This window comes from Papaver somniferum, chromosome 9 (assembly GCF_003573695.1).
Source record: "Papaver somniferum cultivar HN1 chromosome 9, ASM357369v1, whole genome shotgun sequence".
Classification (NCBI taxonomy): domain Eukaryota; kingdom Viridiplantae; phylum Streptophyta; class Magnoliopsida; order Ranunculales; family Papaveraceae; genus Papaver; species Papaver somniferum.
In genome coordinates, this window is record NC_039366.1 from 199,063,816 (window position 1) to 199,135,904 (window position 72,089).

The following is a 72,089-nucleotide window of genomic DNA, read 5'->3' on the forward strand; positions in this document are numbered from 1 at the left end:
TGATGCAAATGAAGATACTATTGCTTAAAATGAAGGAACCAATGATCCATATGAAGAACACGGAGCTCAAAACAATCGGGTAAACTTCCTATACTCTTCAAATTGCATGAATGGTGCTCCAAGTGGTCGAGTCATAAACCCCAAGCAACTACTCAGAGTGAGGGTCGTTAGGTCGATAGTGTGATAAACCAACGACCCTAAAGGGTCGGCAATGATTTGAAGAAATCTTTGAGGACTCTAAACTGCAACTTTTGCAGGTTATGAAAAATCGTCAACCAGTGTGAAATACTTGACGACTCCAACATAGAGTCGTTGGTTGAATATGTTTAGATCCGAACGACTCTAAAACGTTGTACTCACTGAAGAACTTACTCTTAGGGTCGTTAATCTATCATTCCTATATAATGACAACCCTAGCGAGCCCCTTCATAGATTAATGGGAGTCGTCAACTTAATATGATTAGATATGAACGAAAATATAAAACCTTTTACTCACTAAAAAAGTTAGTCTTAGGGTCGTTAATATGTAATTTTTATATACTGTCGACCCTAGCGAGCCACTTCATAGATTAGTGAGGGTCGTCAACTTAATATGTTTTGAACCAAACGACTCTTTCACATTTTTTTTATAATTGTTGATTTCATATAATCATTTCATTGAATAATAAAAGGCATACATCTTTCATAAGGTTACATTGAAGGAAATGAAACACAATACATAACAACGGTGCACTTATACACTTAATCATAAAACATGTAATTATACATGTTGCCTTCCAAGATGAAGTAGCAATCGTCGAACTCAAAAAATTTCCCACGAAGCACCTTATAATGGGCAGACGCCTTCCTCAACTTAAAAAGAAACATATTAAGTTAGTATCGATCAAAGTTTTGGATAAGTTTTACCTCTTATCTACTTACTATTATAGCACCCAACATATTGGGTAAGGCTTCCCTTACGGCCTTCAATTCTCTTTTGAAAACTTCACATTCAAAGGATATCCCCTTCAACCGGTCCTTGACAAGTTTCAAAGACCTTGAGTTTCCATTTCCGTCTAACGCCACAAAAACGATGAATACACGATTCCACTAAGCATCGGTAGTTTCATCGATCTATTTTCCTTGATCTTGAAAGTGGTTTGTGACTGTCAACCAAGCTCTCGCAATGGCACAATTCTCTTCGGGAGTGTAAGGAGTAGTCATTGTGTATTCTTTTGTTTTTCCTCTTGGTTGAGAATTGTGGTTTGTGTGAGTAAGAGGTGACATATGGGTCTCTGTTTATAGTAAGAGGTGACATATGGGTCTCTGTTTATGGGTCTGTGTTTATAGAATTGACCCAACTGCCAATTTTTTGAATTTTTCCGTTGGAAGACTCAACCACATTTGGTTGATTTCAAATTCTGAAATAAATACAAATACCATCTTGAGTCTTTAGTGAATTACTTTAACACCTGAACGACTCTAAAACTTTGTATAAATAGTCGTCATATTTGATATAATACCGAACGACTATAGATGAAAACAATTCAGAAAGTTGTACATATGTTTGTGAAGAGTCGTTAGACAACCATGTAGAGTCGTCAACCATTCGTAAAGAGTCGCTCTTTTTAAATTTTACAACTTGATGACCCTAACTTCTAGTTTGTAGTTAGGAAAATCAGGCTAAGTAGTCGTCAATTGTCATTTTTGCAGATTGACGACTCTTAAATAAGAAAAATCCCCATAAATTCACTCAAACAAGTCGTCAACCTGCAAAATTTTGATTAACGACTCGTTGATGATGTCGTCAATGTGCAAAATTATGGTTGGCGAATCTAGATGGAAAAGTTAAATTAACACTAGTGTCGTTAGGTTGACATTTTATATGTTAACGACTTTTTAATGATGATTTTTTTTTGTAGCTGGTGGTGCAAGAAAGCTCTCAACCAGAACCCGTTTCTACGATGGTTCGGATACCTCCCAACACTATATGACTGATTTGGTACATTTTCCTTAACCGAATTGATATGTTTATATTCAAATTATTTTACTATTGATCTCATGGTTGTCTAATTTGTTTGCTAAATGTAGACATGGGATACCAAGGATGACATCAAGGAATGGCTAATCTCCTAGGCAAAAGAGATTATGTGTGTGGTTGTTCAAAGTAGACATGTCGATCCTAAGAAGATGAAAATGGTATGTGAGAGAGCGGGTAAGAAGAGAAAAGGTCACAAAGGTAAGAATCACAAATATGAGAAAAAGACGAAAAGGGTCTACAAAACATCGTCGAAGAAGTGTGAATGCCCGTTCAGGATTGTTTTCAAAAGACATCGATAAATGAAGATTGTATAGTATCCTGGACGGTCGTCACAACCATCATCCACCCACAAGTTTATATTGATACCCTGCATATGCCCGGTTCAAAACACATCAGATGGAGAAGGTTCGGCAGATGAAGGGGTTTAAACCTCTTAAGATCCTTAATGCAATAAGGGAGGAAGATAAGGATAACTTGTCTACCATTTACACAATCAACGCTGCAAAGGAAACGATCAAGAGAAACTAATGGAATGGTAGATTGATTATGCAATAATCAGAGTGGTTAGCAGAAAAACTTAACTATGCCATGCAAACTAGGGTGGGTCCGGACGAAAAAGTGACTCACATTTTTCTTGCGCACCCAAGGATGGTGGACTTGGCTCAGTGTTTTTACCAGGTTCTATTAATAGATTGCACCTAAAAGACAAACATGTATAACATGCCGATGTTGAACGTGGTTAGTCATACTTTGGATAAACAATCATTCACTGTCCCATGGTGCTTTATAGAAAAAGAACAAATAGAAGATTATGTTTGGGCGCTGGAACAAGTGAGGTTGATTTACCGTGGCGAAGAGACACTGTGTGTTATATTCACGATAGGGATTTTGCAATTATGAGTGTCGTTCGTCAAGTTTTTCCACTAGCTCAAATTTTCTTTGCACGTGTAACATCTAAACCAATATTTTTTCTAATTACAAAAACCAAATCCAAAAGATCCATCATATAAGGGTAATCAACGTTCTAAAGAGGAAGACGAGCGTCTAAGTCAACTTTCCAAAAAAAGAGCGAGCCGAAGAGAAAAAGAAGGAAAAAGCAACATATGATGAAGAAGGGGATCTATGGAAATATTTTTGCAAAGATTGGGAACATTTGGCTCATTCGAAGACATAAGTTAAGTATTATGCTAACTTGCAGAAGTTTATTGATGATTGGAGCATGGATCATTGGAAGGAGAAGTTTGTTTATGCATGGACCAACAGATACAAGCACTTCAAAAATGAGTCTACAAGTCTTGCAGAGCAGTCTCACGGACGTTTGAAAAAATTCTTGGAAGAGAATATCCGTGGTGTTGTTACGGTACAGGAAGCTATTCACGAGCATGCAAAGAATGATCTAAGAAAAATAGTGGCCCACATGGAGATAAATAAAGACCGTTTTCTGATGCAATACATAGAAGACAAATATTTTCTACGGGGGGTAGCACACCAAGTATTACGATGGGCAATTAAGCATATGATGACCCGACTTATCGAATTTAGAGCCAAAGCGGCCGCTGGAAAGGTCACGAAGTGTAATTGTACAACCGACATTTGGCTCGGCCTCCCATGCAAACATAAACTTGGTGGGTACAAACATATAATTCCTATTGAAGATATAGATCTATTCTGGAAGCAACTTTCATTTATCCCAAAGCTCACGGGTTTAGCTGAGGAAGATTTTGGAGATTGTCAAGTACATCAGTGAAAAATACCGAAAAATGAATTGTGCAGGAAGACAAATATTGGTTTCAAACTTGTGGCCCGTAAGAGCTTGGGGGAAGAAGAAGATCCAATCAAACATAAGCCACCGGGAAGACCAACAACTAAAATATCATTTAGAGAAACTGTGAATGATGACTAGAGTTGCGCAAGAGACCGATCACGTCATGAGTATGTCGCTGAGGAATATAAGGAGTACAAGAAGTCTTTCCTTCCTAAGATAAAGGGTCGTCCAAAAAACCAAGTAAACACCCAAGGTGGTATAGAAGTGATACAAAAAGAAGCTATGGATGTTGTTGAGCATGCGTTCGATAACCAGCAAAGCCAAATGAGTGGAATGGTGATGATAAGAGGAAAAAATGGTAATCCACGCACCCCTAGGGATTCCCAAGGAAGACCAGTTCATGTTTCTTACACTTTGTATGAAGAGTATACCGAACAACTTACTTACGCCATCTTAGATCACCTTATATCCACCGACGATGTTGACGGGGAGGAAAATTGTGGTTATCATGTTGTCATGGAACAGTTAGGGCACTTCGACGAGGCCGACGAACTTAAACTAACCCAAATTGAATAAGCAAGAACAAAAATGGCCTCTAAACTAATTGAGGACAAGCAACTATATTTTACAATGATCATGCAAGTAGATCCAAAAGAGAAAGAAATGAAGTTTAAAGAATTGGTTTCTAATGTGAAATGGCGTAAGGGGTCGAAGAGAACCGGTTATAAGTTTTGGATACAAATGCCTTTTGGTGGCCAACTTCTAGCAGACACATTCACTTTTGTTGTTATTGTATTCAGTAAAGGCTTCCCCGGAGGTTCTTATATGTACGTACCCTCAAGAACTAGGTGTTATGCGGCGCTAAAGAAAAGAAGAATTGTTATGTCACATGTCATCAACAATAACTACACTGGCTTGAGGATAGCTGAGGAATATCCTTTACCACGAGTGGTCTATAGTCATTGAGGAGAGTTCACAAAGGAATGGAAAAACTAGTACGAGTACGGCATAAACATGTGGAATGCCTTGGACCCAACACCAAGTTACGTTGACATGGGCGATGAATCGTGAGAATTGTTGTATCTTGAACCCGAATATTTGTATTGATTTTAAGCATACTTTTTGAAAAAATTTGTATCTTAAACTCGAATATTTGTATTTTGAATAATGCTTAATGAATACAATGCGTTTTATCACCTAAGGCATCAATGTTTTTCTATTGTGTTGATTTTATTTGATTTTTTAGAAACAGAGTCGTTCGTATTTAATTAGATTTACCTAATGACTTTATAATGCTCATCAGGGTTGTTTGTATTTAATCAGGTTTTGCTAACGACTCTATAATGCTCATCAGGGTCGTTATTTCCTTACCCGTACTACTGTACGACTCAAAGGGTTCATACCTTTTTTTTATCTCCCGTAGGTTTTTGTTATTTTGGGTCGTTATTGGTCCATTCATATAACTTAATGACATTTTTTCCAAGAATCGTTATTTGTGTACCTACATGCTTGACGACTCACAACGTCCATATTGGACGATCTCCTGTATGTTTTTAACATATAGGGTCGTTAGTGGTTAACCTATATAGTAACGACCCAAAACTTGTCATAGGATCATTAGTCGTTAAACTTTAACCAATAAGGATAACAACTTTATACTGCCATATTGGGTCGTTAGACTTTAACATATACGTATAACGACTCTATACTAACCGTTAACGACGCAGAACATATATATGTTCAACGGCTCTTTCTAAAGATATTATTACCCCAAAAAATAGTTCTTGGGATATTTTGTATATAAAGTTTCCATCATTAACCAGCAAATACAACTTAAAACAATCAAAGTAAATCATTCTTTCAATGGAAAATCCACCGTCAAATAGAAATTCAATTGAAAATATAATTAGAAAATGCAAGAGACCAACCAAATCAATATTGGCAATGGAAGAAGAGATACGAAGACGAAGTATGCCGTCTACTAACAAAATTTCCTCTCCATCGCCATATCCTACGAAGGAGGAAGAAGAGATACGCAAGGCCAAACAACAAGGTCAAGAACAAATGCAACTCAAGGAAATATTGAAGCAAGTCGAGAGACCGAATGGGTTAAAAATTATTACATCGTCAGGGATCTTCCCAAAGAACGTGGTCATGAGAGCATATTTGTTTAGACGTTGGTTAGGGTCCTTTCGTTAAACGGACAAGCAAGAAACCACTCTTTAATTAGGAACCGTCTTACATTTGCTCGAGGACGAATCACGTTTTGAAATTATGCACCAAGTATAATGAGTTCCTAGCTAGACACAGAGGGGACAGGTTTGCGGCACAAACGACATACACCAAATGGAGAAAAAAGTCGTTTTATCATTTCGAAGCCGCAATGATATTTGAATATCGTTCCGGGGAAAAGAATTTCGTGTTAGATGTTCAGTAAGATTTAAGTTAGTCCAACTGTAAACGAATCTTGTATCAAGTTAACGACCCTCTTTATTAACTAACTTTATATTTAAAAGGGTCGTTAGTTTCTTAATCGTGTCGTCAAAATGAGGAGTCGTTCATATTTTAGATATTTTGTTAACGACCCTATCATTATTTGGGACAAAGGTGATTTTGTATAAGATAGAGTCGTTAGTTTTCAAGGTCAAATAGTGCATGACCCTATTAAGTTGACTTGAGTCGTTAGGATGCAAAATATTTGGTTGACGACTCTAATAAGTTGATTAGAGTCGTTTAGATGCAAAATTTTGGACAGATAGTTTTATACTTAAAAGAGTCGTTAGTTTTTTAATTGTGTCGTCAAACTGTGGAGTCGTTCATATTTTAGATATTTTGTTAACGACTCTTTCATTATTTGGGACAGAGAGGTGGTTTTGCATAAGATAGAGTCGTTAGTTTTCAAGGTCAAACAGTGCACGACCATATTAAGTTGACTTGAGTCGTTAGGCTGCAAAATATTTAGTTGACGACTCTAATTAGTTGATTAGAGTCGTTAGGATGCAAAATATTTGGTTGACGACTCTAAGCCTGTGACAAAATTTCCAAAGATTTTGTGTCAGTATGTACATCATTTTAACGATAATTTAAACACAAACTATCTCCTAAACATCCTGATAAATTCATAGTAAAGCTGAATAGTTTTAACACACACCATCCTAACCAAACCAAACCCATAAGTTGTATCTAATAAAAGGAAATAACATAAGTTGTATCTAATAAATGGAAACCAACTACATCAATTCATGCTTTAAAACACCTCATCCACGACGACCGCCTCGACCTATGCCTCGACCTATGCCTTCACCTATGCCTTCACTATGTTGACTTCCCTGTCTTGATGATGTTCAACTTCTCTTAGGAGAACCCTGGTCTGGACTGCCCCTTGGAGAACCACCTTCTTCTCCATCAGATTCTTCATCATATTCTTTGATTCCTTCAGCACATTCTTGTCTTAGTTGGCTAGTCGTTTTCTTGGTCCTCTTACTTTCCTTGGCCAGATCAGCAAACATTTTTTTCGCTTGTGGATTTTCAATGTGTTTACAGTACTCAGCGTACATATAACTTTCATCAGGTTCTATCACTTTTCCTTTGTCGTCCTTGCAACAAAATGACTTGATAAAAATCTTCATACGTTCCCTATGTTTGCATTCAAATATCAATTAAGATTAACATAATTAAAATTGCATGTAAATGAATAACACAATTATAACAAATTTTACTTACCACAAGCTTAAGAATTGTAGAATCATCTTCTAGAGTCAGATATAGAAGCAGAGGAAGATGCTTTGTTGCTCCTCCTACCCGTAGCTTGATCTATCCTTATCACCCGACCCTGGGAGAAGCATCCGTACCATGGCATGTAATCAACTCTTGCCTCATGACCTGCAGTTCTAAACTCCCAAAAAGAGATGTCTACCTTGCTATAAGGCTTGTGCATATCATTCCAATGCTTAGTATTAGGTTCAGGTTCATAAACAACACTCAAAGACTTTCCATCCGCCTTGCATTTGTTTAGTTTATGTTTGAATGATGGTACATAATCTTCATCGGGTGAATCTTGAATATACCCAAGCTGACACATTATTCTATTTGGATCATACATTGAATATCCATACGGGTAAAACAGAGGTCCATTGTAATATATGTGATCTTGGATTCCTCCTACTCTATCTTCCTTGTAAGGATCAAAGTTTACCTCTTCGACTGACATGTTGTCCAACCTTTGGCACATGGCTATCAACTTATCCTGAGACCCATTGAACTTGTATCGGCTTCCTCTTGGTTTAGTTTTGTTCCATATGGGATCTAGTTGGACGTCTTCATCGTCTTTGATCAATGAAGGGAAATGCTCATAAATCCACACCTAAAACAACATAAAAACAATAGAAAACACGATAAATCTAAAAATATAGAACAAAAGAAATCACAAATACACAACATATTTGATCACTCATATTACCTGAAGTAAAGCAAAATTCCCGTTCATTTTAGAAGTTCGTTCTCGGAATGCCTTTGCAAGTTGTGCATTCAAATATGCAACTATGGCAGTCCCCCACGAATACCTACTCACCTCGTCCAAGGGATCCAAAAGTTGAAGAAGGTTGATGCTGAATCTGTTTCCTTTGCTATCGGGAAATATAACCGAAGCAAGGACATACAACAAATATGCGGCTGTCGTCGCACGAACTTCCGAATCAGATAATAGTTCATTATCTCTGTCTTTCTCAAGTGACCCAGCATACATCTTTCTAATGGTTTTAAGTTTAAACTCTTTCTTTGGGTACTTCTTTCCCATGACGAAATTATTTAGCGTTGTCTCTTCATCCCATCCGAACAATTTCTCCGTCAGTGCATAAATTTCTTTCCAAGTTAGGTTCTTCGTGAAGTTGTCACCAGTAGATTTTCCTTCAACCTTCTGATAAACGCATTCGTGTGTCTATTTTCATCTCTATTGTGTATATTATTAGTACCCATTTTTATTCTTATTATGGTGTTTTTGTGTTTCTTTAGGTGTTTTTGGATAAATACACTTGTGGCGAAATGGGCTCGAAAAGTAATGTTTTACACCCTGGAGAAAATTACTAAAGGCACCCCAGAAATGCACCGGAGGCACCCAGAAATGCGCTACAAACACCCTGAGGAATTGTTAAAAACACCTAGAAAAGTACTATTTCCACCCCAATTGCTAAAGGGACACTCGTACAGGATTAGGGGGAGGACACTTTCTTCTCAAATTCAAATAAAAAAAATTTGGCGGGAAAATATTTATATTCCCTGGCAGATTTTTCGATCGATTTTTGAAGGGGTTTTTGTGCGATTCAATCGCTGAAACTTAATGGGTATATATGATATGGATATAAGAAGATATTGTGGTGGTTGGGATCGATCCAATTGGGCTAGATAATGATCCTCGATTAAAATAGGGAAAGAAGAGATGTCGGGTTTTTCTTAATCTTGGAAAGAAAAAATACGTGAAGATGCTGCAGTGAAGAGAGGATATCTCTTAAGAGGAATTTATTTATTGTATCAACAGATTTTGGATAGTTTTCAAACCAACAACGCGTGCAGGAGAAGAAAATGGGAAGAAAATATTCCCGAGTAATGAAAATTATTCTCGAGTTAATGGCGAGATTATATAGCTTCTGTGGGTATAAATAGGATCCCTTGGAGTCCTAGAAGGTTGTCGAGAGTTGGGGGAGTCGAGGGGAGAGCTGCAAAGGAAGAAAAAATCACTTCCATCATTTTCCTCTGCTGGTGTTGCTGCCATTGAAGAACATGAAGAACGGACCCGCAAGAGCAGTCGTTCTTCAATAGTGTAAACGACAGAAGCGTGCGGGTCGTATGCAACAGTTAAACAACGCTTAACATTTATCGTTCTTCGTAACGGTATTCTGTAACGCCTATAAACGTTGCAGTTTCTCGATTTTCACCATTTTCTCCATTTTCACCATTGTAAACAATTTTTGAGAAAATAAAAATTCTTTTGAGAGTGTCTATAATATGAGGAGCTAAACCCAAACACTGGGACGACGAACAAAGTTTTGTTTCATCCATGTGGTAATTTAAATAATTCTTTATTTACTTTTTGCGCCGATTTTAATTGAATTAAGATTTTAATTAATTACTTGTGACTTTGTTTGGTGGAGCATGCTTAGTCCTAGGGATTCTTGATGCGCCATGCTCATGATATACGAGTAATATTTTATGGAATCTACTTTGGCAAAGAATAGAGTTAATATTTGTTTTGTTTGAACTATAATATCTTAGGATTAATTTCTAAACCACTTGAATATGAAAAACAGCCGAATCCTTAGTCCCAGTATCTCGCACCATTGTTAATATTTTTGTATAAAATTATTTATTTATTATTTTAAAAAAACTTTAATCTATACAAGTCCGAGTGAACGACAACCTATTTACTACAACTACAAGAACCTTAATCACCTGCAACCCTAAAATCTTTTCCGCATCTTCGGGAATCGATGCCATATCGCCAAAAGGAAATTGGAATGTATCTACTTCACCGTAATACCTTTCACAGAAACATGATACTGCAGCCTTGTCATACGCAATCACTGAGTTATCAACCGCGGCATACAAACCTGAGTTCTCAACAATCTCTCTCACTCTTGCACATTGACCTTCTAGCGGCCATTTTTGCATTTTTGCATAAGAAGATTTGTGTCTAAAAAGACGTATGGCATTTTTGTGATCCTACAAAAGACAAATAAATAGATAATCAAACAAAAGAAACTAAATATCAACACAACATATGAATATCAAAGTTGAGATTGTTACGATTGTCTCGTAGATGATGCGAGCCCATGTGTTATCATATACAAATAGAACATTGTCGCCATCCTTAGGTTCACCTCTAGCTTTCCCACTGCTAAGACGGGTAAGTTGCAGACGAATGAGCGGAATATGTCTCGCTCCGGGTACAATTGGTGTTGTACGCTTCGCCTGCACAGTCGGTTTATCCCGAGGCTCTTCTTCCTCCTGAATCTCACCATCCTCATCATTACCGCTATTTCCATCATTAGCATCATCCTCATCATTACCACTATTTCCATCATTAGCATCATCCTCATCCTCATCCTCGTCACCACTGTCACTACCATTTCCCTCATTACCTTTATTAGCATCATCTTCATCCTCATCCTCATATTACTCTACACTACCATCATTACCACCATCATCATCATCATCATTATCAGCAGCAACAACATATTCACCTCCTAAAGTAATTTCTTCATGTTCGACAACTTCATATTCATCGCTTTCAGTAGCAGACACAACAGGAGAGGATAAAGCCGACGAATTGGACGACGAATCACCTTTGTACCTTGGTTCGTGGATAGACAAGGCTAGCTCGCTCGTTTTTTTTCCGCGGAATGGACCGACAGTTGAGTATTCGTCATAGCGGGGAGGTTTGGAAGGGGGAGTTATCATAGGAAACTTATCTTTATTCTTGTTACAATAGGTCAAAGACCAAAAAAAAATTCCAATTAGACATCAATTTCAATGTGCCAGATAAAGGGTCGGCAGGAAAAATTTATAAAACAAAACGACACTTCAAATTATCCAACGATTTAAAAAAATTTACCGGATGACCCTTCAAATTAGTTAACGACTTAAAGAATTTGACTGGACGGCCCTTCCTATATTTCGAACAGAGAATAAGTTTTTTATTATATAAAGTCGTTAATTTTGTACAGGGGTCGTCCAACTTTGCGGTCGTTCGTTTTTTTGGAACTTTTCTTAACGACCCTAACATTATTTGAGACAAAGAGGTGGTTTTTCATAATATAGGGTCGTTCATATTTAAAAAGGGTCGTTCAGAAGAATCGTTAACCATTCATAGATTACTGGATGATACTATGTTAGGGCAAAAAATCAGTTTTAGGGTCGTTATCTACTACACCCTAATGGTTAACGATTTTTCGTAAATTCAACATGCATATGAAAATCACTAAGCAACAACAATTCCATGGTTAACAACCCTAAATGTGTAACTGTAATTATTCAATTGTAAACCTATTTTTTTAAATATACTAAATATAAACCTATATCCTTTATTTTCATAATCATATCATTCATCTTCTTCTTCTTCTCTTTTCTACCCATTGAAAAAATTTTCTTCGTTTTTAATCGTCGATCAAACAAATTTTATGACTGATTGTTTAAAATTAAAACCCAAAATTCATTAACCTTATAGTTGAAACTTAAAACATCAAAAAAAAAAAAAAAATGAGTCAAACAAACAAAACGGATAGATGATAGTAGTTGTGATCCAAAATTAGGATTTGATTACTTGAAATCAAAAACTTGATCCAAAATTTTTCTGTGATTTACAGTAGCAGAAACATATTCGGTAGATTAACAACCTATTTACCTACCTATTATGGTTGATGTTCTTAAATTTACAGTAGCAAAAATATAATCGGTAGATAACAATCTATTTACCTACCGATTATGGTTGATGTTCTTCATTTCTTAAGAACATCAACCACAATCGGTAGGTAAATAGATTGTTATCTACCGATTATTCGTTAAAAAAATCAAGTTTATGTACTAAAAATTAAGCATATTTGGTAGATAATAAACACCATTAACTACCGATTGTGAAAGTAGAAAATTTCGGAAATTGAGTATATTCGGAGGTTAAAGTAACACACTTTACTACCAATTATGGTAGTACCAAGGTTCGAAAATTTTAGGATTTTGGAAAAATCACATTTTGAACCCAATATACATTCGGAAGTTAAATTTACTACCGATTATGGTAGTACTAAAATTCGAAAATTTTAGGATTTTGGCAAAATCATATTTTCGGGCCAATATACATTCAGAAGTTAAATTTGCTACCGATTATGGTAGTACTAAAATTCGAAAATTGAGTATATTCGGAGGTTAAAGTAACACACTTTACTACCGATTATGGTAGTACCAAGGTTCGAAAATTTTAGGATTTTGGCAAAATCACATTTTGGGGCCAATACAGATTCGGAAGTTAAATTTACTACCGATTATGGTAGTACCAAAGTTCAAAAATTTTAGGATTTTGGCAAAATCACATTTTGGGGCCAATATACATTCAGAAGTTAAACTTACTACCGATTATGGTAGTACTAAAATTCGAAAATTTTTAGGATTTTGGCAACATTCACATTTTGGGGCCAATATACACTCGGAAGTTAAATTTACTACCGATTATGGTAGTACCAAAATTCGAAAATTGAGTATATTCGGAGGTTAAAGTAACACACTTTACTAGCGATTATGGTAATACCAAAATTTGAAAATTCAGTATATTCGGAGGTTAAAGTAACACAATTTACTACCGATTGTAGTTAAGCTTCCGATTGTGGTACTAACTAACGATTATGGAAGGCAAAATTTGCCATTACGAAATACGCGAGATAAGAGCTAGCTTCAATTTAGGTTTGGATGACCCTATTTTATCTTATTGTTGGCCCCTGATTCCTTTTGAGTGGACCCTAAAAACGCTAGGTTTAATATCTATTTGTAGCTGGTGTTGTTTTCAGATTTAGAGATCCATCCAATTGGATAATTGTTAATCAAGATCAAGCCAAGAGTCAGACCATAAACGCAGTTGGTTTGGGTTGCCTTTTAAGGAGCCTATTTCTCCTCTCTCTACTTTTTTTTCTAGATAATTACGGGTTTCATTTTTGATATCTTGATGATAATATTTGAAGTTCACTAGCATGGGTCTACAATGAACAATAGGATCACAATAACTTTCCTGTTATGAGTTGTTTAAAAAACTAATTAGTTTAGTTGTTTAATCTGTGCAGTACTCAGACCTTTGATCTAAGTCTCTTGTCTTGTCATAGTGATCTTTAATTAGGTTAGTTTTACGTTCATGTTGATGTTAGTTTCATTTACTAGTTATTCTCTGTTTTTAAGTTTTTCATTTAATATGTTTTTGGCTTATGTAAGGTTATTGTGTATTTTACAATATTTTTGTGTTCCTTATTGGCATAGGAAAATGAAAGCTCATGTGAAACAACATGATGCTGGAATCAATACTAGTTGTGTTTTATTTGGTTGTATTTTCTCAAAGATACAAGTCTCACCAAAAAAATCTTCGATTGTGGAAAAGACTAAATCTTCATCCTCAATCATTAAGAAGAGATCTCTTTCCTGTACAGGCCGCCGTGACACTTTTCTCAGACTTGCTCGCGATAAAAGGGCTCAGGAATCCATCTTGATAGTTTTATCACACCTTCACAACTCGTTTATGGATCCTTACATACTGCCAGTATTAGAAGACTACTCATTGGGTAACGATGGAGACCGAATGCTTCCTATGTTATTGAAGAATTATAAATGGTTTGATTATCTTTGTATATTTTGTTTTAGGATTTTATCAAGGACTCATCGCGTTGTGCTCTTTTTCATTGTCAAGGTTTTATCCCTTTAGCTTTGGCTTTTCCTTGAAAAGATTTTTTAACGAGACAATATATGCGTGTCCGACACCTTTCGATGGTTTTAACATTTACCTTCTATTTTTCGTCTTTTATTTTTCATGTATTTCCTTTAATTTGTTAGCCGCAATAAATGGCTATAATACGAATGTAACCACGGCTGTTAACGCCATAAGTTAGTCTTTTTTATTGTGATACCTTAATTATTCACACACAAAAAAAAATGTTGTGCGTAAAATCTAGACAAGTATGTTACCTCAATAATTATTATTTTAGTTAATTACTCTTATACAATTTAAGAATCGATAATGTTATTTCACACCCTTCTTTGCGCACAAGCCGATATGGCATGGTGATATAAAAAGTCAAAAATATACTCCATCCGTCCCTAATATATATGCGGAGTTTTCAATTTTTGTAGTACCATTGATAGGCGAAATATAAATTTCAAAATGGATTTTTTTATATATATATCCTTAGTTATTGTACATTGGTAATTGTGTTGGGAGTGAGACAAAGGTTAAAACAAGAAAATAAATGGATATTTAGGAAATCAAGATAATTTCTTAATCTAAGTGATTTCAAAGGCTTTGCTTTCTAAAAAAAAAGGAGTTTGTCGATGAGGAAAGCCTTAGGATTGGATATGGTGTTATGAGCAACTAGATAGGCAACTGAGACAAACTTTCCAACTTAAATTTCGGTGTAATGCAGTTTTTCTAGTTCTGTGAATATTGTTCAAAAAAAATGGTTTTAATTATTTTTTTCTAAAAAAAAATGCTGATGATGAAAACCTTTGGATGATACTGTGCCATGCACATACCAAATAGGTGAGGCAAAAAAATTTCAAGTTATCATTTTTAGTGATACGTTTTTGTCTAAATAATCTCTTCAGATTTGTTTGATGATGCCTGTGTAAAATAAATTATCTAAGATCAGAGCTCTTCACCGGAGGCAATGATTTAAGAAGACAGTGCAAATCAAATTAAGGACAAGAGCACCACCAAGACAAAATATTTCATTCACAAAGGATGAAATTACAAGATCTTCATCCACAACAATGTAAATCAAGAACAATTATTCATCTGAAGGATTACAAGATCGTCATCTAAAATAATTATTCTTATGAAAGTCACAAGATCAGATCTAAAAAAAATGATCTGATGATAAACCAAAGAGGAAGAAGTGAAGATCTAATACAGAAAGGAGATGATTTTATCTGAGTGTGGATTGAGACCCAGTTTCTTCACCATTTCCCATTAATCGAAACCAATACACACAGATGGTAAGAGTACCACCTCATCACACTTGACTCAGACGTCTTCATCAAAGGCGGATCATCTGTACCTGCCAAAATACATCTAAATCCAAATCTGACTTCAACTTAGAAATCTGGATTTATCATTGTATGTACTCTGGAGATGCATATGAAATGCTCTTGTATCTTTCCTTGAATCATCAGATCTTCATCTTCGAGCCGAACATTAATCTGGATCAGGATGTGTTCACATCGAATACGAAAAAAAAGAAGACTTGTGCAGATGTATACTGAGATTCCACTAAAAACATCTTTCATCAGTTAACCCAACTTCAGAGAACATGTTCTTCATATGCTCAAGTTCTATCATGAACATTCCACCAGTAAATGATCACAACAACAATAAACCAAACAAGCAAGAAATAAAAGAACATGATCTACTTCCAAAACATAAGAGTAGTGATTCAAAGGAAAGATCGAAGCTCAGATCTTGTACAACAAAAAAATAATCATAGAAAACTGAAAGAAAAAGAGGTGAAAATGCAGAGAGAAAAATGAGAAGTTGCTGGTCGAGGAGAAGAGACGAAGTATATATAGTAGGGAATTAGGGCTCCATCAAACCACCCATTCAGGCATTACCCGAAATGAAATCCGATTCATTGTGGTTATTCGCCCCACCCGCTAGCTCATTTTCCCTATTTCAAAAAAAAAAAAATCCAGTCTACCTCGTAATGAAGCCGAAGCGTGGAAAATTCTTTAGAAAGGGTGTCAATTCGATCTTGCCTCCCCAGGGATTCCCTATTGACTTCATCGTGCCTCAACATGATCCCGTACATCTCATTTACCACCGACTTCAATTGGCGCTAGCGGCTATCCACCAAGCGAAGAAGGTACTCTTAAATAGGTTTGGAAGCCTAAAACAAGGAATGAGTTAATAGAAGTATTAAGAGGAAAAAAAAAGAGAAGAGTAGTTGTAGTACCTCAGGAATATCATTTGGAACAGGTAAACCAACAATGTTCTCAAGGTCAAAAGGTCCACCTTCGATTGAAACCACATTTGAAGTTCCCAAGATAGGTATTTGAAAATCCCGTGTCGGAAGAAAATGACCGAATCGATAGATGAAACATGTTGAGAAGGAACATTACTTGAAGATCCTATCAACAACGGACGAGGGGAAAAAACAAGGTGACCCACAACAAGATTCTCTCGACAAGCTTAGATGGCAGGAGATGGACCCAAAGAAACCGATCTCCAATATGAATCAAAATTCAGTCCGTAGTTAACGGAGTCTTCATATTAACGTTGTGATTGGCGTGAAATCTCATCCATATCACTAAATGATGCATAAGTAAACATGTATCATCAGGAGGTGGAAAACGAAGTGTTGCATCTGGTTGACTTATTTGTCGCCCAAATCTATCACCAAGATACCAAGCACAATAATCCAGACCTTGTAACAAGAACCGAAGCATACTAGGCGACATAGCGTGAATGGCTCTCTGATCCCGTCGAATCAAATAATTTTCCAAGGATCCCAGTAAATCTGCGAAAAAAATGGAATAATAATAATTAAAAAAAAAAACGAGAAGGGGGGAATTCTTACAGATTCAATCGTCGCCTCTTCTAAAAAAAGACGTGTATATGCAGTCGAATGAACCCGAAGTGCACCTTTCCACCTATCCATCCAAGGAAATGCTTGACTATTGGAAAAGTTATTATCAAAGGCGGGCGGCTGGTAGGAAAATACTCGTAACACCAATACTGTCAAAAAGAACAAAGTATGGTGTCAACAGAAGCTGCCAAGTAACCGGATTTGATATAGCCGCTAGAAGAACTAAGAAATGTATGGCCCGCAACGAAGATGAGGAAATCCCTAGTAACCTCAATAGCTTTAGCGTCATCCTTTGAAGCGTCATCAGCAAGTTCTAGCTAAGGGACCGAGAAGCAAGTCTTCAAGCCCGCTAAGCTAACGTACCAGTTCTTAGGGAAGATGTCCCCACAGACACTGACACAAGCCTCACCTAAGGCTCAAGCCACTTTTTCTCAACAATGCAGTTCATCGGACGATAAACCTAACCTGAATTTATAGAGCTATGACACAATCAACCCGAAGGAAAAAAATGTTGAACTGAATCGTACTAGTCTTTACTGGGGGTTATTACTCATTTTTGTATTTTCTGTTTTATTTTCCAATTGTTTCTTCAATTAAGAAAAAGAGAGAGAATGGTGCAAATTCTTTATATCCCACTCAGAATGATCTAACTCAAAATTATCCAGGGTCTCATGCACATTCACGGCTAGTAAATTAGGAATGAACTCTACATGTTATATCCAAAAACGAGGATAAGGGGCCCACAGGCAATAATATAGTCTCCACGTGACATATGTGACCGGCCATGGAGAGAGAGAGCCAACCGAGCATATTATGTCTTTCACAAGACTCGGTCATTGTCATAAATCAAAGTATATCTTTTTATCTTGGCCAACTCGGTTATAAAGAATATATTTCTCTATTTTAACACATCATCGTAAAGGATGACTCAGATTCACACACCATCCCTAATATCCAACTTATAAAGAATACCTTGAGTGTTACAACCTTCTATTTATCAGAACCAATCGTACTTTGAGCTTAAGGATATTGACTAAGCCATGATATGTTACTTATGATCACATAGTCATAATAATGATCTACATTTCTATGACTTATACCGTTACCAAATCAGTTCAGCCTAGTTTATATTTCCTCACATGACGAGCAAAACTTAATTCCTAGGAAAATAGCAACAAAAGATGGCAACAAAAGATATGGTTTCTTAGCAAAAAAATAGATACAGATGTCTAGAATGAGAGAGTTGTTTCAAGTCTACCTTAGGGGAATTTGAGAGTGCAGCTGCAAGTTAAATATCCTCGCCTTTAGCTTCAGTCCTTGAAAGGAACCAAAAACTTCATGATAGGGGAGGCCTAATCTGTTTTTAGGTATAGTCCCATTAAAATACCCTAAACCTAGATTTAAAATACTTCACTCTTCATGTAATTTTATAAATAGATTTTTCTATTCTTCGAAGGATGATTAAAAAAATAAGGGAGTTCCCTGATTTGTGTAATACTAGATTTAGTATAGACATCATCCATAAATATGGACCTAAGGAGCACATAGAGAGGTACAGGAAGATAGCAAGAGAAATACAACACCTAGATTAAAAATTCCTGAAAGGTAAACGTTACAGTATTCTTTTAAACAAGATACCTTCTTTTTATTTCTTATCGCTATTACATATCTAAAAAAGTCAGGTTCTAGAACTAATCCAAAATTATTTCCCCTCCAAGGCCGAACTGTTGCACTCCATTAAAGCACGATATTGCAAATGTGCTCTCAAAAATACATATCTAACAAGTCAGGTTTTAGAACGAATCATATTCACAATTGTATATTCACACACATACTGCACAAAGCACCGAATTGCAAATGTACTCAAAAATAAACAAAAAAAAAATGGCGATCGGCAAAATCAAATCCTACTAGTTAGGATCTGCCCTTTATAAGTGCCCCACAATTTTTTCAATTTTAAAAACGGTCCGCCAGTTATAACCTATATGTGTCACTATCCATTCACAAAAAACTCATAAAAACAAAAGTAACATAAAAACCCTAAAAAGCAAAAGTGATAAAAAAATCCCGAAAAATTTGATTAAACCAATTTTAAAAGTTGGAACCCCGGAACAGAGATTGTTACAAAGATATCCTAATTAGGTATCTTAGACATATATGTCTATAAGGAATTATCATGCTTCTCTTTTTTTGAATCTAAAATAGAAATTATGATATACCACTTCCTGTGTTGCCCCAAGTATAGCTGGGATAGGAAATATCCGGATGGATAGGTTGCTATAGCTATAGGTAAAAGTGTCGCAAAAAAAAAAAGAAACTCTACACTATTCCTGAATTTTTTGTTTTTCTCTCATTCATAGAGAACGGATCAAACCTTGAATCATTTCTTTTTTGGGTACCCAACCGGATTGTAATATCATAATAATAGGTAGAAATTGGATTACTTTTGATATTTTATACAAGACTGAGTTTTAATGGATCCCAACATTTAACTGGGATTTTTGTAACACAAGTTTGGTCACCTTAGGTTTTTTATGACTAGTTCTGTTTTAAAAATAAATAAAACAATCCATTCACTGTCCAAGGAGGGGAAGTTCAGTTATCCTGCAAGATAAATAAACTTATAGATTGCCAAACAGACCTCAACATTAAGATAGCCTAGGGAGAACCTTCTACAGGAATAGAAGAAGAAAGGTACAACTCCCACGACACAAAATAAGATAGCAGGTATTGGCATAGTCATAATAATGATTTATATCTCCCTTGTACCCTTACTAAATCAGTTCAGCCTAGTCTATATTTCCTTGACTTGTGTATCTAGTTTTAGTGTTTTTGGTTCTCTTACTAAACTAGTTCATTCAAAACAGGCATATGAAGTAAAAAAAAACAAATATCCACTGATAGGAGATTCGTGGTTGTCTCTTATTTTTGGTATCATACTTTCTCTCCTTGTCGAACTATGATAAAAACAGTCTGCAAATCAAAACTACCTAACTAGTAAACTTTACAGTCTCTATAAAGCATATTACTGAACAAAAGAACGAAAAAAATTGACTCCTTTCTTTCTGCCTTGTTTCTTTAAATTCTCTCCTATCTTGGATCTGCAACAAAATAAGAAAGAACCAAAAATGCATGAGATTACATATAGAAAAATAAGAAGGGAAATCATGAAGACAAACGGGAACCAAATGATACAGTTCAAGGTCCTTGAGATCAACAAGAATCATGAGTGGCATGTAACAACTTCAAAGATATTTCGGTCTATTCAAGATGTTAAATGCATTCTTCAGAATATTATGTTAACCAATTTTTTTAAATCCCGACAAAACTTGGCAGCACCTAGCCTTAATATAAACACTGAATCCCAACTGCTCAACAAATTCTCGTTAAAATAACATTGCATATGAAAATAAAAAATTTCATAAAACAACTCATCAAACAATAGCATTACCTTCGCTTGAGGAATTTCCTTCACTGTTGACTGTTCTTCACATGTACCACCAGAAGTAGCATTTGAAATTGCTAAGATAGCATCTTTCTTTATATCAAGCTCACCAGTGTCAAGAAGATGGATAGTGGGGCTATGGATATCAGCTGATCTGCTATTTAGAAAGTTACAAATAGTTTAGTACTCACATAGATATAATGATCAAAAGTCTAAACAATAGCATTACCTCAGGTTTGCTAAAATTTATGGTTCATGTAAATGTACTAATATCATTTTCCAAGCGAGAATTCAAGTCGCTCAAGTCAGCTTACCTTTTTAGTTTTTATCTTTATTTTTTAGGTCAATAGCTTACCTTTTTTATTGAAGTTTCAGCAACACTGCTTTGACAAAGAATCTGTTGGGTTCCCAGTATCTTCATAAATATTCTCTCTGCAAAAACACAAGACTCTAGGGTTTAATTCATCGTCAATATAAAATTTATTCACTGAAAATCATGAACGCCTGAAATTACCTGTAAAATATAATACGCTGAGGCTTCTGTCTAGTTGCTCTACGGAAAGAGATAAAAAGTTCCATGGTTCACGAATATATCAAAAATTAGCCAAACCAAACGCCGAATATGCATTTCAGGCCACGACAAGAAAAATTGAAATGACGAAGATGAAGAACCAAAACAGGCAAGTTGCATACTTAACCATGCCTCCAGTCACAGTTCCTCGAACTGGATCCTGCCGTACTTTAAACAGATCTTGAGTCAACTCTTGGTGGTGGGCTTGAGCACACATCAAACCAGCATACTTCGTAACCTCTGGCCAATCTTGTGATGCCACAACCTTGATAAGAAGTACAACAAAATAAAAATCAACAATTGGAACAAACTAGAAGCCACCAAGAACTAGAGTGGATTAGAAAAAGGAAAAAAAAAAAACTTACAGCGGCGAGAGAGGGGATTGAATCCTGGGTGAGGATGGGTAACATCAGCACCAAAGATAATGGTTGGCTGGTCACAGACGAGGCATAAGTGGTATAAGCCTTGACAAGGCATCAACTAGAACAGTGTTGCGCCCACTGACCTTCACATTTATTTTGACAGCGACATTAGCCTGGTACTGTTCCCTCATCTTAAAGACGTGCTTCGTCAGACAACACTGAGAAACAAGACCAAGTTCGGTCTCACAAATAAGTTTTTAGTCCCCCTATAAAGTACAAAAAGTCCATTAAATATTTTATTCTACCAATCAGGGCGTTTCAATTAAACACGAACCTTGTGATACCATAGAGTGAGCCATTAATTGTTGTCCGGCAAAATTACAACGAGCAAGTCGAGTTCCTTGCCCTTGAGTTTTGTCATAGCCACCGAGTATCTGGTCTTCAATGTTCGTTCAACATGATCTGGACAAGCGGTATACAGAGGAAGACTTGGCTCAGTATTGAATGTCTACACATGAAGCAACCAGAATATAGTTAGTTCGACGACAAAACCACCAATTCCAGATCAAATTATCAGTCACCCGGAGTTGAATAAATCAACAAGGCGAACCAATCCAGAAATATGACACATCTGGGCAAGCTCGTAACAGAAACCACGGGCCACACTGTCTTGGACATTGCATGAGAAGTTAAAACACATCCAGTTGTTGACAATATCCCCATTAACCATTTTGTACAGAAAAAAGAGACGAGCCAAAATCTTGTGCTCCGATAAAAGATAAAGCTGACCTTGTTCATCATATTCCATTGTCCGACTAGGGGGCAAGCAATCCCTCTACCACTTTTACTATACTTACGCTGCATGGGAAACCGTACACTATCAGTTAATATACAAAGAAAACACCAGTTCCATGGCTCTACGAAAATGGTAATGGAGATGTGTAAGCTTATTTACCCATGGGGAGAAAGCATGCGAGCCTCGGCTTGAGCAAGCTTATCACTAATTCCAAATTCCTTAGGGTAAGGGTCCTCGTAATAAGCATTATTGGCAAACAGTCTACAACAAAAACATGTTACCAAACAAACTATAGGTAAAGAAGAATGGGGAACACGTATACAACACAGTAATTCCTAAAAGTATATACACTCGGCATAGAACATTATAAACTAGGAGCTACAATGTAAACATTACCTGCATAATATCTTTCTCCCTTCCCTGTGGCCGCTGATATGTAACTTTCAAAGGAGTAGCTATCTGGAGTTCATTGTGTCTTTTTGAGTACCACTGGCCCTCATAATTTTACAAACCTGCATCCATATAGTAAAGTACATTACATCAAATACATAAAAACTCCCAACACTACAGAAAAAGTACGAACGTGTACAACCTCCATGGGAAGATAATTTGGCCTTCATAATTTCCAACTTGCAAACACGGCCAACGCGTGTACTGAATAGCCGAAATATTCGACAACAGATTTCATGGTACCTCTTTGGTCAACAGAGAAACTTCAACAACAAGAAAATAAAGAAAGGTAAATGAATATTTATAAACAAGAAAATAAAAACACCCTGCACAGCTAAATAATTGACTTACATCAGCTCTAAAGTTGCCTGAGAGGTTAATCCAAATAAACGGTACTTTATGCGCATATTTCCTCGATGAGTTACTTCAACCTTCACACCTCTAAGGGCCTTCTTGGCCAGCGCCTAGCACCTATTGAAAAAATTAGAGAACAACAAAAAGGAAATTAAAAAAGAATACACAAATGATTCTTGTTATACTTGGAATCCTACAGATCAAACCAAGCAAGAAGAGCATAAATGAAAACTTACCAAAACAAACCCCTAGAAGGAAAAAAAAAACACCGAACGACTGAATCTAAACAAGATAAAACTAAGTGTAACAAGAATCATCTAACACATCGAGAAGAATTTCACCTCTGAATATGAAATAAGAATTCCCCCGACTGTCCCTGTTAATCATTACTCTGATCTCGAAGGCCAACGCAATAGGACCGAAATCCTATGATACTTGTAGGAACAAGGCGTCGGCCCCCTCCCCTTCCAAGCAATAGAGCAAAACTGGGAATCACCCCACTTATCATACTGCTAAAACTTGGTTCGCAGGTTGAATCAATGATAGATAAGACTAGGCATCACCCCCGTCTTGATTAATATTTAGCGGCTGCCTACGTACCCTCTCCGTGGCTCGAAGGGATCAAGCACGACCGTAGTTCATTTATGATTCACTTTGATAGTATGAATTGCCCATAATGACAACAACTATCTCTTAGCAGATGATTTGAACTATCTCTTAACAGTCATCTTTCATGCCCTCCTTGATTCCTGTCAAACAGAACTACTCCACAGGATTTATGAACAATGATAACTGGATTATCATCTCTTTTCATGTAGAGCATGAAACGAATGTATTAAGATTAGCAAGCATGGGACAGTACTTGCTTTGCTTAGATAGTATGAGTTGCCCATAATGACAACAACTATCTCATCTCTCCTTTCTGATGATCCATGAACCACTAGGTAGTATGAACAGCCAGACTGCAACTACCTCATCAGCGATAATTATTGCCACGACAAGATTGCAATCATCTCTCGATAGTTGGTATGAACTGCCAAGCAGCAACCAACCTATTTCAGATGATAAGAACAACCACGCGCAGCTGTGCTGAACCGCAAAGCGGCTGCCTACATACCCTCTCCGTGGCTCGAAGGGATCAAGCACGACCGTAGTTCATTTATGATTCACTTCGATAGTATGAATTGACCATAATGACAACAACCATCTCTTAGCATATAGTATGAATTGTCCTGTCAAACCAGAACTACTCCACAAGATTTATGGACAGTGATAATCCTTAGTCGAGGTTGCTGGATTATCATCTCCGTCCAGAGGTACCAATTACTAATTAGGATTTATGGACAGTGATAATCCTTAGTCAAGGTTACTGGATTATCATCTCCGTCCAGTGGTACCAATTACTAATTAGGATTTATGGACAGTGATAATCCTTAGTCAGGGTTACTGGATTATCATCTCCGTCTAGTGGTACCAATTACTAATTAGGATTTATGGACAGTGATAATCCTTAGTCAGGGTTACTGGATTATCATCTCCGTCACGTGGTACCAATTACTAATTAGGATTTATGGACAGTGATAATCCTTAGTCAGGGTTACTGGATTATCATCTCCGTCACGTGGTACCTATTACTAATTAGGATTTATGGACAGTGATAATCCTTAGTCAGGGTTACTGGATTATGATTATCATCTCCGTCACGTGGTACCAATTACTAATTAGGGTTCCATCAAGAAGTTGAGCAGATTTACTTGATCACATCAACCAAGAAAAGAAGTTAAAGCAGATTGACATCATGAATTCGTACCTTCATCTACTTCTTCTTCTTCGTCACAATTAATACTTGTAGGGACAAGGCGTTGGCCCGCTCCCCTTCCGAGCAATAGAGCAAACTGGGAATCACCCCACTTGTCATACTGCTAAGATTTGGTTCATATGTTCGCAGGTCGGATCAACGGCAGATAAGACTGAGCATCACCCTACGTCTCTGCCAAGCAATAGAACAAAGTGAGAATCACCCCATTTGTCACATACTGCTAAGACTTGGTTAACATGTTCGCAGGTGGAATCGAAGCAATAGAGCAAATTGGGAATCACCCCACTTGTCATACTGCTAAGATTTGGTTCACATGTTCGGAGGTCGGATAAACGGCAGATAAGACTAGGCATCACCCTACGTCTCTGCCAAGCAATAGAGCAAACTGGGAATCACCCCACTTGTCATACTGCTAAGATTTGGTTCACATGTTCGTAGGTCGGGTCAACGGCAGATAAGACTAGGCATCACCCTACGTCTCTGCCAAGCAATAGAGCAAGCTGGGAATCACCCCACATGTCGTACTGCTAAGATTTGGTTCACATGTTCACAGGTCGGATCAACGGTAGATAAGACTAGGCATCACCCTACGTCTCTGCCAAGCAATAGCGCAAACTGGGAATCACCCCATTTGTCACATACTGCTGAGACTTGGTTTACATGTTCGCAGGTGGAATCGATGGCAGATAAGACTAGGCATCACCCTACGTCTCTGCCAAGCAATAGAGCAAAATCACCCCACTTGTCATACTGCTAAGATTTGGTTCACATGTTCGCAGGTCGGATCAACAGCAGATAAGACTAGGCATCACCCTACGTCTCTGCCAAGCAATAGAGCAAACTGGGAATCAGCCCACTTGTCGTACTGCTAAGATTTGGTTCACATGTTCACAGGTTGGATCAACGGCAGATAAGACTAGGCATCACCCTACGTCTCTGCCAAGCAATAGCGCAAACTGGGAATCACCCCATTTGTCACATACTGCTAAGACTTGGTTTACATGTTCGCAGGTGGAATCGATGGCAGATAAGTCTAGGCATCACCCTACGTCTCTGCCAAGCAATAGAGCAAACTGGGAATCACCCCACTTGTCATACTGCTAAGATTTATTTCACATGTTCGCAGGTCAGATAAACGGCAGATAAGACTAGGCATCACCCTGCGTCTCATCCAAGCAATAGAGCAAACTGGGAATCACCCCACTTGTCATACTGCTAAGACTTGGTTCACAGCAATCACGTACATAAAAGAGAGAGAGAGAGAGAGAGAGAGAGAGAGAGAGAACAAAAAAACTTACAGCATCTCCATTAGCAAGCAAATAGCTAGAGTTGAGTTTTGTCAGTCAAATCCACATCATCTGATTCCTCAGCGCTCTCAAAAGCACTAGCACTAGGAACTGGAGACTTTAGAGAAGTTGATCGAACTATCTTGGTTGAATTTACCTTACCCACTGGTTGTCCTGAAACAGTACCAACAGTAGAAGTCAGAAGTCATAACTTATACTCCCATAGAGAACTAACCAGTCAATGAAGCATTAGACAACAATTGGAGGAAATAATGAATTCCACCAGATGGAAAGATAAATATCTGGTGACCTCTGTAGAACTAAACAAAACTAGACCACACACAGTAGTACTCAACCTTAGTGCATCTAGCTCCCTCTTCGAATCGCAGGGAATAGAACTTAAAAGCCAATTCCAAAACTCCTGCTACATAAAATACAAAGTACACAAGTAAAGAAATGGCTGTGCATGCGGGCAGGATAAGCTAATCAAAGAGTAAGCATAATTACACCAACTAAAACGAGCTAAAAAATTCGGCACAAACTTGAAAGGTAGCTTTTCTACCAGAATACAACATGGACAGGTCACTCTTGCACAGTAGCAATATATGAAAGATGGGAGTTTATTGTTCCGGTGGCAAGGAGAAAGGCTGCACCGACAACAAAATATCAATAAGAAATGTAAGGACTTATTAGCAATTTATAACTATTCTGTGGCTAGTACACGCCAGTAATATGCCCAGTTAACAGGTTATGACCAAGTGAAACTTAACTTTATGTTCGCAATAACACATGTGCTTGCACAATGGAAAACAACTGAAAATGAAGTGCCCAAAAATTGACTTACTTCTTGGGTAGGTGTTTCTTTAAGGAAGCTCTACAGCTGGCCCGGAAGTAGACGGGGATGCCTACAAAAGAGCAGACAAGCAACAATAACAGTCAGATTAATAACAATATAATAACACAGGGTGAGTACTACTTTGAAAGGTATAATGCGTCAATATAGGTTACAGTTACCAGGTAAAAAGGTTAATTATCAGAAGTTCATTTGCGCTTGAGAACAGAGGCCATCAGGAAACTTGTTTACTACTTTTAGTTGAAAGCAAAACTGAAAAAAAGTGATCTCTTGAAATTGCTTCTGCAAAGATGCGCGGCAAGGTTTTAGATACTTCAATAATACAAAAGTCACGGACAGCATCCATCAAAAAAGACCACAAACATTTGAAGAAGTAGATTTCATACCTGAACGGATGATAGGAGCCTTGCCTCATTATCTACGGTATAAGTGCACATGAAGTGAACCCCTTCACACTCTTTATCCTAAATCATCAAAACCTAAAATCAAATGTACACAATTCATATCTTTCTAAATCAATCCTTTGTTAATATTAAAATAAAATTATACCACAGCAAAATGCAAAACCACAGCTCATACTTTTGTCATTTCTAGAAAATTATAAAATAAAATGCAGCTTCTATTGATAAGTTGATTAATGGGGAAGCCTTACCAATTTTTACATCATTGTTATCGATCTCCATGATGCCATAAATCATCTACATCATCATTAGCTTCTTTCTTACTACTGCAGGACCTCCTGGAAGGACAAGTGCAGGAACTCCAAAGCACATGAAATATGCAAAAAAGGAACTCTGTGTATCAGCACCATAAGAAGATGATCAGAAATTCAGATTAGATGTATGTAATAGAAGTTTAACCAAATAAGAAGAGGAGAATATAACCTCATCTACATGGAGTGGAATAAAAATTGGAAGCATCTTTGAATATGCATCGGAAACTGTCGAAGTATCAGCATTGTTTGCTGAACTGGAGCCCGAAGAAACTGCAAGCCAGGATACTGTTGGGTTCTTTGATGCTCTTGTACTAGCACGAAGCTCATTTGCAAACTCACAGGCCTATAGATGATGAAAATTATCAAAACCATTGGGTATTCTAATTGCTTGTACTATGACATGTAGATAATAAAAGACGTACCTGGTGTAAAACTAATATCAAAACCACAGGGAAACCCCAAGGACAACAAGGGAATCAAATTCATTATAAACAGCCGAAAATATATTAAGCTAACAACTTAAAAACTATATAAAATATGGTGGATAATACAGTACCTCCCGACGAAGAAGCAAGTTATGGGAACTACAGTATGCTTTTCTCAAAGGACCTAAGCAATTCTTATCAAGATTCTGAAGTCAAGGCAAAGATAAGTAAGAGTCCCAATGCAATGAAAGAAATAATTCAATTAGACTAGCTGCATCTTCATATTTGCCCACAAAGTGATACCTGCAAATGCTGCAGGAGACGTGCATATGTCCTGCATTTGTACCGAAGATTAGCATGATCAGGTCTCTTTAGCTGCCTTCTCCGATATCGCATCTGAATAAACAAGCAGTTGGGCAGATTTTATAATCCCTATAAAAAAAATAACCCATGATAAAATAAAAAAATAGAAAGTCCTGCGAAAAATAAATCAAGAATTCAGATGCCCTTTTGAACAAAATAGTTTTTAATTTTCAAACTCCATTCGCTTCTCTTTAACCTGTACGATTTTCATAGTTTATTACTACAACACAGAAGGGCTGAGAAATATGGTGTAAGCATAGTGGATAACCCTACTGCAGTTCCAGAGATCTCCAAGCAAGCACGTATTACGACCTCTTACCATATTCTACAAAGAATCCCATGCATATTCGCATAAGGTTAATGAAGTACCACTTATCCTTTATTACATTTTCAGAGACAATATAAACCTGTCCATTTCTAACTAATTGGTTGAATAGACTCCATATATTAAAAACGGGTCCATTTCAAGAAATTAAACCTGTCCATTTCTAACTAATTGGTTGCAGAGACAATATAAACCTGTCCATTTCAAGAAATTAAAAACGAGTTTATTTTGCGCACACAGTATACTTACCGAGAGAATGTTGCATTTAGCAAGTAGTGGGATGCAGTCTCCATGTCATATCATAATTTTATTTCAATAGCATCATAATGTTACACATAAGTTGAAAACCTTAGATCTAAACTAAGATAATGAAATTTGATTATGCCCCTAAAACTCTTGAAGTCACGAGTCTCACGACAGTTCAATCAGAATACAAAATGAGGTAAGACCAGTCGACCACTATCAATTGAAACCAAAAGTGAATGAGGTTTGAAGATAATCTTAAGGTTTATAAAGAAACAGGACAATGATTCTTTATAAATTTATATAAGGAAGTTAGGTCATACCTAAATGGACGGAACCTGTGACGTCCTTTACCCCTGATTCTAGGAGGGCCTACTGGATTCTTTTCACGCTCAGCCATATGGTTGAAACAGTCAGCTAGGCGCTCAGCCATATGGTTGAAGCAGTGGCTAGATATAGTCCTTGAGCAGCAACCTACAAAAAAGAAGTACAATATATATATGACGCCGCTTGGGTTTCAATGTACCTATGTATATTCCGGTTCAAATTAAAGACCCGCCATAGCCATTGAACATTCAGAACTCACCTGACCAGTTGCAGGAAGCATTTTCATCTCTGAATCTACTTGTGAAAGAGCTAATTTGAACGTTTCAATGTCCAACTCAGTACTATTATCCTTCCCTTCAGAATCTTTCAGAAGGTCGGAGATACCTTTCAACTTTTTATTCTTCAAATAGAGCTTCACTTGAGGGTACCTTTCACAGATATCGGTAATGAAATCTTGGAATTGTTTAACTGTTCATTTACCAGAATTATCTTTGTCCGCTTTACTGAATATCACCGCTATGTCTTCCTAAGAATCAGAAAGCAATAACAAAAGAGCATAATTAGTTGATATAAGAAAAGGTATGTTGAACATACACCTTGTGAATCAAAAGAATGTACATTATTCATAAACCGATAAAATCATATGCATAGTGAAGGTTGTAGTACATAATTAATTTGCAATACTCATAGCAGGGTAAAATGGAAATAAGCTAAAAGGTAGCACAATACCATGATTCTTCGCTGATTAATAGATGCACAATCACCAAGGGCAAAGTGGATCCAAAGTGGAACATGTTTTCACCTCAATATACTTCTTGGCATTATCCCAAGCACCTTCAGTGTTGGAGGCAGAAATTGCAATCTGTCAAATGCAACCATGATAAGAGCATGTAGTAAGTTCAAAAAATGATAAAACATCTACTGCATGACCAACTCTATCAAAAACACAGTGAAAATTTCAAACGCACAGGAAAAATGCTAGCAGGAGTCGTAAGTGCGCTGTTACAGACAGCACCCACTTTTCATGTTGACAAAGTAAGGGGCCGGGCCTAGTAATGTTCGTCAATCCACAGAATGTGTAAAGATTAAGAAAGAATTTATTAAGAGAAACTCTAACAAGAAAGGCACATTCCACTATTCAGCTAAAAAGTAGTCAGGTAAACATGTTACCTGCACACCAGAAACGAGGGAACCAGCAAGGACACCGGAGAGGGTCTCAACGCCAAAAAATGTTCCAACAATGAGGGGAGTGAGCATGACTAAGGCACCAGGTAGGATCATTTCTTTGATGGATGCATCTGTCGAGATCTTGACACAGTTGGCGTAGTCAGGCTTTGAATTGCCTTCCATAAGACCAGGAATGGTGTTGAATTGCCTGCGAACTTCTTCCACACTCTTCATGGTCATAGCTGAAAACCAGTATGGAAGCATTGCTCCAACAAGCAAACCAATAAAGACTTTCGGTGTAAGAACATCCACACTTGAAATAGCTGCACGGCTCACAAAGGCACCAAAGAGTGCCAGGGATAAAAGAGCAGCTGACCCAATGGCAAACCCCTATACACGACAGTTCAACAAACTCAATACCAGAAAGGCAGAAAGTAAGGGAAGTAGAAATAGAAGTCACACAGGTTATACTTTTCCAATAGCAACAGTGGTGTTTCCAGCAGCATCTAAGGCATCAGGCCTCTCCCGGATCATGTGGCTCATGCCAGCCATCTCAGCAAGACCTCCAGCGTTGTCACTGATGGGACCATATACATCAACGGCCAATCCTGTAGCAATAGTGCTGAGCATTCCAAGAGCAGCTACAGCAATTCCATACATGGCAGCTAGGCTAAAACTGACAGATACTGATGGCAATAGCAAAGATCGGAATGATAACAGGTCTGTATCCCAAGGCAAGGCCAAAGATAACATTAGTAGCAGCTCCAGTTCGCAAGGAATCAGCGACATCTTGCACAGGACTACAACATAAATGGCAATAGCAAAGATCCTGAAACATTACCTGTATGCATTGCTGGTGTAATATTCTGTAATAAACCCAATGACCAACCCAGCCCAAAGGCCAATAGCAACACAGAAAAACAGTTCCCTGCAGCCACAAAGGAAACATTTAAAACTTGCCCGGTCTGGGAATACTTACTTCTCTAACACTGAGAAAATGATAAGTTCAAACTAGAAAAAAATTAAATATAGCCAAATTTTGTTATAGAGCTCACCGTTTTTCACAACTTTTTGAGTACCGAAATTGAAGATTGTGAATGATGATGGGAGAGCAACCTAACTAACAAGAGCAAATTCCAATGTCATCAGAGCAGTGGAGATGATAAGCTGGTTCTTTAGTGCTGGCTCGATTTGAGTGACAAGCTTGATTTCAAAGAAATCGGTCGCAAAGAGGGTGGTCAGCAAACAGACAAGGATACCAACGCAACTAATAACCAAGGGATAGCACATTGCAGTGAATTCATGGTTGATGCCGAAAGAGGAGATGGATGCAACAACATGTGCAGCACAAGAGGACTTGGCATAAGAACCAAAAAGATCAGAACCCATTCCAGCAATATCCCCAACATTGTCACCAACATTATCAGCAATAACCTGGGTGGAATAAGATAGGCAGATTAAGCTACAAATCTATATTAGAAAGGCTAAGATATATAGCAAGCCAAAAGTTTGATTTCTTACCGCTGGGTTCCTCATCGGTTGCTAAATCACGCCTGGTAGTCTGAGATAAGTATGTCCATTAGTTCATGAATCAGAAGATACTCATAGCAAAAACATCGAGGAAATATTAAATAAACTGGACATTGTAGAGCACATACCTGACTGATCTGCTGCATGAATTCATAAATGAAAGGTCGGGTTCCAAATCCACTTGACCAGACAGCCATTCCGTAAGGTACTGAAGATAACACATCACTTGACCTTTCTTTTGTACGAATGGCATTATTAGTTACTTACAAAACCATAGAATCCAGACCTGGACATTAGTAAAACGTTTGGGGTGCTGGGCTCACACTTGGTGGTAACATTGGAGGTCGACATCTTCCCAGGTGATTTCCACATCGTGAATAAATGGGTTTTCTGAAATGATATAAAGTAAATGCTTGTTCAAACCATTAAGATGACAAATCCAGGAGCAAGCGTACAAGTAGATGGAGCAAATTAAACTAAGCAAATAGTCATATCCACGAAAGATCATTCAACACTGGGAATCCATACAAAAGCCACATTAGAAAACTAAACCTGAATGCAATCCACCAAGAACAAATGAAGCACAAAAATTCAGAGTAAGAGCACAGAGAAACACACAACAAGCAATCCGAATCACCACAAAATATTACACAAAAGTTCACGCAAGAGTCCCACAGCAAGTCGGCACGCAAACAAGACAGAGACACACAACAAGCAGCCTGAATCACCAAAAAATATTACACAAAAGTTCACACAAGAGTCCCACAGCAAGTCACCACAACCAACAATAAAGAGTCAGCATACAAACAAGACAGGACCACAAAATATTAAGCAAATACTCATATCCACAAAAGATCATTCAACACTAGGAATCCATACAAAAGCCACATTAGAAAACTAAACCTGAACGCAATCCACCAAGAACAAATGAAGCACAAAAATTCAGAGTAACAGCACAGATAGACACACAACAAGCCATCCGAATCACCACAAAATATTACACAAAAGTTCACACAAGAGTCCCACAGCAAGTCGGCACGCAAACAAGACAGAGACACACAACAAGCAGCCGGAATCACCAAAAAATATTACACAAAAGTTCACACAAGAGTCCCACAGCAAGTCACCACAACCAACAATAAAGAGTCGGCACACAAACAAGACAGGACCAAAAAATATTAAACAAAATTTTACACAAGAATCGCACAGCAAGTCACCAAAACAAGCAACAAAGATTCGGCACACAAACAAGACAGAGACGCACAACAATCCACCCGAATCATTCCAAAATATAACACAAAGCTGCCACAAAAATTTACAATACAAGATCACACGAATTATAAAACAGGAAATTCAAAATTCAACTTTGGTTCCACCAAATTCACAAAAACATTGAAGAGAAAATCTAAAGTACAGAAACAGTATGAAATTTAAAAGTTAGTGAAGAGGAAACTTATATTAAAGAAGATCGAGTCCCCATTCTGATATTTTATTTGCATGCTTAGGATTTTCTCTTCACTTGTATTTTGATAGTTTTCAGTCAAGTGTCGTCCATGTCTAGGATCAGCAGCACACATCATGTTCTTTGAATTCCACATCTGCTGGGTAAGTTCTGGTAAATGCTCTGTATTCCAGAGATCCACGGGCATCTTCTATCAGGATATTCTTTCTGATCTTTGAAATCAATAGAGTTCCCATTCCATATACAGTGGAATCCTACAGATCATGCAAGAAGGACACAAATTAAAACTTAACGAAACAAACCCCTACAATAGAATTATTCAAAAGAAGAAAAAAAAACACTAAACCACTAAATCTAAACAAGATAGAACTAAGTATGAATAATAATCAAACAAACCCCTAGAATAGAATTACCAACTCCCAACATTAAACTTCACCACCAACTCCATTCCTGCAACAACCTATAACCTGTACACCAATACCCAATTCTAATACCATCACTAACAACTACCATACCATCTCCAATTCCTCCCCCAACCGCAAATTCCTATTATCATCAATTCCACCAACATAAACAACTCCATCACCACCTGCAACACCAACAGCAGTTGATATATTTTCCTAAATCCCTCATCTAACTCCATATCAACCACGACAACAACTAACACCAATTCTTCTCGCTAAACAGCATAAACTTAATCAACAGATAAAGCATAATAACCCTAAAATGTAACATCCTTAACAACGAGAGCAAAAATTCACTAGAATAAAAAGATGTACATGAAAAGAAAATAAAAAGAATGAGTTAGGGTTTAGAAAATATACCCTGTAGAGAATCACGCTACAACATCAAGAACAGAATCAATCAACTCAGCACCTTCCTTGTTATTACCAGCACCAGATTGACGAAAAACGAAGTTATCAGATCTCTAATTGAAGCTCTGAATCTCCTTCATATTTGATCAATTCCTTGTTCGGCACAACTTTGCTCCAATCTTGAATATGACGAATCACTCTGATTTTGAATTTCTAGGGTTTGGAGCGAAGAAGAAATTTTAGGGCGAGATTGAATTTCGGACGGAAGAGAAAGTAGGAAAAGAGAGGAAAAATTGTGAGGGTTTCTGAAATCTCTCGTTTCCCCTGATTGATGAATTCCACCAAAGCCCTAATTACTCTTCTCTCTCATTTTTGAATTGAATTTCCTTAGAACAGATGAGTTTCGATTTTGATTTCTCTAAAATCGTTCGGACATCCTCTCTCTCTGTCTCTCTCTCAGTTCTGAAGAAGAAGAAAGTAGTCTAGTCTCTCTATTTGTACTTGACTTGGTCACCTACTTGTGACTCAAGTATCGAGTCAAGACCACATTAAATTCAACTTGACTTGGTCACCTACTTGTGACTCAAGTATCGAGTGCCTGTTGATGGTTTTTGGGTGGCAATATAATTTAATGTCTTATTATCAAGTAGATGAGTTTTGGGTGGCAATATAATTTAATATTGGGATGAAAAAATGTCAGAAATTTGTGTTTTGTCATTTCATCAAGGGTATGAATTGGTAAGTTTATCGTGCTTGTGCAATTAAGGCATTTAGGGTACCTCATGGAGAGTTAAAATAAGTGTTTTAAATGGGGCATGGCTATGTTTCGAGCCGATTTGGATATGCAATTTGAGCACTTGACTGCATTTTGGAAGGTGATATAATACATGGAAAAATATCAATTATGTAGCATTACACCTGACACTTTAGTGAATGCTACGAATCCTTTTCGCAAACAAAATCATAAATGATGTTTATTGGTTCCGACCCATACTAAGTAAGAGAACACAAGCCGATATACAACGACTGTTGGAACAAAAACTGCAAGAACGAAGAGGCTCTCGCCAATTAACAATGGGGTGAAATTATCCCTTGCCAGTCGCTCGGACCAATCAATATCATCTCACTCCGGGTTAGCAATTGGTGGTGAATCTGCTTCATTCTCACTTGGAGCTTCTTTTACAGCTTAATTAGTATTAATTTACGGTCCGCGAGTTATAACCCCAAAGGTGTCACTATCCATATACAAAAATTTCAACAAAACAAATTGTTCACAAAAACCCCATTTAATATAAACTGTCTATATTACCCTTCTAGTTTAAATCACCCCAACAAAAACAAAAATCAACCACACTTTAATTCTTATTATATTGTCACCCCCAACAAGAAATAAACAACCACCAATAAGCACCGCCGCCACTGATAACCACCGCCAACACTTCCGACCACCGCCGCCACCGCCACCACCTCCGACCACCGCCAACGCCGCATCCGCCGCCGCCACTGACCACCACCACCGCCACCGACCACCGTCGCTCCGCCGCCGCCACCACCGACCACCACCGACCACCACCGACCACCGCCGCCGCCCGCCGCCACCGATACTGCGCAATTGCACCACCACTGCCAGCCACCCTACCATCCAGCACCACCATTGTCGACCACCACCGCCACCACCTCCGACCACCACCACCACCACCGATACTACGTAATTGCACCACCAATACCAGCCACCCTACCATCCAGCACCACCACTGTCGACCACCGCCGACCAAAACCAGCACCACGACCGCCCACCACCACCACCTCCCAAAAATACGATGAAACCAATTTTGGTTTCATCATAAATAAGATGAAACCGATTTTGGTTTCATCTTGGTTTCGTGAGAAATCACCGGCAAGAAATTTTTTAAGAGGTATTATACATCTTCATGGATAGAAATACATTGTTGAAATACGATGAAACCGATTTTGGTTTCATCATAAATAAGATGAAACCATAATTGGTTTCTACGCTTCAACAGCAATACCACCAGTTATGTCTCAAGACCCATTACTCAGCTTCACCTGGTATATCTTTCCATCTAGGTTTACAGGCAATTCCTCATTGTATTGCAGCACTTCATTGCACCTGCAACTACAAATTCACTTCAAATCCCATACCCACTGCATTACTGCCTTCCATTTCAGTTCAAGCTCATACCTGAACACCACAAATGCTCCATCTCAGGCTCAGTTGATCTTCAACTGGACCTGCAATATCCATATTAATTCAATCAGAGCAACACCAGTTCCTCCATGGATTCTGATTATCACCAGCTGCAGTTCATAATCACCACCAACATAAGCATCTCAGTTCTTCTCTACACTCTCAACCTGCAACTGTACTTAAAAACCATTCTCAAGCATCAGCTCAAACCATTCTTCATAGAGAACCAACTCAAATCCAACACCAGTACCACCTTCTCTATAATATTAACTTCATCTGCAACCGGAGCTTACTAGCAGCATCAAATGAAACTCGTCACAAGACCCTGTCACTGCAATAACCATATCAAACCCATCACTGCAATAACCATATCAACAATACCAGCAAGTACACTTGCACACTGCCAATCTGAAAGCAGCGGCAGCAACATCTCCTAGCTGACTCTACTCAGCTCCACAATCCAATTCACGACCTGCAATTGCTTCCCATTTCAACTGTAAGAAAAATTATAAGAGATATTATACATGTTCACTGATAAATGGAACAAATTTTGGTTTCATCATAAATAAGATGAAACCATAATTGGTTTCGTCATAATTCAACTGCACATGTACATGAACCTGCATGTTATTGATTCATTGACCTCCACATGTACATGAACCTGCATTTCATACTTTTATGACATAAATAAGCAATTTCTTATTACTTAGCACATGGTTAATGAACAAGCTGTAGACAAGTTCGAAGTCTCTGATATGAGTTTTGTGACTATCAACACAAATCAAACATCCATTGTTGATTACATCGCATTTTACTAGCTACGAACGTAGGTCAACATATACAGAGTTCCATATGCATCCTAATCCATCACCTGCAGTTCAGTTTAGCTTACAGTCAACACTGCCATCAACAAATCCATCTCAGTCATAGCCTAGGAACAAAACAAACAATCAAATCTATTAAAACCCAACACCACAAAACCCATTTCAGTTCAACATCTCTTCTTGTCGATCGACAACTCAATCCACCGCAGAATCATCTCAACCAATCACTACCACCATCAAACAACAACCAAAAGACTCATCCTAGTTTTGTGAAATTAGCATTTCCATTTCAATTTCACATTTGGTTCCTTGATTATAATGTTATCTACCATTTCAAATAAATGCTTCCACCTTAAAATTTTCATTCTCCTCTGTATCCACATCTAATCCTTGGCTTAAATGTAACCAACCAAATTTGATTCAAAAAAAATTCAGTACAGATCCATGTACAGATTCACCACCAATTGCTAACCCGGAGTGAGATGATATTAGATTACATCGCCACCCAAGACTCATCCACTTGATAATAAGACATTAAATTTATTTGCCTGGAAAAGGATTTTTTGAGTACTTTTCGACGATATTCGTCAAGAAATGTCGCATAACAAAGAAAGGAACCTTGTTTTAGGGAATACCTAAAAATTTCAGGACATACTGAATAAAGACAAATTAGGGATGTAAATATCAAATTCTATAACCCCTTAGCCAAATATTTTTAATAATGGAAATCTGCCCTTTTAGGATTAGTGTTAATTAATGACTAGTTATAATAATCCTGATTATTGATTAATGATTAAGATAACTTAGTTATATATGTTTGAGTAGATGAAAACTTTTGAGGAAGAAAAAAAAAGTTAGTTTTTTTTTTTTGAGGGAGAAGGGGAAAGTGAGAAAAAAAAATTGCGTTTTGATTCAATTGGTGAGGAGGGTCAATCTTCACCTAAAAAACCTAGGAAAATACACATCAACTACAACAATGATTCCCAAATGGTTGATTTCTTAGATTATGAGAATCATTTTACACAAACTCAAACTCAAACTCAAAAGAAACAAAAATTTCTATAGATATAAATTTCATTAAATTTGATTGAGAACCGAAAGAGAAACAAAGTCTAGAAAATGAACCAGTGCAACGGAAAATCTGGACACAACGGCGAGTGACCATGTTAGTGGACTTTTATATGTATGTTCGGATCGAAATCGATGTCTCTTCCAATCCGAACATAATTTAAATTGAATTATTCCTAGATCTCACCACAAAAAATTTCTCGTCATGTAACATTTTTAGTGCTTCTTTGAGTGGTATACGATTTTCAAACTAAATTTTTCGTTTGATTGGTTTGAAATTCCTGAAATACTTAGTTCTCCCACCGACGTATATTTCCTGTCGATAATGTGTCAGTGTTAAAATCATAAATAATTTATTACACATTAAGTTGATTAATTGAAAGATGTATGTATCATAACGTACATTTCCTTATAGATTTCCAACTCTGGTACATCGAGATTTATGCTAAAACGGTGTATGTGTTAAAAGAAGATGGTAGAAGGAAAAAAAAATAAGAACAAAATTAACGTTTGACGGGGGTCGGGTTCGACCCTCTAACCTCTACCTCGGATTTTAGTAAACTGCTCCTCAGCAATTAAAAGATTTCCAACTTCCGTGTCCTTTTTTCTGCCAACGAACTTTACGCGAGTACCCTTCATTTTGTGTTGTATTTACGCTAGTTTTAGTGAGAAATGGAAACATGGAGGGGCTATTTAATCCTTTCATTGTTGATTAATGAAAAAGGTTTGGGACACCAAATCCAATCTTTTTGTGTCAATTAATGACTTACAATTTTCAAAAAAGTGGTCATGTAAAGATCCTCCCTCGCTTCGCTTGGTCGGCCCAACTAGGTGGATAAGGGGTTTCTAAAATTACTTCAAAATTCCCTTGTTTTGTTTAGCTTTTGGAAAAGATGACTTATTAGTCGGGTAGAAAAAAATAAACATGTAATCTCATTTCTTCTAACACATACACAGTTTTGGCAAAAAAATTATCGGACAATAGATGGACGACTTGGCAGCCACTGACATAGGTGCAAAGCTGATCATGGATTACTGTGAACTGCATTGGGGAGATGAATGAAAACAATTAACGACCCCAAGAGTTAAAAATCATGTCGGAAATGTCAGCTGCAAGAGGTGCACTCCAAGAATTGCCTAGCTAAACTAAATTTGTATAACTTTTTTGAAGCCTATTATAGGGACTCCAACCACTTGGTTTGAGGGATCCTGCGGATTTGTATAACTTTTTTGAATCCTATTATAGGGACTCCAAAGACTTGGTTTGAGGGTTCCTGCGGATTCAAATGTCCTAAAATGTGAATGAGGGGAACCTAATTCACAATAAGAATACAAAATTACCCTTTCGGCTACTAACATAAACCTAATTACAATAAAAAAACTAAAACTAATTCTAATTAAAACCAAACTACAAAGTAAAACCCGAAAAGAAAAGAAAAAATGTATAGAAAAAAAAAAGTATTTATTAGAAACTAAAACCCGAAAAAATAAAACATTATTTATCAAAACCTAAAGAGAAAGCCTAAGAAAACCAAAAACGAAATCAATTATCTGTCTCTTCTCTTCTTCTCCTCCATCGCCTCTTCTCCCATTGTTTCTTCTTCAATGATAGTTATCTTAGCCAACAATGATTTCAATTGAGTGAAAATTGCAACCCACCTATTTTTTTGTTTTTTGTTTTAGAAACTAGTTTCACAATTCAATACGAAAATACAAGCATAAACCAACCCTACGGTTTGGAATATATGAAATTCCGTTTTAGAAACTAGTTTCACAATTCAATACGAAAATACAAGCATAAACCAACCCTACGGTTTGGAATATATGAAATTCCAAACCGTATTTAAGGTTTACGGTAAAGAAACCCAACCATATTTTCGATATTTACGTTCTTTTCAAAAAAAAAAAAAAAATTTCACTGGGTGTGCTTACGGTTGAGAAAACATGAACTTCGACCTGTATTTATAGTTTACGGTTAGGAAACACAACAGTATTTTCAATTGTTGTTTTTCAAAAAAATTCAACTGTAAGTTACCCTGAATTTGTCTAAGGTTGAGAAAATATTAACTTCTAACTTATATTGTATTTACAGTTAGGTTTCCCAACCGTACAATTTTTAGGAAAAAAAAAATCAAAAACTTTTTCATCTTTGATCTTTGTTTTTTATGTCTAAATTATTATATCAAAATCGTTCTTTCATTTACTTAATCAATATTTAATTAGTTAATCAATCATCACTAATTAATTGATGATATTTTAGGCACTAGCAAAAATAGTAGGATTTAGGGTTTTGTTGGTTGTTATTTGATGACCGAATTTTGTTATCTTGTGAACCCTCAAAACCAAATGTTCGGAGTCCCTATAATAGGCTTCTTTTTTTCCCATCCGTCTCTCATTTGTATAATTCGGACTTTCCTTCCTAGGCTTGTTATTACAAATGGGGCACTTTCCTTTTTAACAACTAGGCCACTAGCAACAACAAATATTTCCTTCTACTGATATAGTGATGCCTCTTCTTGGAGTTATCTTATTACCTTCAGACTAACTCTTATGAGATATCCGCAAGAGAAAACATGTGGAAGAGAACTTCAAGAGACCTGTTCTGTGTTAGGCCTTCGGGTTGATTAAACATTTAGCGAGGTAATCTTTTGAATTTGTTGAGAGAAATTTTCTTCTCCTTATCAATGGTGAACGATGGAAGAAGTGAAGTTCATGAGTTTTGTTAAAGGAAAGAACAAACAATAAATAATCTCAATCTCATAGATTAGTGAAAATAGCAGTCACATCCATTTTTCGTCTTTTTTCACTGTGAAACACACAGACAGAACTAGGAAACTGAGCAAAAAAAGGCAGAAAAGAAGAAGTTATGATTTCTTTCAACCGAGTTACTGGATTCTCTTCAAGTTTCATCGATTTCCGGATCTTGGTTCTAATTGATAAAAAAAATTTCTTTATTTAGATCGACTTCATTTTGAGGTTTTATATCCATGATTTTGTTTCCATTCCACCCCTATCCAATTTTCAACTTTAATATTGAAAATATCCATCCTTATTCGTTTTGAGGATATCCATGATTTTGTTTATTTAGATTTCTTAACTGTTAATGCGGTCAACCACGGTCCTGGGACCCAAATTTTAATATTGAACTTTGTGATACCCAAATGCAATACTAGTAACAGTATAAAATCATCTCAACTAACAAATAGAATAAACCGAGTGAATTTATATTCTCTGGTTAACAGAGAAGATAAATAAAATATATATTTAAAATAAGTTGTGTTAAATGACAAGAAAGAGAAAAATACAAGTATATAAAAAGTGAAACACACATGGCATACACATGAGTGATATGGATCACCCAAGACTGATTACTCTGTACTACCAACATTTGAATAATGAGCTATAGAGCCAACACATGTATTATCTTCTGTAGCTATACTAACCATGTCGTTATCCCCCCACCCCCTATATGTAAGGTGAATGGAGATGAAACCTTCAACTTGGATCTTTAAAACTTGATCCTGGGCCATGAAAACCCTTTGTAATAATGTCAGATGTCTGATCAGTGGTGGACGCATACTAAACTTGCAAAGTCTCCAGTTTAACAAGTTCTCTGACATAGTGAAAATCAACCCTGAAGCTCTTCATTTTACTGTGCATCACTGGATTTGAGTCAACAAAAATGGAGTTAACATTATCACATCCAAGTATGGGAGGCGTATAAATATGAAAGTGCATATCCTTTAATAACTAATAAATCCAGGCAGACTCTGCAACTGCAATAGCTAAATCTCGATATTCATATTCCATAGAAGATCTAGAGATGTAGCTTATTTCTTGGGAGACCAAGAGATGTTGTTTGAGACAAAGTATATACAAAAACCTCCAATTGATTTACTATCAGTGACATCACCAGCCCAATCAACATCTGAGTAACCATGGAGGGTCATGGGACCTTTGGTGAAGCAAATTCCAAACTCAGTTGTGCCTTTAAGATAACTGAAAATTCTATGGGCAACAGCCAATTGAAGAGAAATAGGTTTATACATGAACTGACAGACCCGTTGAACTTCATAGGAAATTTCAGGTCTGCTCCAAGTGCAAATAATACAGTGTACCAACAAGCGATCTGTAGATTAAAGAATCTGGAAGTGAAGCACCCTCATTGGTAGAAGGCTTGCAACCTACCATGTTTGTCCTTTTGAGAAGATACAGTATATACTTAGACTGAAAGAGGAAAATGCCATTTGAATTCCATTGAACCTCAAGCCCAAGAAAATAATGAAGTGCACCAAGATCTTTGACATGAAAATAAGTATTCAACTCATACATGAAATAACTAATATAAGCATTGCCATTCCCAGTAACAAGAATATCTCAATCAATAGTAAGTCTCTTACCCACTTTTTGAACAAACAACGAAGTGTCAGCCAGAGAAGATACAAAATCCATAGAGAAAAGAACATATGATAATCTAGCATACCAAGCACTGGGGGATTTTTTTAGGCCATAAATGGATTTGTGTAATTTGCAAACATAATGAGGATGATCAACATCTTGAAAACCATGAGGTTTCTCCATGTAAATTGGTTCCTCTAAGTCCCATGAAGGAATGCAGTACAAATATCAAGTTGAGATATTTTCCAATTGTAATTGACTACAATAGATAAAATGAGTCGAATTGTGGTACGATTGGCTACAGGACTAAATGTTTCTGCAAAGTCAACTCCATATTATTTATGAAAGCCTTTTGCCACCAATCCGGCTTTATACTTATTAACAGCGCCATCAATAATGTATTTTATACGAAAGACCCACTTACAACCTACTAAGTCTTGGCCTGGAACAGGTTGGACTATAGACCAAGTGACAACATTCATAAGATCATCATGCTCATTAGAGAGAGTTGTTTTCCATTTAGGAATTTTGTTGGCCTGAGAGAAGTAAGTTGGAACTGGCTGAGAGGAATCAGCAAGAGCAATAAGAAATTTTTGAGAAGCGACAAGTAATGGTTTAGGCTTAAAAATTAAATTCCTATTCCTGGTGATCATGGTATAAGTATTAGAGATATGATCAGGAGTAGAAGAAGGAGATACGGTGGAGACCTCATGATAGAATAAAAAATCACAACAAGAGGGTCTAGAAGATGGTGCAATTGGATTGGAGGAAAGTGGACAAACAGTAGCCAGAGATGAAGATGGAAAGAATGAGGAATAAGGAAAGGAGTGCTCATTGAATAAAACATGCCTAGAGATGTAGATTCTGCCTGTAGTGGGGTCTAGACATCTGTACCCCTTTTGATTCAGACTGTAACCCAAAAAAAATGCAGTGTTTACTTTTAGGTTGCAGTTTAGTAGTAGTATAAGGTTTCGACCAAGGAACACATGAGCATCCAAAAACCTTAAGAAAGGTATAGTCTGCGGATTTACGGAAAAGAAACTCAAAAGGAGACATAAAACGCAAAGATTTAGTAGGAAGTCTGTTGATAGAGTAATTTGCATTATGGATAGCTTCAGCCCAGTATTTACAAGGCATATAAGATTGAATGTGCATAGTTCTATAAACATTAAGAAGATGTTTATGTTTAGTCTCAGCCACACCATTTTTTCCTGGGGTGTAGGGAGAGGTGATTTCATGAAAAATTCCTTTCGAGACTAGAAAGGATTGAAAAAGGTTATGAAAAAACTCACCACCACTATATGTTCTAAGAATTTTAACTCTACAAGATAAGATATTTTCAATTTGCGAAACAAAGGTAATGAAAAAATTCTTAAAATCAGATTTATTAGCCATAGTAAACACCCGACATTATTTTGAGTAGTCATCAATTACATTATCATAGTTATAACAACTACCAACAGAAGCAGTATGAGAAGGACCCCAAAGATCAATCCATAACAACTCAAGTGGTTGACTAGCATCGTTACATGACATTTGAAACGGTACTTTTGTGGTTGTCTAGCATTGTTACATGACGTTTGAAAAGGTAGTTTCTGAATTCTACCTAGATTACATTCATTATAAAAGATAGGTTGCTTAGCGACATTATTGAGATTTAAAGATTTGCAAACATGTTGAAGAGACTGAAAACAATGATCATCTAAGCGTCGGTGGAGAAGAGCACTGTAATAGGTGATGCTAGTAAACACTATGGATGATGATGCAGGAGATGAAGGTTTGTTAGAGTTGGTGAAGGAAATTGGGTAGAGACCATTCTCACGAGTCCCTTGGAAAAGAATCATCCCGAGGTCATATCCTTCACACAAAAACCATGAGAGTCAAAAGTTAAGGCACAATTTTTGTCAGTGGTGAATTTTTGGACAAAAAACATATTATAAGATGAATTTGGTACTACAAGAATATTATCTAGATGGAAGTTATGATCACCAACGGTTTAATAGAATTGCCAGAAGAAGTAATGACCATACCTTGTCCACTAGATGTAGCAATAACCTCAAAGCCATCATAAGGATAAGAATGAGATAAAGAGTCACTATCAGATGTAATGTGGTTGTTCGTTCCAGAATCAACATACCAGTAGGATTCATCATCATGAATGGAGGCAGCATCAAACATAACATGAATATTCTTTGGAGGTAATCGTTCTTGATAAGTGAAATTCATGCGATGAGTACATTAAAGAGCAGTGTGGCCTGGTTTAATACAAATTTTGCAAGATCCGATCACCAGAGACAGGTGCAACAGGTTGAGTAAAATTGTTAGATCTGTTGAAGAAGTTAGGAGGACCTCTTCCACCACGACCACGAAAAGAAGGATTATAACCTCTGCCACCACGAGAGTGATTGGATGAATAGTAAGGTTAAGATCACATAGATGCAAATGCTTTAGCCTCATTCTCAACTTTGTCAGATGCAAGGCGCTGATTAACAACTAACTCTTCACTCAATAGAATGTTGTGAAGTTCATTACTAATCACAGGAGGATTATGGATGCGAAACGAGGTTGCAAAATAAGCATAATCACTGGATAAAGCAGATAAGATAATAACAACCATTTTTGTATCGGAAATTGGAGATCTTGCAACAACTAATTCATCTTAAATCTTTTTAAGATAAACAAGTAAAACTGAAACTTAATTGGTACCTTGTTTGATTGTCTGAAGACGAGTTCGAAGCTGAATCGCGTGAGTAGTATATACTTTAGAGAAATAACGTTCAACGTTGATCCATAAACCGTGAGAAGTAGTTGCTCCAGCTACATAACCAATGACATAATCCGATATAGTTTACTGAATCCACGGAAGGAGAGTTGAATCTTCTTGTTCCCATTCAGTGAACTGAGGATTTACTATGTTGCGATTGTTATTAAAGCGAGAGGTGAAATTGACAGGACAAGGGAATGAACCATCAATAAACTTTTGAACCTGAAATTTCTTGAATAATGGTGCGATTAAAGCCTTCCAAACCAGAAAGTTATCATCGTTGAGTTTAATGGGAATGATATTGGAGATGGTGTTTAGAAGTAGAGAAGCAATTTTAGGAGTTTTCATGAGAAAAATTGAAAAAAAAATTGAAAATTGAAAAGATGATAAGATGAAATTGAAAGTAAAGATGATGAAAAACGCAACCAGTTGAGCAACTTAGTTTGAATAAGAGGTGAAGAATATCAAATTAAAAAATAGAAATCAGATCAGAGTGATTTGTAACAGCAAGAAGCAGGATCGAAAAACAAAGAGAAAGAAACTATTCACCCGAAACCGTAGTAATAGTATAAAATCATCTTTATTAACAAACAAAATAAACTGAGTTGATTTGTATTCTCTAAATGACTAACAGAGAAGAACATTAAAATGTAGATTCAAAATAAAGTCGTGGTAACTAACAAAAAAGACAAAATAAAAGTATATAAAGAGTCAGACACACATGACATACACATGAGTAATATAGAGCACACGAGACTGATTACTCTGTACTACCAACATTTGAATGCTAAGTTGTAGCGCCAACACATGTATTATCTTCTGCATCTATACTGGCTATGCTACTAAATACTAGTCAAAAGTTGGGACCTGAAGTCAAAATATCCCTATATAAATATGTAGAAGTTTGTACTTAAGTTGGAAGTTTATCTATGTAAAACAAAACAAAATAAAACCCTCAAAAACATAGATATGACAAAGAGGTAAAACGACAGGATATATCTATAATACAAAACAACATGGGTTTTTGAGTCTTGAACGGACGGATAACATTTTGAGAGACAAACAAGTGATCCGACCATCCCAGTCTCATCATATCCAAAGACATCTAGCGATTATGGTGTTTGTAACCTCCTCCCATTATGGAAATATTAATAACCCTCTTAATAAACTGAAAAAATAAATGCACCATTAAGAAAATAAACTGATAAAATAAATGTTTCGACCATAGAAAATTAAAAAAAAAAGATTCTTTTACCCATTTCTATAAAAAAAATCAAACTAACCATCTTATAGCTGCAAAATACAAACATTTTTTTTTGTTAATAATATAAATAATTTTCATTATACTCATTATGTAAAGGGAAGAATCAAAAAAAAAAATACAAATAATGATTTTCATTATACTCACTGTACAAATAGAACAATGAGTAACGAATATATATATATATATCCAAAAAATGACTCACCAAAAATTTAACCTTACTTCATAGGCCTGATTTTAATTTTAGCAATTGAATAAGCGTATTTTCATCATCATGCAAAAAAGAAAAGAAAAAAGCCATTAGAGTTACGAGGTAAACGCAAAGTGCAAAGAATTTTAGAATCTTTTTCTAGCATCCAAATAATAAATTTATTTTCGAATGAGACATTTAACCAATCGAAAGATGAACCCTATCTTCATCCATATCAATTCTAGCATTCTTGGGAACATTTAAGCATTCTTGATCATGATCACGGCTATATTTGCATCAGGTTTTAATGACATGAATAATTTGATCCAAATCTGCAGCACAAACAAAAAGAAGCTAAACACACACACAAAAAAAAAACTTGATCAAGCAGTTAAAAAATAGAGATAACACATACACATGTATAGAAACTAAATGGTGAAACGAATTGTCACCAAAGTTCACGTACTTCACATTCGATATCAATTGATTCCAAGAAAAAGAAGAATGAAACTCATGAGCTTCCATGCCATTTACATACTTACTAGAGTAAAACTTACAAATGAATGAGTCTCCAAATTCATAAATATGAATTTCGATGGCGCATGTGTTTTTGGAATCATTTTTTTTTCTTTTTTGGTGATCCACAACCAAACAAAAATAAAATAATATCAAAGAGGAATTGTTATAACAACAAAAATCCATCATAATTGGGGCAAAATTTAGGCCATGATTCGTACATTTAAGGTATAAAACTCACCTTTTTTCTATTTTGATTAGACCACGAACAAATCTCCTTCTATTTTAGTTCTAATTTTTTTCAATTGATTTGGATCCTCTATGTACTCCCCATTATCCTCCCACGACTAAAAGAATTGCTTACCCATAAATAAGTGAAAATCGTCCATGCTTCAAGTTTGCGTGCGACGAAACGGCTGCTGTTTTATGACTAGCACATAATAATCCACTATAAAAGGAAAAACGTCAAATTTCTTTTGAATGTGTCACTAATTACAATTATGAATGAGTCATGTATAAATAGAGGAGTATATTTCTTCAACCACACACATCCACCCATTTAGAATCGGTTGGAGGTGTAGTCGAATATCATTTTAATCGGTACACATCCACCCATTTAGAATCGGTTGGAGGTATAATCGAATATCATTTTAATCGGTTGGAGGTGTAATCGAATTTACATTTATTTAGATGAAAAATATCTAAAGTATTCATAACAACAAGTTCTCATGACCCGAATTAAGTCTTATGATAATGTGTGGTAATTATTAAAATAATTATGATAAAAAATTATACCTTCTCATGCCGTTACGTTACGACACGGATTATTTCTAGTTATAAAAGAAAACCTGTGAAGCTACACCATAATAAATTTGAGATAAATCCAACATTTTCTTTTAAGAACAAAAGGATAGTCTCCTGATCCACCCATGCTACCCTAACTTAACACCGTCCAAGGGTTCTCCCGTCCGATTTACGTTTTTGAAAAAATACCAAGTGAATATGATAATGAGTCGGTAAGAAATTAAGAATCAAAATGTAGAAACGACAAGCCAATTATCTCAAATTCACATACAATATACCTGATAATGTTCAGGTTCAAAATCACTCGCAAATTCAAGAACAGCCGGACGTCCATAAGGAGGATACATTATTTTATTCATATCATCATTGTGTGGTTTTAGGGCAATTCTGCAGTTTTCCCAAGCCTCTTCAAAATCAGGCACAACTTCCATATGTTTCAAATCAGGATACAATATCTTATCCATCTCTTCGGAGAAAACAGGGGAATCTCCTACATCTTTAGGAGGTAAACATCTATAAGAATTGTCAGCTTCACCGTCAAGGAATAATAAATCTTCAGCACGTTGATCAGCAAGGTCTTGTTCAACTTCACGTTGAAGTTCGCTGCCATTAGTAAAGAGCAAACTAGTTAACTTGTAATCTTACTGATAAACTAACCACCATACTAAAATATTATTAGTAACATAACAAAGGTAACTAATCATATTCAGAATTTTTAGTTTTTTTCTTTTCTTTGGAGACGGTCAACGGGGGAAGCAAGAGTTTGTCCTCTAACCAACTAGGATAAATAAAATCAAGAAAAAAAAAAGTTGATAGTTATAATATTAGTACCTTTCAGAAGCGAAGAAACCCTTGCTAGGTATTTCAACCCACATTAGCTTCTCACTACTGTTGGCACAAAAACAAAACAATTTAGTTGATTAAGAACAACACCAACAATAATAAAAATAGCTTCCAGATAATAGAATAAATAAATAAATTATATAAAGGTAATTTTTACAGAAAATAAGCCAAATTGAAATCAGAATACTTTATTCATGCATCATATTTGTTCCTTTATAGATACTTCTACATAAAATTTGTTCTTTTTATAGGTATTCATAATTATAGTAAAAATAATAATGCACTGATGCAAATAATGGACTAGGTAGTTTTCATTTCCATGGAATATGAGCGGTTATCCTAGAGGGTGTTTGAGCTCAACTTGTTGCTAGGCTACCAACTAACTTCTTGCCAATAAAAAGATAAAATAAGAAGAAGATGAGGCGGCTGCCCTATTGACGGGAAGACTGGCCGGCCAGCACTGGTCCCATGAGAGTTATTTCTTTTTTTATTTAAAAAAATAAGTAAATGATAATAATGTATTAGTATGTTGTTGGAGCTTAGCTTGTTAGGCTTCCAGCTAGTTAATGTAATACTTTTTATCCAGTAATAGTAATAATAATAAAGAAAAAAAAATAACTACCATAGATTAGTAACATTATTAGGCTGGCTCTTGGGGTGTGCTTGTCTACACATAGGGACTCCGATATGCCAAGATGCGGCCACTCAAACAAAAAAAACTATTATTACTAACCTAACTTTTTTCAAGTTGAAATCTTTAATATAACCATCCCTTCTCTGGAAAAAAAAGGTTTGAACTTTTTAAAGCTCTGAAGGCAATTACCTAAGAGCAGATGTTGATCTCGAAAAGGAGTATTACTTACCTATCCCAAAGTGAGGTGATGACAGGTGTGACGTTGCAAATAATAATCATGCTAATAAAAATGGACAGCATTTTTAACGTATACTACTAACATCTCCATCTTAATTTTGGAATTGTCGTACTGGTCACTCGAGAACGTGTCCATATCAAAACATGTACTCGTATGTGTGCAACCCAGGTTCACAACACCTTCAGACTAACTCTTACGAGGCATTCAACATGAGCTTCACACTTAAGTCATAAAATGATCGAATTCGCAGTTTGACTTTGCACTAAATCATACTGATGCCATAAAATGTTGTACTCAGAGCTAAATCATTTCATTCTTTTATCTCTACTCCCGCACAACCAAGCGTAAGAGATAGTCTCACATTCCTACCTTCATAGCGATGTTGTATATAGGGCAGTGAAGACTCCAAAAGACTCAAGCCTCGGTTGTAACGAAGTCCAATTTTGTGCACCCTACTAAATGAGGGTGCACATTTCTCCACAAATGATTGGAGAAATGAATATATGTACTGACAGTAGCAACGATATCAAATAAGGTATAATAAATACCTACCGAGTATATGGATACGGAATCCAAATGAAGTCTTTGTGATTCTTTCCACTGTTGCGGATATCCTCAGCACTGTCATTAATACAAATCATGAGAACACCAAATCGTAGGACAATAAGATTTTTCCATTCAGAAAAAAGAAAAAAAAATGCTGCATCCTATATCTGTGAGTCGCTAATAAAACATAAGGTTGAGTAGAAAGCCATATCCAGGCTTCCTTCATGATGCAGATATGTACTGCAGACTTTGGAAATTCATCCTTACCATTGAAATGCATTTTCCCAAATTTTTTATTTTTTATTTGTTTGGACGCCATATTAACGACCCAACAAAACAAAATCAGACCTCCAAGAAAATAATTACAATGAGTTGACACTTTGTATCACATACCAGGTATTGACCACAGCATTGGAGATGCTTTTATGTGTGATGAAAAGAATTGATAAATAAAAAAGATGATTAGAGTGAGTTGGTAATAATACCTGACAAGTGGATGCCCTCTTTGTCTAAAAACTTCTGCATAAACCATAATAAATTCAGTAAGAATCAATACATATACTTGTCCAACAAATCGAAACATTAAACATCCAATCAACACATTAAACAATATTACCGACTGCAAAGTCGACGGGAATCCCTTCATCATTAATCAATGTAGATTGGATGGATTCAGTGGGAGATTGATCAGTAAGAGGAGGCGAATTGGCTGAATCTGACGAGCACATGTCTCTGTTTGTCATGTACTCATGTAAGAAGTTGGTGGTGCTGGGTATGATCCCTATGATCTTCAAACGTCTTTGGAATTCTTTCTGCAAGTTACTATCCAATTTCCTTGAGGAAATATAAAAGATGCACGTTAAGGAACTAATGCAACAACGGATAGAAATTGAAGTACTTATAGAAGCTAGCAGTGAGTAATTTAAGTACTTACGCATAGTCAGGTCCTCTGTAATAGATATTTTCTTCATCTGGAGCATTTGCGTACTTGATACAGAAACTTTCTATCGAAAAATCATCTGGATAAGCAATGACACCGTACTCCAAAGTAGTCCCGAAATAATTCGTACGAGATACAACTAGGCGAATGCTGGATTGTGGATCACCTACACTATCCTTGTGCTGGTCATGATCCTGGTTATCCGATTCATCACTTCTTTCTTCCACAGTAGAGGAACGACCTGCAGGCATGTGAACAATGACTTTGATATCATCACCCCGGTATTCTCTAGTCAATGTTACCGTTTGCTTCCCTGGTTTATCTTCAATTTTGAAGGGAAAATCACTTGGTTTCTGCACACTAACAAACGCATAAAGACATCCATTTGATCATCTCCGTGTTACATACAAATCTTAATTACAGCTTAATAACTATTGCAAAGCAGTTCTTGGTGTTTAACACTCACTTTTAACTCTATCTGAGGAGATATAAGTTGAGTTTCACATCTACTGGTGTACGCCACACACACTCGCTGATACTGACCTTAACTAGTGAACTAGGCCCAAAATATATAGTCAAAATAGATTATTGGGCATAAGCACATGCAGATGCACATATACTTTGCGTGCAAGTACTGAGAGAAGAGGAATCTAAAATGGTAAATTTGTTATTTGTATCTCAAATTGTACCTACATATTTTTACCTTCACATGTACTTTATGACTCTAGACGAATCCTATTTTTTCGTATTAATTAGTGACGTATTCGTATTGTCCCCTGGAAAGCAGACACGAGACGTGGACACGAAGACAAGATAATTTCTCAAAAAACTAGGATGCAGACACATTATGAAATCAACAGTATTTCCTACTAAAACCTATATTATACAAAGAAAATGCTTTAATCTTTGTGTAGTTTCTTAACTTCAACGAATTTCTAACTGTTGGGGCTAGGGCCCCCGCTAACCTATAGAAAACTTTATGAATGGATTTCTCAAGAATAAATTGTTGATCCAGGATTTATTCTTACATCTTTCAGCAGATTAAAAATTTGGGGAAAAAGAAACAAGTCTTAATCAATTCTGTTCCACTTAATCACACACTCTTTCACAGCTCAAGTACATCACAGAGTATCTCTAATAGTATCTAAGATAAAATCAAACTAGATGTTAAAATTGAAGATAGTATGTGGTAAAATTGGAAGGAACTGATCTCAAATTATGTGTGTTTTTTGGACCCTAAACATCAATAGATACAATTAAGAAGAAAAATTAATGAAAGAACATACCTTGTGAAGAAGATGTTCAGATTTCACCTCAGGACATACGGAACTGGACGGTGGTCTCTTATTATTATTCTCAGCGAGAGAAGAGAACAACTGAAGATTTAGAGGCCGATCTTGTCTATAAATTAGACTACGGCTAATATTGGCACTGCTGTTCTTCAATTGGGGGTTGACGAAGATGGATGATGAAGAGCTGTAATTTCTACAGGGAGTCCTCCTCGTATACGCCAGTAATACCGGGGTTAAAGATGCAGCAACATTTTTGATGATTCTCGCCATTCTAATTATTAATTTGCAGCAACAGAAGAAATCTCCATCCACGGGTCAGGGGGGTTTGATTTGAGAAGAGAATTTATTTTCTTGCCTGACAAATGGATCTGGATCTGGATTTCCTTTGGTAAGTTCGTTCGGCCCAATGAAATTTCCTTTTGTGGATACGGTTCACTTTATATATGGTCCGAACTTAACAAATGAGATCTAGGTCCATCTGTCTTCTGTCGAGCAACAAAACCTCATCTTTTTAGCTCTGAAATTCTCTTTCCAAATTCCGTTGTCAAATTATCTTTTTACATAACCTGCATTGCCAAATTCTAATGATTGATTTGGATAAGTTTCTTTCTTAACATTCATTTTTTTTTCAATTAAACAGAATGGGTTTACCCCATTTTTTCAATCAGCAAAACGGAAAAATTAAATTAAAAGATTTTGAGTCACAAAAGTAATGACATAAAAAACAAATAAACGATTACCTGGATGTGTGCACTACCACATCCAAATTACAGAGAAAATTAGACAATATAAAATCTAAAAATAAATCAAAGTTTAAACCTCAATTGAATAACAAACATTTTACATCTGCAATCAGCTGGTTTAAATTTTTAACTAGATTATTGATAATCTCGTATTGCGTTCATCCCACTAGCTTATGCTTACCCCTTTTGTAGGCTCAACAACAAAGATATCTTTGAAAATGGTAGAAAATGAGTTATGTCTCTTTGTTGAACGCGAGTTTGTAAAAACTACACCAGTGAACTGAAACAAACCCAAACTGCATTTTCTTTTTGCCGCCGGTTAATCAATTTCGTCAAAGAGTTGGAGGATAAAAGTGATGATTAGAAAAGTATTAGAAAAATGATTCACTGTCTTTACTTTACTGATCCCACTCTGATTTTCGTCGAGATTATTTCTCTATTTTAGAGTTCTTGATTTGGAAGGAGAAAAAGAAAATAATACCTGGGTTGAAAGGTGAAACATGGAGGAAAATAAAAATTTTATTGAAAAATAAGAAACAAAAAGGAGAGATCATTAAGTTTTTGAAAAAACACTATTTGAGGAAAAAGAGGGGTTTTTGAAACTCCGAAATTTTGGAGGTTAAAGGTGATTACTTGATAATATTCAAGTTTACATATGCCATACTTGATATTAGGGCCGAGCCTGATAGGTAAGCAGGGTAAGCCCCACTTGCAGGTAACAAAAAGCCCATTCCCATGGGGTGTTTTCATAAAAAAAAAAAAAAGAAGATGGACAATATTGTTACTTGTATTATTTGAAGGGATAAAAAGGACTTGTGTAAATAGTTTAACTCTAACTATAATAGAAACAATTTTTGTTTATTTCTCCATGTTTTCATTCTCTTCCCCGAGTTTGCCTCCTCCTCTTTCTTCGCCATCATCGACCATCATATGCTGCTAGTCTACTAATAACTGCCATCAATATACTACTTAAAGTAGATTTTTATTTTTATTTAATAACAAAAGAATATTTTTTACCACTTTAATTATCTTCCATTTTTTTTTCCATATTCTATAAATTTTCTTCATGGTGACTTTTGATTATTGATTTTTTCATCTTAACTGTTAGTTGTCTATTTTTGTAGTAGTACCAGTACAACCGTTGCCACGGTCGGAGGACTGACCGAGAAAAATCTGAAAAGGGGTTTTGTCTGCGACTACTTTCCCCCCGTTTCAGTGGTACTTTCGTCTTGTTTCAGAGAAAGTGATACTCTCCGTTTCAGAAAAAGTGATTTTCGCGTCGTTTCGGAAAAAAATGATACTTTCGCCCCGTCTCAGAAAAAAATGATGCTTTCGCCCTATTTAAGAAAAAAAAAATGATACTTTCGCTCCGTTTCAGAAACAGAGTGAAAGTATCCTTTTTCCAGAAACGGAAAATTAGTCGATCTATAAACCAAAATATGGTTGCATGATGTATTATGCATCCTTTGTGGAGGATTGCTTAACGACTATGAAAGCATCCTTTGTGCCTAAAGCGAAAGTATCACTTTTCTTGAAACGGAGGGAGTACATCATTTTATTAGTTGCACTTGACAATTAGTTGATTCATAAACCAAAATATGACTACATAGAGTATTATGTATCCTTTGTGGTGGTTTGCATAATTGATATACATTTAATTTTCTAAAATTGTGCCTAAAATGATAAATATTTCCAAATTTTTCGTAAAAACTTTAAATGTGATGTTGTTGTTGATACTCATTGCGTAGATTTTTTTTAACCTTTCCAATGAGATAAAATTCGTAAAATTCTAAAGCACGAAATTTAGATATGTTATATTGAAGTTTGATTTCCAATTATACCCCCTGAAAAGATAGGATAAATAAGGAGTTATAATAATTTGACTAAAAGAGAGAGACATTTTTGTTTTTTCGGTAATATTTTGTGTCAATTGATCACTTAGATTTTACAAAAAAGTGGTCATATATGGTCCTCCATTGCTTCGCTCGGTCAGCCCAATTATTATATTTGTAAATCAGAATTACAAACTAACTATGCGATTCGTTCCAAAATAGAAAAAGAAAACCATCAGCCTTCTGCCGCCTCACATATTAGTGACATTCTAGTCGTACACAAGAAATTATCCTGGATATCCATTTATAGGGGCAAAAAAAAATTGTTCACTTCGGGGGAAATTATTTTCTGGAACGGTCCCGCTGATAATGTTCAAGATCTGTATCACTCACTTCACGACATCACGACGTCCATTAGGATACTTTATATTGTTCATCTCATCATTGTGTGCTTTTAGGGCAACATTAAGTTCTTCCCAAGCCTTTATATGATCGGTCACATCTTCCGTCTGTTTTAAATCAGGATATAGTATCTTACACATCTCTTCGAAGAAAACAAGGGATCCCCAACATCTTTAGGAGGTAAACATCTATAAGAATTATCAGCTTCACCATGGAGGAATAAGCTAGAATCTTCGTTACAGTCATTAATAAGTTGGAGTTCAACTTCACGTTGGAGTTCACTGCCATTAGTAAATAGCAAACTAGTTAATTTGTATTCTTACTTATCATCATACTAATAGTACTGGAGAAACCTAACAATTATATTTCTTCGTATGTATTTTCTCTTTCCTTTTCCGGAAACGTTCGACCGACAGGGATGGACCTAAGAAGTCTTAATTATTTTTCCAGTACGGACTAATAACCTTGGTCGAGCGTAGCATTTCATTTTTTAGGTTTTTGGGCTGTGACGGCTACCTGGACTAAAGCCCAGGTTAGCCCAGCTGTAGGTCCGTCATTGTCGACCTGGGAACTCAAACTTCTAACCTCAAGTATGAAACTTCATCCTCTAACTAGTGGTTATAATATGTACCTTTCAGGAGCGAAGAAACCCTTCCCAGGTACTTCAATCCACAAAAGTTTCTCACTACTATTGGCATAAAAACAAAATAATGTAGTTGACCCAATAACAAGAAAAAAAAGGTAATAACTAGTTAATACCAAGTATATGGATATAGGGAATCCAAATGAAGTCTTTGTGATTCTTTCCACCGTTGCGGATATCATCGACACTGCCATTAATAAAAACCAATTCATAAGAATAAACAACTAGACCATCATTTAAGTTTTCAATTTTTTTGAAAACATAGGATGCTAAGATTTTTTACACTAAGAAAAAACTCCACAATGGTAGCATCCTATATCCGTGAGTTTTTACTAAAACATTTCGAATACAAGGCTAAGTAGAAATAAGTCGTGCTGTAACGAGGTCACCCCCGTGGCAGTCGCTGTAAGGGCTCACCTTCTGGCCCTTAGATAATGTAGAAATTAATTTTTAATCCTATTTTCGTTGGGCTTTAGACACTTTAGTCCTGTCATCTCAGGCCTAGTACTAGGACATCCAAATTCACCTAATTATAAACGAGTCGATCCTTTCTTTAAAGATTCAGTCCAAATATGATTTTTATGAAGACGAAAATACCCATCGTAGTACAAGTTCACCTGGATTAATCGAGTTTCAGTTACTCCATTCAAATGTCGGGAAAGCTCTTAAACGAAGAAAAAATAAATCTTGAAACATAATCTTCTCGACTGAACAAAAATTGAATACCTAAACATAACTCTGGAAATCAAATAAGCACATATAATTTTCGTTTCGATTCATCATCATCAGTACCTAACGTTGAAGATTAACTTGACGTGGAAAGCTGATTTTCAATTTGAACAAGTTAATCCGAATATTTTAACAACCAAAGTGATTTGAAAGATAAGTATGATCTATTATTCTTATTTAATTTGATGTAAATGTTAATTATCGATTTCGAAATTGATTTCAGGAATTTTTTATGATTTCAAAAACCTAATTAGTTCGATTTTACTTCGTATTATTCAGTTTATAATCAGTGTACGGAATCCAAATTATTTACTCACAACATCTTATAATGAGTTTATTTTACCATAATAATAAATCATTACTGTGGTGTGGATAATACTCGTCTAATAAGATTTTCTGTTCCCAGGATTAACTCCACTATTCAGATTAAGGAATACAAAAAAGCGTTTAGGACATCCAACGCTTTGGAAATTATGAGCAAGTATTTCCCCTGGAAATTAATATATATGCACGCAAACTGCTTACTCTTTCTCTATTCGTGTGTACACTTAGTTAGAAAGCAATAGAATAATATGAGTTATGATATTATACTGATTAGATGTGTTTATATGCTACATCGTCTTTTTTCTTGAAGTTTAAAAAACAAATTGACTAGGTGTTATGTTTATGTTTTTTCATTTGTAGCTACGAGCAAGAGGAAAGAATGCTAATAACTTGCTCATTTCAAATGTTTCCTGCACATAGGATCTCATTTTCATTTTTCTTACCTCATAAATCTTTTTATCTTTAATTTTTATTTTGGAAGCCTCTGATCTCAGGTGCTGCCGTAGGATTGAAAGGCAATGCAATATCACTTATTTTATAAATTGTAGATTTGATTTTTGATTTTAATTTTTTTACTAGTGTCTCCACTTTTTGTATATTTAGCTCGATAGTTAAATTACAACTTAGGCCCATGCTATAGATGCCTATTTCCAGCACCACCCCCGTCAACGGCCTGTCAGAAATGCTCAGACAGTGGGGTTCTATTAGCCCATAGACTCTTGCAGGATGTATTTTTACTTATCTACAATCATATTCATACTAGGTGGTTTTTAATAGAAGTGGATGCCCTCCTTGTCCAAAAACTTCTGCATAAACCATAATAAATTCAGTAAGAATCAATACATATACTCGTCCAACAAATCGAAACATTAAACATCCAATCAACACATTAAACAATATTACCGACTACAAAGTCGACGGGAATCCCTTCATCATTAATCAATGTAGATTGGATGGATTCAGCGGGAGATTGATCAGTAAGAGGAGGCGAATTAGCTGAATCTGACGAGCACATGTCTCTGTTTGTCATGTACTCATGTAAGAAGTTGGTGGTGCTGGGTATGATCCCTATGATCTTCAAACGTCTTTGGAATTCTTTCTGCAAGTTCTTATCCAATTTTCTCAAGGAAATATAAAATATGCACGTTAAGGAACTAATGCAACAACTGATAGAAATTGAAGTACTTATATTTTCGGTAGTTAGATTCACGATCACATAATGTTATTTGCCTACTACTAACATTTACTCTCCTTTCTAATTTGTTTATGTATTCCCGGGTGTGATTGGATGCCTCCACGCTCTAGAGGCTTTAAAGTTTGCAAGTGATGTTGGTGAACCCCTGTCAGGCCGGATGCTTCTCTGTGATGCACTATCAACAAAAATCCGCATTGTATGTTTCCTTCTCCTTGCGTTATAAATTTCTTTCTGTAAATACGTGATCACTGATTTCAATTTTTAGAAAAAATTTTGAAGTTCGAATTTTTGATGCTTTATAGGTCATGCTAAGAGGGAGATCTTTACATTGTGAAGCCTGTGGAGAAAATGCAGAATTCACCCTCAAGTTTTCCAAAAATTTGACTGTGAGAAGTTTACGCAAACTCCATTATCCACGGTGATGTTGATTTCTATTGATATTTTCAAATGCTAATTTGTGTTAACTTGATCATAGTTTGTTTACAACCTTGACCTTGGTTTTATTACAAAAAAATATCGGAATCCTTATTTGCTAAATCATGTCACTATCTATGGACTTGTTAAATTTTTCCTTCTGGAAAATAATATTGTCTTTGTTAGTTGTTACTGAGTATAGGCACCCATGAAAATATGGAGTACACACTAGTGCAATGTGAAAAGATAACTCCATAAGCTTACACTTGACCAGGGTGTACAAATTGGTGCACATGTGAAACAATGTCGCTTATGCTTGCGTAAATAACTAGGGTGTACAAACTGATGCACATGTGAAAAAAAAAGACCACATGAGATTATGCTTGCATAAATAACCAGGGTGTACATAACTGTACACATATTGATATTATTAATGTGTACAAAATTATACACATGTTTGATATTTAATGTGAACATAATTATATACCTATTGATTAATGATAAACCACCTTCCTATGGATCTCATGCTTTGTAGAAAATATGGTCTTAATGTTCACCATTTCACCACTTCGTTCACTACTTTGTGATCTTTATGTGACCACTAAAAAAAGAAAGTCCAAACTTAACTTTTATGGGCACAATATAAATAAAATCTCAAAATTTCATTCTCGTTTCACTCGGTTATCTCTTTGTTCCGTCTCTCTATCGAAATTTCTTAGGGATTCAAGAGACAAGGTAAATCAGTTTTACTTCATTATATGAGGTGTACTTATTTGTACACCAGTTTTACATAGTGTAACTTTTAGTGCACCAGTTTTATCATACTGGTTGTAAGCCATGCACTTTGTTTCTACATTGATTTGTACCAGAAACTACGAAACTAGTATTTGCATTCGGACTTGTCTGCTACAGTGACCTTATAACATTCAAGGGGTTTTCATGGATTTTTTGTTTTTGGATACTTTTAGTTGAACTGGTTTGGTATTACAAAATTTTAAATTTTTATATACTGGATTGTTTGATTTTAGCACAAGTTAGTATAACTGTAGAATGGATAAGTGATGTTTGTGTTGAATTGACTTGCTATAATGTTTGTAAAATGGTATTGTTGTTGTGATTTTGCACCAATGACATGTGAGTGACTTTTTAATGTTATTTTCGCTATCAGAATTAATTTGTCGAAACCATGACTCAAAGTTGGTTCTGTTGCAAGCGATTGGTCATCGTTTTTTAAGCCCAGAGATACATACTATAAAAAGATGATCGAGAAATAAGCAATTCAACTGTTCTGGATAGCATTAATGCTTGCGATCTCCTGGTAGCTTGAGAAAGGCTCTTAGTGAGATCAGTTCCGCATGCACCAAACAAGAGTCTTTATCAAGATTTACAGAGATGGTAACTATATTGATAGTATGCCAATATATTGCATATTATAAGAAATGAAATTGGATTCAAGCCGATTAATCTGATGGCTATCTGACTGATCCATTTAGGGACCTGCTATTGTTGAGAAATGTTGCGGATTCTCAAAGCAATTGTTTGATACTTGTCTTGCAGCGTAATTTCGCTCTCCTACAAAATATATTGTGTCTTTTACTTTTTTATAACATATCTTTTACCTTGATGATTTTGGTATGCCTATTCGGTTAAGGTTTGTGCTACCTTTTTTAGGATCGTTGTTTTATGTCGCTTGACCAGTAAAGTTAACTAGTTGGAACTGCATTACCCAAGTAACAATGATGATAAGGAGTCTATGATGAGGAGTCTATCTCCTTTATGTGGGGAGTCTAAACTGGTGTACAAACTGGTGCACTGGTGTGAAAATGGGGTTGCACACAAAACTTGCAAGTATACAAGGCCAAGTTTTATAGTATAGGGATGAGTAGGGGTTTGTCCACAGGGAGTGGGAGCATACAAGAAGTTTTCCTAAGCTATCAATGAGTGCAAAGCACTATGGCAGTGAGCAGTGATGGATGAAGGCAGTGAATAGCACTAAAACAGTTAGTAAAGCAAAGCAAATGACAAAACAGCATGGAACCAAGGCTGTGAGCCAAGGGCAGAGGTGAGTTTGTGCACTGATTTCAGTGCACAACAGCTACAGATTGCAAGAAATTCAACAAGTAAAACAGGCAAGGAGATAAAACAGGTAAGGAGATTAAACAGGCAAAGATTAAACAGGTAAGGACTAAACAAGTAAGTGACAGTAAAAGGGATTGTGGCTAAGCTAAGGCTTAGTATCCACCTTGTGTCCTAATCAAACAACATATTTCTAGGTTGAGTTAAAAATCCTATGCATACATCTAGAATGGGAGGAAAACTAACTTGCTCACTAGTTTGCCCCTAGCATTGACTGTCTTTTGACAGAACAATCAATCACAGGCACTAAGAGCATTAGTCTCTTCCCATTGCTCAAGCAAAACAGGGCAAGGAGTTAACTATCTAGCAACATGTCAATTGACAGTGCATAAGGCTTCAACTGAGCCTCAGCCTAAAGCAGTTTAGCTCATGCTAAACATGTGAACAACAATCAATATCATACAGGATAATTCAAACAACACACACATAACATTCAAAATAATTGAAAACAACATGCACACATTCACTGTTAACTGCATAAGAAGAACTGAAATTGGAATTGCAATGAAAACAGAACAAAATGTTTTTCTGGCTAGTCCAGAGATACCTCTTGATGCCCCCCCTCACACAAAACATTACAAATTTATACTCCCCATATCAGAATTAGGGTTCCAACCCCTTTTCCCCAAAAACAGAAAATTAGGTGAAATTGATTTACCTAATGTGTTGAGATACTCACTCCATCTCGTCGACCCACTCTCCAATTACTTCTTCTCGTTCATCTCATGCTCCAATTGTTGCTTTAACATCACTTATATCCCCAATTTCTCACCTAGGGTTTCAGTGAGAAGAAAGATGAGAAATTGGAGAAATTAGTGGTTGATAAAGAGATAGGACGTGATGGTAATGATGGGTTTAGGTTTAGGGTTGGTTTGGTGGCGTAGGGAGTGGTGGTGGCGAGGTCAGAGCAGGTGGAGAAGGTGGTGGTGGTTCTGCACAGGGTATGGAGGAGGAGATGTCGATGGAAGAAGGGGAAGGGGATGTTTGGTAGGGGTATATGGCTCGGATGTTATGGTGTTGAGCGGTTTCAGCGAGGGAAGATGTTATGCGATCTGCATCGTAGGATGAGAAGGTGGTAGGTAGATTTGACGGCGATGCGGAGGCACGCGATGAGCGACCGTCGGATGAAGGGATACAACGAAACGAACGGCACTTGGTGGAGTTAGGTACTGTAGTGTAAAGCGGAAGTATCGAGGTTTGATGCGCAGGCAAAGAAGCGACCGTAGGATGCAGATGCGATCCAATCTGACGGTCGGAAATGGAGGCGGGTATGGATATAGAAAATGGGTTTGGGTAAGGGTTTTGGGCCTTGGGTATGCCAAGCCCATATCTTCTTTAAGAACAATTCTTCCTTCTTGAGCCCATTCCTAGCTTTTTGGACGTGCGCTCCATTCTTTGCGGCTTCCTTGCGTAATTCTTCCCGGCTTTTCACTACTTTTCTGCTCCGCAAATCATCCAGACTTTATTTGGTACCTAAAAATGCAAAATTAAGTAAGAAAAATATTTATTCTTGAAAACAATGAAAATACAGAATATGCGATAAAAATGTAGAATTAATGCACAAAAGATGAGTTAAATGCCAACAAAAAGGGATAAATATATACATTATTTGGCACTTATCAAATACCCCCAAACCTGAATTTTACTTGTGCTCAAGTAAAACAAAACTAAGGAAATCCTAACTATACCACTGTCGCTGGTCTCTCGAATGCATTTAGCGTATGCACTAAGCCTTTTAAACCACTAAGTGTCCCTAGTGGACGAGTTGAAGTCTCGTGAAGGTTTGCTTAGAACGTACCTACAAAGTTCTAGGTCAAAATATAAGCTCATATTCCATCAAATGTGACATGTGCAAGTCAGTTAAGCTCACAGCAAAATGGAGATGTCAATCTAGCTATCAAAGGAACAATCCTAGCACTGATAACAAATAAAGACATGTGATAAGAGTGTAAAGTGTATCTACACATGTGTAAAGAAAGATCTGAAGTTATGACTACTAATCACCAAGAGATAGTTTCTCAGGCTAAGAACCAAGGTCGAAATCTAGCTAGCTGTCCGGACTTTACGAGAATTGTGAATGAGTTGGAGGTATTTCACAATTACTCGCGTTGTACATCAACAGCATACACCCTCCTTGCTTATTACAATAAAACACAAAAGATGACTCTTTACATGACTCTTATTTACATTGACTACTCTCTTTTATTTTTGGAACAAGAGAGGATGGAATTGATAAATACTTGATTTTTTGTATTTTTCTGATATATATATATATATATATATATATATATATATATTTTTTGAATATATACATCATTTTTTTTTTTTTACTGTTAAATAAGAACTTGAAATTGATTTTTACATAAGGTAGCTCTTTTGATACATAACAAAAAGAAACAAAAAATTACATGACACTTTGCAAGAGGTAGCCCTTTTTGATGCACCCAGTTAAATTCGATGGTTGTCTTTCTTAATGTACCCTCCACCTTCTATCCCAACCAACCAAAGAACAAGCTAGTCAAGTTTCGTTCAGTATTCTAAAGTGATTGGCAATCGTAACTTCCTATCAAACACCTTGAAGATCGAGGCTATACATGTATTGGTAGATCGTGCGCGTGCAAATTTCTTATCACTATGTGAATTGTGCTAGAATCAGGGTGCCTAAATATCTAGACTAAGACTCCTAATAATTACATATTTGCACAAGAGTCAACATTTCAAGGTAAATGAGCTCCATTTTTATGATTTTTTAATTTTTTAATTTTTTATTTTGATTTTTCAATTATTTTGGAATTTTTCAATTTTTTCAAAAAGATGGAGTTTTGTTTTCAATTATGGCATATTATCGTGGTATCTACTCTATACCCCCAAACTAAAACTAAACATTGTCCTCAATGTTCAAAATATGGAAAGAATTATAAACAAATATGAAGAGGAACATGCTGAGTAGAGTAAAAGGAAGAGAATACCCGATTGTACGGCGAAAGCTATTAAAACTCCGTTATTCAAGGCAAAAATCCATCATATTAGGAGTCACAATGGATGAGCACAAAATATATACAAAGGAAAATTTAACTAACACATTATCTACAAGAAAATTTGGTGTTTAATGGGATTGGACTTTTTGGGAAAAATTTGGTTTTGTCGGGAGACATTTGGTCTTGATGGGAAAAAAAAAAATTTGGTTTTTAGGGAAAGATTTGGAAAACTTTTTGGTTATTTAGGGAAAGAGTGGACAGTTTAGTCCACATAGACCGGGTCCTCCAGGTTGGTTGTTTCAATGTCGGGTGGAAATGGCTCAAGGAATGGCTTTAATCTCTGCCCGTTGACTTTGAAAACGTTCTTGTTGGAAACATCCTCCAGCTCTACAGCTCCATGAGGAAAAACTGTGCGTACTAGGTACGGACCCTTCCATCTGGAACGCAGTTTTCCTGGAAAGAGATGTAATCGGGAGTCATACAGCAAGACTTTCTGACCAGGAGTGAAGGATTTGCGTAGAATACGCTTGTCATGAAACATCTTCATCTTCTGCTTATATAACTGGCACTGTCATAAGCCTCATTTCTCAATTCTTCCAACTCGTTGAGTTGAAGTTTCCTTTGAATTCCAGCTTCGTCCAGAGAGAAGTTCAGCTCTTTGATTGCCCAGTAGGCACGATGTTCTAATTCCACAGGTAGATGGCACGGCTTTCCATACACTAGACGATAGGGGGACATGCCAATTGGTGTCTTATAAGCTGTTCTATAGGCCCACAAAGCATCATTCAATCTTAATGACCAATCTTTCCTAGACGGGTTAACTGTCTTCTCGAGAATGTGCTTAATTTCCCTATTAGAAACTTCTACTTGTCCACTCGTCTGAGGGTGGTACGGAGTAGCAACCTTGTGAGTTATGCCATACTTGCGTACTAAAGACTCAAAGTACTTGTTACGAAAATGTGAACCGCCGTCACTGATGATAGCTCTAGGGGTACCAAAACGTGCAAATATGTTTTCCTTTAGAAATGAAAGTACCACCTTGTGGTCATTTGTTCTGGTTGCTATGGCTTCTACCCACTTAGAAACGTAATCAACTGCGACTAGGATGTACAATCTACCGTCAGAAATAGGGAATGGACCCATGAAGTCGATCCCCCAAACATCAAAAATCTCCACAATCAAAATGGGGTTCAATGGCATCATGTTTCTCCTCGAAATGCTTCCTAGCTTTTGACAGCGTTCACAAGCAACACAATAATCATGGCAATCCTTGAACAATGATGGCCAATAGAATCCACACTGCAAGATCTTTGCAGCGGTTTTCTTGGCACTGAAATGGCCTCCACATGCTTGGTCATGACAGAAAGATATCACATCTTTCTGTTCAGTGTTGGGGACACATCTCCTAATGATTTGGTCCGGGCAGTACTTAAACAAATATGGGTCATCCCAAAGGAAATGTTTAACTTCAGCCAAGAACTTATAGCGGTCTTGTCTCGACCAACGTGAGGGCATCCTACCTGCAGCGAGGTAGTTAACAATATCAGCAAACCAAGGAAGGTCTGAGATAGACATCAGCTGTTCATCTGGGAATGATTCTCTAATCAGCTCAATTCATCAATAGACTCTAAAGTTAATCTAGACAAATGATCAGCAACCACATTCTCACAACCTTTCTTATCACGGATTTCGAGATCGAATTCCTGTAATAAGTATCCATCGAATAAGGCGAGCTTTAGCATCCTTCTTGGAAAGAAGATACTTCAAAGCCGCATGGTCTGTGTATATGATGATCTTAGACCCTATCAGATAAGATCTAAACTTGTCTAATGCGAAAACGACGGCAAGCAATTCCTTCTCGGTAGTTGAATAATTGAGTTGGGCATCATTAAGGGTTTTGCTAGCATAGTATATCACATATGGTAGTCTATCAACTCACTGTCCTAAAACAGCACCAACAGCATAATCAGAGGCATCACACATGAGTTCAAACGGTAGTTCCCAGTTGGGTGGTCGGACTATAGGAGCGGTGGTGAGAAGAGTTTTTAATTCCTCCCAAGCTTTCACACAAGCATCATCGAAATTGAAGGTAACATCTTTGGCGAGTAGACTACACAGAGGTCTTGAGATTTTGCTAAAGTCTTTGATGAATCGCCGGTAAAAACCAGCATGACCTAGAAATGATCTGATTCCTTCACAGAGCGGTTGTGGTAGATGTTGAATGAGGTCAACTTTAGCTTTATCCACTTCAATTCCTTTTTGAGATGATGTGTCCTAGAACTATTCCTGAATTCACCATAAAATGGCATTTTTCCCAATTTAGAACAAGGTTCTTTTCTTACATCTGGATATCACGAGGGCAAGATGCTTCAAACATTCGTCAAACGAGGAACCAAAACAGAGAAATCATCCATAAAGATCTCGAGAAAACTATCTATCATGTCAGAAAAAATGCTCATCATGCAACGCTGAAAAGTAGCAGGTGCATTACACAACCCGAAGGGCATACGTCTATAAGCAAACGTCCCAAATGGACACGTGAATGTAGTTTTTTCCTGATCTTCCGGAGCAATGTGAATTTGGTTATAACCGGAAAAGCCATCTAGAAAACAGTAGTGACTGTGTCCAGACACACGTTCTAGCATTTGGTCAATGAAAGGGAGCGGGAAGTGATCCTTCCTTGTTACTGTGTTCAACTTCCTGTAGTCGATGCATACTCGCCATCCTGTGGTTGTACGAGTAGGGACTAATTCATTCTTGTCGTTCTGAACAACAGTAATGCCTGACTTCTTAGGCACAACTTGAATGGGACTAACCCATTTGCTATCGGGAATTTGGGTATATGATACCTGTGTTGGAGCTAGGAAGGAAGTGTTCTTTGACTACATCTCTCATGTTAGGATTAAGTCTCCTTTGCATTTCCCTAGATGGTTTGGCATTCTCTTCGAGGTTAATGTGGTGCATGCAAATGGTGGGACTAATTCCTTTGAGATCTGAGATGGTCCATCCTAAGGCCTCTTTGTGTTCCTTAAGTACTTCTAAAAGCTTACTTTCCTGTTCCGTGTCTAAACATGATGAAATAATGACAGGTAAAGTATCAGAAGAACCTAGGAATGCGTACTTCAACGTACTAGGCAATGTTTTCAATTCAAGCTTGGGTGGCTCAACAATGGATGGAATAAGCTTGGAATCAGAGAGTAAGGGTGGTTCCACTTCATATTTCCTTTCAGTGATGTCCATTTGAGGTACAGATTCGAGCAGAGATAGGACGTCACTACAGTATGCATCATCATAGGAATCTGAGTTAAAGTTCTCCATACATGCTTGAAAGGGGTCGACGGATAGAATGTTAGTCAACGAATCTTATTAATCCTTCAATCATATTAACTTCATGCACATCATCATCATCAAGATTCACAGGTTGTTGACTAATATCGAACACATTCAATTCTACCGTCATGTTGCCAAAAGACAGTTTCAACACTCCATTACGACAATTAATGATGGACGTAGCCAAGAAAGGACGTCCTAAGATGACAGGAATGTGACAGTCTGGGTTTTGTACAGGTTGAGTGTCTAAGACAATGAAGTCTACGGGAAAATAGAATTTGTCAACCTTGATCAAAACGTCTTCGACCACTCCACGAGGAATCTTGACAGATCGGTCTGCCAGTTGTAGAGTGATAGATGTTGGCTTCAACTCCCCAAGACCTAACTGCTCATAAACAGAATATGGCAGTAGGTTAACACTTGCACCTAGGTCTAATAACGCTTTATTGACCGTGTGTTCTCCTATAGTGCAAGAAATTGTTGGACATCCTGGATCCCTAAACTTGGGTGGAGTTTTGTTCAGAATGATGGAACTCACCTGTTCAGCTAAGAAAGCACGTTTTGCACATTGAGCTTGCGCTTTTGAGTACACAAGTCTTTGAGGAATTTGGCATAAGCAGGGATTTGCCTAATTGCTCAAGAAAAGGAATGTTGATATTGACTCTTTGAACAGATCTAACATCTCATTGTAGTAGGTGCTTTTCTGTTGATAATAATCTTGAGGAAATGGGGGACAGGAGAATGAGTTGGAAAGGGACATTCACAGCAGTAGAATTGTCAGATTTTCCAACTTGCTCAGGCTCATTGGTTTTCTGGGGTGGTGTAGGCAATGATATGTTTGGCTCAGATTCATTGATTGTGGTACGCCTACATTGTTCGAACAATTACCACTTCGAAGAGTGGTGATGAGCATGGATTTGATCGGGTGAGGTTTCATTGCAGATGATGTGCCTGCTTGAAATATCCTCTTTGGATTTTGTTGGGGTTGGCTAGGAAGTGTACCCTTTTCTCTCTCGCTCCTGGAGTCGCAGAGTTGACTCATCTTTTGATCAAGATTTTTCTGACCTTGCACCAGACTCTGGACCATCTCCTCTAGGGTGGATAATCTCTTGTCGGTATTGTGTTGAGGATATGATTGTTGTTGAGAGTTTGATTGTTGTTGAGGGTTCCTAGGATATTGATAACCTTGATTGTTCTGAGATCCCTGATTGTTTTGATAGCTCTGATTGGGTTGATATGGTCCTCCCTGAGTGGGGCCTTTGGACCATGAAAAGTTGGGGTGGTTCTTCCATCCTGGATTGTAGGTCTGTGAATAAGGGTTATGCTCTGGTTTTTGAAACATGGCATGTGCCTGTTCAAGCCTAGATTCCTGGACTGCAAGCAAATCGGGACAATTTTGGAATTGATGGTTGGGATCGTTACAAGCGGCACATACAGATGAAGCGACATGTTCTCGGAGAGTAGTGGTGGAAGGTTTTGAATTTTTATGTAGTTCTAACTCTTCTAATCTCCTAACTATTGATGCCATGTTTGCTCTTCCCTCGAAATCTGCGTCAATCCTAAAAGCCTTAGCTTCGGGTGTAGTATTTTTGGGTTCACAGATGGATTCCCACTGTTGCGTCTTTTCAGCTACTTCAATCAAGAAGTCCCAAGACGCATCAGCAGTTTTGTCTACGAATAGACCATTACACATTGACTCAACCGTTGTTCGGGTGGACACATCTAGACCTTCATACAAAATTTGCACAAGTCTCCATTTTTCAAAACCATGATGGGGACATTGGAGCAATAATTCGTTGAATCTCTCCAGATATCTAGATAAGGTCTCACCCTCTAATTGCACAAAGCTATTCAGACTTTGACGAATTGTCGCAGTCTTGTGATTTGGGAAAGACTTTTTGAAAAACTCCTTTACGAGGTCATCCCATGTCATGATGGATTGATGCTGTAAAGCATAGAGCCAGGCCTTTGCCTTATCTTTCAGGGAGAAAGGAAAGAGCCTTAACTTTAGGGTTTCGTCGGACATTTGAGTGAAACGCAGAGTTCCACAAATTTCCTCGAATTCTCTCACGTGGTGGTACGGGTTTTCATTCTCAACACCTCTAAAAATAGGAAGCATCTGTATTGTGCTCGATTTCAGCTCATAATGGCCATTATCCTCGGGTAGCACAATACAAGAAGGTTGACTGGCTCTAGTTGGGTACATATAATCCTTGAGGGTACGGGGTTCTCCCATTGTTTCGGATTGATCTGGGCTGTCTACCTCAGAACTCAGAATTTCTATAGGTTCTTCTTGATTAATTCTAACAAGTCTGTTTGTTTGGTCTCTATAGGTCACAATCATGTCCTTGTAGGTACCTCAACTATCATGTTGGTCAGACAGAGCAATCAGAAACAATTTGGCCCACAAGGGTTACAAAGATTTGGTTTTTGAGTGGGTTTTGGTTTTAATAAGGGATTTTGTTTTTGGTTTAAAATTGGGCTTTGGAAAAGTTTTTGAACTAAACCTAGCATAAATTAGCACAACCCATAAAAGAAAATAAAAACAATAATAATAATTACAAGCCCATAAAAGAAAAATAAAAGAAAGTAAAAGAAAAAGAAAATAAAAATAAAAATAATTATTACAAGCCCAAATTAAAAATAAATTAATTATTACATACCCAAATTGAATATTTAATGGGGCCCAAGTGGGTTACTCATGGTTTAGGCTTACTTGGTTAAGGAGGGAAGCCCAGTTAGGCTTTTGTTCCCTTTAGTTGCACAGCCCAGTTGGGCTTTAGGATCGTCCTAAGCAGCTCACGCTCAAGCCCAGCAACAACAGGTGGAACAGAGCCCAGCAGCAGCAGTTGGGTTTAGCAGCCCAGCAGAAGCAACATCAACAAATCCCAGCTCACAGAAGACCACGAGCCCAACAACACTTGGCAAGCCCAGTTCAGTTGAAGTTGGTGAAGCCCAAGTCAGAGAAGTACAAGCCCACCAGTAGAAGGCAGAGCCCAGCAGCAGCAGGTAGCAGCCCAGTTGCTTTGGCTTGGCAGCAGCAGGCTTGGTTCACCAGCTCCAGAAACAGCAGCAGCAACAGCAACAGCAGCAGCAGCAACAGCAGCAACTCAGTGGCACCTGCAAGTGAACAAGAGTGCAATGATCTCAGGAGACAGCTTCAAGCACAACAAGGCCACAGAATAGCAATGAAAACTTCAAAAATATGGCAGCCAGCTCCGCGGCATCGGCGCCAAAAACTTAGTGTGAAAATGGGGTTGCACACAAAACTTGCAAGTATACAAGGCCAAGTTTTATAGTATAGGGATGAGTAGGGGTTTGTCCACAGGGAGTGGGAGCATACAAGAAGTTTTCCTAAGCTATCAATGAGTGCAAAGCACTATGGCAGTGAGCAGTGATGGATGAAGGCAGTGAATAGCACTAAAACAGTTAGTAAAGCAAAGCAAATGACAAAACAACATGGAACCAAGGCTGTGAGCCAAGGGCAGAGGTGAGTTTGTGCACTGATTTCAGTGCACAACAGCTACAGATTGCAAGAAATTCAACAAGTAAAACAGGCAAGGATATAAAACAGGTAAGGAGATTAAACAGGCAAAGATTAAACAGGTAAGGACTAAACAAGTAAGTGACAGTAAAAGGGATTGTGGCTAAGCTAAGGCTTAGTATCCACCTTGTGTCCTAATCAAACAACATATTTCTAGGTTGAGTTAAAAATCCTATGCATACATCTAGAATGGGAGGAAAACTAACTTGCTCACTAGTTTGCCCCTAGCATTGACTGTCTTTTGACAGAACAATCAATCACAGGCACTAAGAGCATTAGTCTCTTCCCATTGCTCAAGCAAAACAGGGCAAGGAGTTAACTATCTAGCAACATGTCAATTGACAGTGCATAAGGCTTCAACTGAGCCTCAGCCTAAAGCAGTTTAGCTCATGCTAAACATGTGAACAACAATCAATATCATACAGGATAATTCAAACAACACACACATAACATTCAAAATAATTGAAAACAACATGCACACATTCACTGTTAACTGCATAAGAAGAACTGAAATTGGAATTGCAATGAAAACAGAACAAAATGTTTTTCTGGCTAGTCCAGAGATACCTCTTGATGCCCCCCCCCCCCCCCTCACACAAAACATTACAAATTTATACTCCCCATATCAGAATTAGGGTTCCAACCCCTTTTCCCCAAAAACAGAAAATTAGGTGAAATTGATTTACCTAATGTGTTGAGATACTCACTCCATCTCGTCGACCCACTCTCCAATTACTTCTTCTCGTTCATCTCATGCTCCAATTGTTGCTTTAACATCACTTATATCCCCAATTTCTCACCTAGGGTTTCAGTGAGAAGAAAGATGAGAAATTGGAGAAATTAGTGGTTGATAAAGAGATAGGACGTGATGGTAATGATG

At 36.9% G+C, this 72,089-nt stretch overlaps 1 protein-coding gene and 1 pseudogene across 4 annotated transcripts; both read right to left on the reverse strand.

Moving 5' to 3' along the window:
- Window positions 1-19,834: 19,834 nt before the first annotated feature.
- On the reverse strand, window positions 19,835-32,332 carry LOC113313086 (annotated as a pseudogene).
- Window positions 32,333-48,643: 16,311 nt separating this feature from the next.
- LOC113308919 lies at window positions 48,644-53,602 on the reverse strand. 4 transcript variants are annotated; one of them, XM_026557368.1, is made up of 7 exons: window positions 52,934-53,602; window positions 51,642-52,000; window positions 51,324-51,529; window positions 51,193-51,226; window positions 50,714-50,782; window positions 49,278-49,334; window positions 48,644-49,049 (listed from the first exon to the last, which is right to left on the reverse strand). In XM_026557368.1, the coding sequence occupies exons 1-7, from the start codon at window positions 53,207-53,209 to the stop codon at window positions 48,710-48,712; spliced, it is 1,341 nt and encodes a 446-aa protein (XP_026413153.1). In that variant the 5' UTR covers window positions 53,210-53,602; the 3' UTR covers window positions 48,644-48,709. The 4 variants fall into 4 exon arrangements, with proteins under 4 accessions (XP_026413153.1, XP_026413152.1, XP_026413155.1 ...); XM_026557367.1 differs by having other exon boundaries at window positions 51,324-51,541; XM_026557370.1 differs by having other exon boundaries at window positions 51,324-51,541; window positions 51,642-52,007; window positions 52,934-53,205.
- Window positions 53,603-72,089: the final 18,487 nt, after the last annotated feature.

What these genes read in the sequence shown, in the direction of transcription:
- LOC113308919 (XM_026557367.1), bottom strand. Translation starts at nt 53,209, where the DNA reads ATGGCGAGAATCATCAAAAATGTTGCTGCATCTTTAACCCCGGTATTA. An exon ending in CTGAACATCTTCTTCACAAG is followed by an intron (nt 52,001 to 52,933) that starts GTATGTTCTTTC and finishes GTTAGTGTGCAG; the next exon opens with AAACCAAGTGATTTTCCCTT. An exon ending in GGTTTCTTCGCTTCTGAAAG is followed by an intron (nt 49,050 to 49,277) that starts GTACTAATATTA and finishes TACTAATGGCAG; the next exon opens with CGAACTTCAACGTGAAGTTG.